Source organism: Haliotis rubra, unplaced genomic scaffold, assembly GCF_003918875.1.
Source record: "Haliotis rubra isolate DU_JTF1 unplaced genomic scaffold, ASM391887v1 Scf214, whole genome shotgun sequence".
Classification (NCBI taxonomy): Eukaryota; Metazoa; Mollusca; class Gastropoda; order Lepetellida; family Haliotidae; genus Haliotis; species Haliotis rubra.
This window is the reverse complement of record NW_025766159.1, coordinates 1,190,054-1,262,142: the sequence shown is the minus strand read 5'-3', so window position 1 is coordinate 1,262,142 and position 72,089 is coordinate 1,190,054. Positions and strand designations below refer to the sequence as shown.

Genomic DNA, 72,089 nt, shown 5'->3' with positions numbered 1-72,089 from the left:
GGTGCAGATGGGGTCGACATACAATCCTGTTGCCAACGCCCGCGGATGCCACCGTATCACTGTTATAAGACTTATTCAGGGCTTCAGACAGACTGGGGTCACCGTAGACAGACCAAGAAGTCGTCCACGCATCACAACGCCAGCTGAAGATAGGTAGCTCCGCCATTAAGCAAGGAGGGTTACGTTTCTTTTGGCGTTTAGTGTACTACTGTGTACTTGTACTTTAATGTACTTTCCCTAAACCATATGCAGATAGTCCTTGTGTCATAGACAGCCCTTGTGTCATACCTAGCATAACCACCAAGAATCATTCAAATCCATCCATAACTATTGGAGATAGTATTGATATTCCGAATTTACTTAAAGGTCACGTGCAACGTAAAACACAACTTTGCAGATTCTGATACCTTTCGATATGGACTTACAGATACAAATCATCAAAAATGCAAATTCAACTTATAAAGTTGAAAAATAACGCGATGAAAAAAACCCGCGAAATCGGAGTTCAAACGATTCACTAAATTCACCCCAGCGCTTGGGGTGAAAAGTGGTTTCAACGGCTGTGCTGTGCTGCCCTGCGCTGGGCTGGGCATGCGCAGTGAAATAGGTTCGCGCAGCTTGGAAGCGGGATGTCCGGATTTAATATAAGGTCGTGAGCAGAAGTAGTCTAATCAAAACAAATAGTAAATAATCTACTCATTACATAAAAGAACCTTGTTAGGATCTAGATCTACTCAGCTATGTGTCAACCAGTGGTGGCGGCGGTGAATACTCGGTGAAGGCTTTGATGTGAGCTATTTTTCTAATGTTTTGTTGATATTTCCAGGGATACTCTAGTCTCCCTGATATTTCACAGGCGCGAGCTTTTTATATGTTATGACAGTAGATTACCGATTTAACTGTTTGTATAATTTCATTTGTCTATTTCACCACACGTTCTTCTTACCGAGTCACTTTCTCTGTTCGATACTTAAAAGCAATGTCATTATTTAGCGTTGACAGAATTTCTAACTGTGATATATAGATATGTCGTTGTCACAGACAAAACTCAATGTCTGTTTTATTGACACCTATGTGTCTGCCTGTCTGTCTACTAATGACAATATTCAATACACAACTTCGATCACTGACCACATGCAATTTGAACTTAACACCTATCAAGCTATACACCATAAACAAAACGCATTGATTTATGGCCCGAGTTGGGTCTCTGTCACATTATGTAATTACACAGACAGGCAGGTGTGATACTTGTACCCATGACATGTTATGATGTCTGTTGATTGCAAAATGTTATACACAAAAAATGAGCATGTATTTACAAAACCCAACATCTCTATATACACACATACACAATGAGCCGTGCGGGCATCGGCAAATGGACCAGCCAATGATAGACCTCGTTAAAATTGAGTGCACACCTACCCGCTCTGGCTGGGTTCGGTATCCGGGTTCTTCGTTTCGAGGGAAGTAAACCCAAGTACAAAATATTGCACTTTTGATTTGCAATTGTATGCTTATAATTTTGTTTATATGTTTTTTCATAATCAGCAATGTATATTATATGTCATGAATAAGTGATAATTGTGTTTTAATTATGTTTGATTTTTTGGTTGCATGTGACCTTTAACATTGCTATTATTTTCAAAGTACCTCTGTGTACATGTACATGCCGACCGAAATATTGCCATTGGACGGTTATAAGCTCTCGAATCAAAGAGTGTCGTGGCGAGGACCTTCAGTGTTCATCCCAGCATAATAACTCGTTTGTTGGATCGTTTTGTGCATTCAGGTTCGACAAATGGCCATCCAAGACCAGGAAGACCGCGAGTCACCACACCAGCCCAAGATTGCTACATCCCGGTAACCCACCTACGTGACTGCCATTGTTCCGCCCGGGACACAGCACAAGAATGGTTTGGAGCCCGGAGAATGTCCGACCAGACAATCAGGAACCGTCTCCGAGAGGCAGGTAGGCGTGCCAGACGTCCAAAAGTTGCCCCCTCTCCGACACGATTACATCAACGTCCGCGAGTCAGGTGGTGTAACACGGTGCAACCATGGAACCACGGAAACTGGAGGCACATATGGTTCAATGATGAATCCTGGTATCCATCAAGCGACGTGACGGAAAACGTGTCTACAGACCAAGCAATGGACGTTTTGCATCCAACTGCATCAAGCAAGTAGACAGATTTGGTGGAGATGGTGTCATGGTGTTGGGAGACATCTCTTGCATCTGCAGATCGGAATTGGTGCTCGACGTCCAAGGCAATCTAGCGGCCGCTTGATATATCAACCAGATTCTCTGTCCTCAGGTACATCGCCTTGTCGACCGCCAGAGGGAGCTGTACCAACAGGACAGTGCCAGACCTCACACAGCACGTGCTACAGTGGACTACCTGGACAACAACAACATCAATGTCCTACCCTGGCCCTCCATATCCCCGGATCTGAAACCAATCAATTATCTGTGGGATCAGATCGATAAACGTGTATGTCAGCGTCGTAATCCGCCATTGACCCTTTAACAGTTGTTCAACATGCTGCAGGAGGAATGGAGAAGGATTCCACAAAGACACATCCAACAACTAATTCAATCTGTGTCAAGGAGGTGGTCATACAGGGTAGTAACGTCAACGCCACCTCGTGGACAGCAGTAATGACTATGATGACTGCCATGCTTGTGAAATGTGCACAAGATACCAATGTATTGCTCTACATAATTTCAATGCTGTGCCGTTTATTTTCGTTGATTTGCATATAACTGAATAAGACCCTTTTTGCGTTTCTTTTAGTTTTGAAGAGTATACTTTCTTCAACATCTAATTGATTTGCCCTGGGGACATATTCAAGAGCTCCATTAAGTTTTATTGAAATCCATCTCGTAGTTTTTGAGGAAAGTTCCTAACACATAAATACACACACACAAACAGGGTTGAATGCATACCCTCTGCAACAAACCTTCGGTTTTGGCAGAGGCAGTTACGATCATAGTAATTATTATGCAAACATATATTATTGAGATTCATGATATATAATGGTTGTTGTAAAACATCCATCACAAGGTACATTTTGATATACTACATGCCTATGTTGTGATAGGTTTATAAAAATATGTTTTTCTCACATTGGTGTTGCAGCTCGATTATGGGTACCGATGTTCAGTTACCCCAGGATGACACTTATAATCATCAGAAAAAATGTTTTTTTATGAATCCATATGCAATACTGATTACAATTATTAGTGGTTCCTAAACTTAACATGCACTTCCCACGGAAAGCATATTTGCTACATAAGCCCCTGCACTAATTGACTCACTAGACACCTTCTCCACTCGGATGATAGTGTTAAAACGCGAGTTGGGGAATTAGCTCGCTTGGCAAGAGGTCTGACTATACCAACCCACACACAACACAACACCTGAGTAAAATAAACAAGGAGTTTAATACACAGCAGTCACAGGATCATTTTCATAATCAGTCAATAATAGAATGGTTTACAGTTAATAATTAGAACATGTTCACAATGCAATCAGATATCAAAGTACATGTAGATTCGTTACACACGACACATACTACATTCATCACGATACATATTCCAATGTACACAACAATAGTTCAATATTCTACACATCACCCCAGTGGGCGTTCACACAATCTACATTATGTGGCAGTCACAAGACAGCATAGTACTCACAACGTAATACAACAGTTAAAATATCCGACACACTCTATAAATTCCATAATAGTCACATAACAGTGTAGTGTCAAAGATCAGTATGAAATACACAATCCTAAACTGTAATACAGAAGATATGAGACATGTAATAAAGCATATCGCGTTCATACAGCACAAAACAGCATATTGCTCATAACGCAATGTACTAGTTAGGATACACACTCTATACAATCCAGACATCACCCCATACTTACAATACATTGTACATTCTACAACAGTCGCTAAACAACATCGTGTTTGCGCGTAATGCAATAGTTAGGATACCTGACACACTCTATAAAATCTACAATAGCCACAAAACAACGTAGAGCTAATCATTATCAAATAAACAATCCTAAACAGTAATACAGAGTAATTGTGACGTATATTAAACGACGCCACGTTCCACATAGACCTAACGGTTTCGCCGAGGGTCGAACATATAGTTGGTATCTACAGTAGATTACAGTTAATATAGAATAGCAATGGTAAAGATTTGTCAAAGTAGAAGAAAGTAAAGTTTCTTACCTGAGTAAAATAAACAAGGAGTTTAATACACAGCAGTCACAGGATGAGTTGTGACTGTGTGTCGTCCCTGTTTTATACCTATTCCAGTTATCATAGATAATCCATTTACTGATAAAGATGACGATAAAGTTGTTGTTGTGAACTTCAGTTGCTGTATCTTAATCCTATTGCCTAACTCGACTGACGATAAGGTGCCTACTGCGCATTTAAGAACTCTATCTTGGCAGGGTTGTCTAATGATTTTGATAAACGTCGGTGTTGATGATTGAAGTTCACACTGAATTTGATTAGCCTATCTCTATCTGCCAACACATACAAGATACTGGTCTCGGACGTTCGTTATCATTGTGACCCTTGGCGGCTTGCAGATTGTGAAACGTGGTCATTTAGTCTGTAACATTTCTATATTTCAATAACGTATACTGTCATAACATATTTTAAAACATTGTGCGTTTCTCCCATGTTAATAATAGCACTGGGGGCGTCTTAGTGTTACTGTTAGTAGTCTACATGTAAGACGTCATGGCATACCCTGGCCGGGCAACAGATCTCCATCACTGTAGACCATGTTCTACCAACGGTATCTGTTGGCGTCATCATGACAGCTTGGGTCAGATCTTACACAGCAAGAACATCCTTGGGAACAGTACCGCTCCAGGAGACATTTTACTGTCTTACTTTACTGATAAGCACCAGAAACATATTGTTATGAACATGCACCTGCTTCATAACGGTGTTAGCATCTACATCCAAACGTCGGATATATTGTAATAAAGAAGTTTATATTTATAGAACTATTTCCCTTGTTCACCACGCCAACTACTAAATGCCACTCAAAGAAGTTGTGTAATTTGTTATGCAAACTGATAGCCACGAGTAGCTGCAAAATTGCGGGCGGCTTAAAACATTTACTCACTCACTCACTCACTTACTATCCAAAGTCGACCTTAAAGGCCGGAGTCATATAACCCTGTTTGTGCCAGGTGTGAGCTTGGGTGCATGTCTGTCGTCGGTGTCCCCCCATTTGTGAGAACTCCCAGTTGTGAGACACATTAATTAATGGTTCAGTGCACATCCCTACAATGAAAGTGGGATCAGCCCAGCCCAGCACCCACAGGAGGCATAGTTCATTGATGAGTTGATTAATGAAATAGATTATCAAAGATTATATTTACACAGAAGAAATAGTTCATTGAATATTTTATTTATTCAGAAGAATATGTAATTATGATAACACATTTTAATTGACTGTTATGAAATTTGAAAGTCATTTTGGTTTAAACATATTTTATTATTATTTATAAAAATGAATTGGGATTGGTGAAGTATTACTGCTTATGTTAACACCGCTCCCATGCAACATAAAATATATATAATGAAATGGAGGATGTGACGTCATCGATATTGACTATTGCATAAATATATTTTTAAGTACATATAAATATATACAGATTACATCAAATACAACTATTATCTAAGTTGTCATAATTAGAGACTTACAGCTGTGTGTGTCTAACAAGCTATTGTAGGAATATAAATCAATCACGAGAAGGTTGTTGTGTTACTTTCAGTATTTCCCTGTGAAAATTTGAAGGTTGTGTCTTGATGATATAATCGTCGACGGATTCAACTATTTTCTGGTTTACACAAGGAGTAAATTCTTTGTTTCCGTTCAAAAAGTTATCCAGGTTATAACGGGTAGTTTATTTCCACAAGAGCAACATGCACTGTCTATTAAATGTCTGTTATACTTATCGGCGTTTGGGTCGCTAGATCCGAGCCTGACTGACTGACTGAGTTTGGTTTTACGCCGCTTTTAGCAATATTCCAGCAACATCACGGCGGGGGACACCAGAAATGGGCTTCACACATTGTACCCATGTGGGGATTCAAACCGGATTTTTCGGCGTGACGAGACAACGCTTAAACCACTAGGCTACCCCACCGCCGCAGATCCGAGCCTGAGGCGGCAGTGAACGATTTGACCAAAACAAGAGCCATTATTAAGATCAATATAAATCTTGTTTTCGGTTTTTGTATTAGGTTTTAAAATTCTTTGAGACTGCATGACTCTTTGGAATTAGGTAGGGCATTCCATAAATTTATTGTGTCGGGTAGAAAGGGTTTGGCATAAGGGGCATTTCGACTGTAAATTTCAGAGTTATTTCTTAAGCTATAGCTTGTAGTTTCGGAGACGGAGTAAATCTGAGTAGGTAAATTAATTTCTCTTTGATCACGACGTTACCTACACAAAGTGTTTACTTATTAAAGACGTTTACCTGAGTATGTTAATCAATTTATCTTATAAAGTTTCATTAAGTTACCTCCACAAGATTCAGTTACATAGCAAATCAGTAATTAGCTAGAGTGAATTCATTCTATCAGACAGGGGAGTATGGTGTGTTTTCGTTGTTAAGTACCTACTCCACTGTCTCATAACTGAGAGTTCTCACAAATGGGAGTAGACCCTGTCGTCCCGTGCGTCATTGTCTGTCTGCAGTGAAGCATGTGGAATGAGGGCAGTGCATGATTTGCATGTGCTGAGCAGCAGGTCAGGTTAAGCGTAGTCTCTTAACAAAGCCTTGTTTGAAGACCCAACTTAAATTCAGACTACAGCTTCATCGAGTTAGTTTACAACCATTTTTCGACGTTGAAGCTGATAACCATTTTGTAGGCTAGTTTAGTGCAGTAGTCATAGTATGCAGCTGGCCTGTGTGATCCGAGTTGCTTTACATGGTGTGTGAGTATAATGACACATTTTGAAAGTGAGATATGTTAGTCATATCCGCTGCTTTTGTTGTTTGCATGTTAGTATCATTGTAAACAAAAATACATGTATATGTTACAGTACAGCTTGCCATCTGTCAGGATGTCTGATTCTTGGTGTGTCACATCACTGTGTCCAAATTTGAACACACTTTGAACCAATTTGAACAATGGTAGGCCTATACTAATCTGTGTCAAATCCTAGCTGCCACAGTGTTGAAGACGTTGTTTACAACTAACTGTTTACACGTTATTTGTGTATCTAGTACACATGTATGAAAAACGTCCCATGCTGCTGGTTGAATATACTGGCATACGTCACTTTCTTCAGGGACCCGTGAAGATCCGGGGTAGAATAGGTCTTCAACAACCCATGCTTGCCACAAAAGGCGACTATGCTTGTCGTAAGAGGCGACTAACGGGATCGGGTGGTCAGGCCCGATGACTTGGTTGACACATGTCATCGGTTCCCAATTGCGCAGATCGATGCTCATGCTGTTGATCACTGGATTGTCTGGTCCAGATTGGATTATTTACAGACCGCCGCCATATAGCTGGAATATTGCTGAGTGCGGCGTAAACTAAACTCACTCACTCACCTTCTTTAGGGGCAAGGACTGTTCCAAGTTTGTCGGTTCGTTTAACGCTACATTTAGCAATATGTGGCGGCAGTCTTTCAAAAGTGTAGTCTGTACCAGACGATACAGTGATGACATGAGCCTCGATCTACACAGCTGGGATACCATGGCATGCTATCAACTCCATTAGCGAACACCACATCTCGTCAGTCGCTTCTTACGACAATCGTGGCTTGCGGAAAACCAGTTCTAGTCCGCATCTGCATGGGTCATGTTCCATGGATATTGTCTGACCGACCCCACCATTCCGGTTTCTGTAGACATTTCCTACCGTAGTCCATGATCAGCACACCAGTAAAATTAGAATGTTTAGCTCACCCCCGTGAAGATAATGCATGTGTGACTCCATCAAGTAGAACTCTACCAAGTAGGTGACTATCTGTGGGAGCTGTATACAATGTTGAACAACCTCACCGCGTCACACAGGAACTGTTGAGTCAATTAAACGAGATATTTGCACCAGTGGTTTTCTCAATTACTGACTTCAACCTTGAAATAAAAAGCGGTATAGTCCTGCTGTTATTATCATAGTCTGACGGATAAATACCCACATAATGTTATTATACCAAAACGTTTAATGATGCTCGAGTTTAAACTCACTTACAGAACTCACTATATGTTATGTATGTAGTAACGTATGTATGGTTACATATAGAAGATGTGAAGCTCATTTCTGGTGTTCCCCCGCCGTGATGTAGCTGGAATATTGCTAAATGCGGCGTTAAACCAAACTCAGTCAGTCAGTCAGTCAGACATATAGAAGATGAATTTCTCTACTAGTTTTAGTTTCGCTTTACGCCCCACTCAGCAATACTCCAGCTATATGGCGGACTCCACTAACTTAGGGGAACCAACTGCAAACATTATGCAGATGAAATACACGAGGATCATGCATCAAATTGCTAAAAGGCATGTGCAAATATCGTGCATTGGAACAGCTGCGTATTGGTGTAAAGTTATTCCAGGGTGCCATTGTACAAAGCGGTCTTAGAGCTAAGGTGACCGTAACTCCCATACCTTTAACATAGACTTGAGGTAGTCTTAGCGCTAAGGTGACCGTAACTCCCATACCTTTAACATAGACTTGAGGTAGTCTTAGCGCTAAGGTGACCGTAACTCCCATACCTTTAACATAGACTTGAGCTAGTCTTAGCGCTAAGGTGACCGTAACTCCCATACCTTTAACATAGACTTGAGCTAGTCTTAGCACTAAGGCGACCGTAACTCCCATACCTTTAACATAGACTGACTGACTGAGTTTGGTTTTACGCCGCTTTTAGCAATATTCCAGCAACATCACGGCGGGGGACACCAGAAATGGGCTTCACACATTGTACCCATGTGGGGATTCGAACCCGGGTCTTCGGCGTGACGAGCCAACGCTTTAACCATTAGGCTACCCCACCACCCCTCTTTAACATAGACTTGAGGTGAGGTGAGGTGAAATTGGGTTTTACGTCGTGCTTGAGAATATTTCGCTCATATAACGACGTGCATGCGTGTGTATGTGTATGTGCGGCTGCTTGTACTAGCCCAGACTGAAGCAGGTTTTATAGTGCTAGCCCACTGAAATACCATGCCGCAGTGAAGCATGAATACCCCACTCGGACACATTATACTGACTCCGAGCCGACCAGTCCTTGTTGTACCCATTAATGCACAGCGCCAGGCAGGGACCAACAAGTACCATATTTTAACGTCTTTTGGTTTGACGCGCTCTCCGGGCGGACGCTCTAACCACTACACCACGGAGGCGGCCAACACAGACTTGAGGTAGTCTTAGCGCTAAGGTTGTTTTGTACAACCGCACCCTGGTAGGGTGGGTGTAACCCATTGTTGCGACTTGTGACAGAAGGTCATCACAGTTGTGACTTGGGAGGAGCTCACGGACCAGTTTATGTATTTATGTGAATACAAGGGCCCACTTTTAATCCCCACAACAACATTATACCTTCCCTCCTCTGCACGTTCTCCTGTTCCTACTTCAAATGCTGTTAGGAAGGTAGCTGTAACCTGTGGCAATCATTCGGACTTGGAATTATATTGTTGAGGTGGCTGAAGACAGCCACACTGAGTGAATTGACTCAAAAGTTTGTTTCATTTGTAGGAGATCAACTGAGTGTCTTTTGAGGTACCCAAATATTTTCTGAACACTATCAGGTCTTCACGAAATCTGTTTTCAACACATTCTCATATGGTGAGTGTTGATCAAGGAGCAAACCTTGAATTATTTTGGATTTGTTTTGGGGTTGCTTGCCTTTGCTATGCGTTTGAATATATTACAGACCGTTTATTCAGTTAAAAGGGTGAACTCCAATTATATTGTATCATTGATCTATACTCAGAAAAAAAAACGAAACGCAAAAGTGTTTTTCAGGTGTATAATTTAAGCATTATGTAAATAATCAACAAATGATTATAATCTGTTCATATTTGACACAAGTCATTGTCGTCTGTACGGAGAAGCAAAATACAAAGGTGACTCGTCACTAAACCAAACATTTCCATCGCTGTTGTGGCCATACTCTGTGTCCTTGACACTATTGACGTCACAGCTGACGATGTTGATCAGTCAGAATTACGGGTACACCAGGTCGTCTCGGGCGAATACTTACAGCGCGTAGGTGGTCTCTCGCTGCCTGGGCTGAAATCCATCGCAGTCCTTGTATTTCTGTAGATGTAGAGGTGGCCATGGCGAGTCTATCACATAAGTGATGAACCCGTCCAGGGGGTTCACTCCCAAAAGACATACCTCTGATAAATACTCAATGAAAACACTAATTAGCTGAGCCATGCTGTCCACCCCTATTTTTAAGTTAATGAGCTGACCCAGAGTCACTACAGATTATAGATAACAACACACTCCTGTCTCCTGTGCCCTTCTCAAAACTTATTACTAATCCTTTTACTGACCCATCGCTACCAGGTTGTAGGAACAAATTTAATATTGATAATGTATTTATTCAACAAGTCATAATATTATCATCAATAGCACAACATTAATTTTTCTGAATGACATTTGAACCTAAGTAATGCATTTATTCAAGTATAGTATGACCAGAAATTATTGAGAATTTCAGGAATATGTTTAATTGGATTTCTAGTATAAACAACCTTGACCAGCTATCAAGTGCTTGGTTTCATTCAAGAGAGACAACTCCGTTAATCCTTTTTCATTAGTTTGTGAAGAGTTATCCCCTTTGTTTACTTGCTAGCAGACGACATTTTCAGTGATCCTAAGAATGGATGACATAGAGAAGCGGAAGTTGATTTTAGAGTATTATAACAAAGACATCAGATCAGCTAAAGTGATTTCAAGTAGAACAGGCATCCCTTTGTCCACTGTTTATCGTGTTTTGAAAAATATTGCAAATGGATATGGCATTGAGCACCAGGGAGGAGCAGGTACGCCCAGAAAATTGACTGTCGGTTACAGGAGGCGGCTTGGTATTCTTGTTTCTAAAAACAAACGAAGGAGTTTAGAAAACTTAAGGCTGGATATGATTGATAGAGGAACTGTGGCTGTCTGTAAGGAGACAATGGGAACTGATCTGCATGCAATGGGTTGGCAGAAAAGTCGAGGAATTCCATCACCGATCATGAAACCTGAACAAAAGGAGCGAAGGTTGAACTGGTGCTTACAGCATAGAAATTTCAACTGGGACAATGTGATTTTCTCAGATGAAATTTCTGAATGTCTGTTTCCTAATACACTGAAATTCTGGACCAAACAAACTGAAAAACCTTTGTATCAGCGCCCAAAGTACAGTCCGAAATTTAACGTGTGGGGTGGCATATCTGTGTTAGGGGCAACGCCCCTCTGTGTATTTGAAGGGAATATGAACGTGTTCTATGGAAATTTTTGGATGTTCTAGCAGGACAACGACCCCAAACATCGTTCAAAGCATTCACAGGCCTGGTTTCGGACCCAAAATATGACATTATTAGATTGACCAAGCTATAGCCCTGACCTAAATCCAATAGAAAATGTTTGGGGACTTATGAAGGAAAGTGTCAAGAAGAAAAATCTCGCAAATATTGCTGAAATAAAAGAAGAGGTGGTCCGATATTGGGACAGCATGGACCACGACTTTCTAACTTCTTTGAGCAGTAGTATGCCCCGCCGCATTGCTGCCCATGGTGACTTGACAAAATACTAACTGTTAACCTGTCTTTAAATCTGGAGTTATGTTCTGCTAATATTCACATTTAATACGTGAGTAATGAGTGAAAAAAATAAAAAAATTACAATCTTTAAATTCTCAATAAATTCTGGTTGTACTTTATAATAAAAGTGCAAATAACTGGAGAACGGGATGTTTTTATTACTGAAGATGAACGTGAAACAGTACTTATAAAATTGAGTATAAACAAAGTATGTAACTGGAGAACCGGATGTTTTATAATAGTTACTTTTCCCATGACTTTTTTCCTATGGCCTTATTTCCGATCACCCTTCTGGATGGCTGCAGCTATGACACTTATTGCTAGATTGTCTCAACAGCTGGTGTGGAACCAACTCGATGACTGTCAAAAAGGCAAATCCAAGATCATCCACTTTAGACTAGTATCAACACCTCGGACACTTGCTACTTTTACCTGTGGGGAAGATGTTTTAGAGATCACTGACTTTTATAATTACCTTGGAATTCTTTTATTCTGGTGTCCCCCGCCGTGATATTGCTGGAATATTGATAAAAGCGGCGTAAAACTAAACTCAGTCAGTCAGTCAGTGGAATTCTTTTAACAGAGCACCTTGACTACAATCGAATGGCGAAAGCATCGGTCAGCTCAGCTAGCAGAGCTCTAGGATTGCTCATTTCCAAGTACAAGGCTTTAGGAGGTATTGAATTCGACACTTTTACTAAGTTATACGACTCTATGGTGTGGTCAGTCATCGCATACAGCGCCAGTATATGGGGAACCTACAGTATATCCTACACAGACGCAGTCCAGAACAGGGCTATGCGCTTCTTCCTCGGTCTACGACGTTTTGCTCCTAACAATGCAGTGGGTGGAGATATGGGCTGGGTCCCCCCAACCGTCCGGCAGTGGGGATGTGTGACGCGCCTCAACATGGATTCCGACAGACTAACTCACCACATATGTATATGGACTCACCAGTGGGCTGCTAGACGTAAGAGAAACCAAGTATACAGGGTCATGAGACATACTGTCAATAATTCTATTAATGAGACTCAACATCTGGGTATTAAAGACAGAGTGTATGAACTTATACCTTCAAAAGGTTGTAGAAGGTTCTATGACAAATTGATTAAAACATGTCAGCTACCTGATGTGTGTAACAAGTGGGAAAGTATGACTCAGATTACATTACCTTGCAGTATTGTTTTTACAAACTATGTTATGGGATGTTAAATTTTTGGATTTTCAATTTAGATTCATCCACAAGACTATATATACTAAAAAAGAATTGTTGAAAATGAAATTGATTGACACAAATATTTGTACATTTTGCAAATCAGAACCAGAAGATAGTATCCATGTTTTTGTATCGTGTGAACATGTACAGATGTTCTGGAGTAAACTTGGGATTTTTATTAAAAACACTTTTAGCATTGACATTGTACTCTCAGATTTCACAATCCTGTTGGGACTTAACACTGGCTATGATTTTATTAACAACATTATTCTCGCTGGGAAACGATTCATATATGTCTCACGTATAAACAACAGACGGCTGCAAATGTCAGGATTTCTGAACATAATACAGAATATTGAATTTGTCGAAAAATACATAGCTAAGAAAAACAACAGAATTAACAAATTTCGCAAACAAATGGCCTAATAACTTTATTTCGAACTTTGAAAATCTGCAAGTCTCCAACATGCCTATGACCCATGAGTTTGCTGCTGGAGGTTTGCACGCTGTCTTTCTATACCCATCCTTTCAAACTTTGAAATTAGTAACTCTCTGTTGTCAATGATAACCAGGTTTTAACATATAAATATCCTTATTAATAATAATAATAATAAGAAGAATGATAATAATATTAATTACTCAACATGCAGGTAACCCATGAGCTTGTCGCTAGAGTCATGTCCTCCCCGACCTGTGTACCTATACGTTCACACTCTGAACATTTGTAACTTGTTGTTGCCAATGTATAACCAGCTCCAAGTGCCTTACCTATGGAGTTTGCAACTTGAGTAGCGTACTCCCTGATTTTGTATACCTATATTATCACACTTTGAAAATTTGAACTCTTTGTTGCTGATGTATAACCAGCTCCTACATGCCTGTAACCCAGAGAGTCTGTTGCTGGAGTGGTGCACACCCTGACTTTGTGTACCTATGTTTTCACACTTCGAAATTAGTAAATCTTTTTTTGCTGATGTATAACTAGCTAGAATATGCCTGTAACCCATGGAGTCTGTTGCTGGAGTGGTGCACTCCCTGACTTTATGTACCTATGTTTCCACATTTAGAAATTGGTAAATCTTTGTTACTGATGTATAACGAGCTCGAGCATGCCTGTAACCCATGAAGTGTGCTGCTGGAGTCGTGCACTCCCTGACTTTATATACTAGTAACTATATTTTCTTACTTTGAAAATTTGTAACTCTTTGTTGCCAATATGTAACCAGTCCTAACATGGAGTTGTGTACTCCCTGTCTTTGTATACCTATCTGAAATGAATAAAAAAAATATATACAGGTATACAAAGTATACAGGATCATGAATAAGTTCAACCAACTGGGAATGGAACACTACACAGCTCTAGAGCACTTTTACCATGGGAGGTTCATTGCAGACAAGATAGAGGAAGCTGTTTTAACGAGTTTTTATCTATATGGGAAAAAGAAATAACAGAACCTACACGAGGACAAGGAAACAGAGGGAACAAACTACGTACCTACTGCACTTTAAAGACCGAGTATGGGACCGAACCTTATGTTACATGTCACCAATAGATCTCAGAGAAGCGCCCTGTCAAGGTTTAGATGCGGAGTAGCCCCCCTGAAGATTGAGACTGGACGATACACCGACACGCCTGTAGAAGAGAGGACTTGTCCTGTATGTACACACGATGTTGAAGACGAGATACATGCCCCCCTACACTGTCCACTACATGGAGATATCAGACATGACCTGCAGTTGAAGACGAGATACATGCCCCCCTACACTGTCCACTACATGGAGATATCAGACATGACCTGCAGTTGAAGACGAGATACATGCCCCCCTACACTGTCCACTACATGGAGATATCAGACATGACCTGTATGCCATGTGTGTTTTAGTGAGCCCTGACTTCTCCGCTTCTAGTGATGTACAGAAAGTTGGTTATATTCTCTCCTCACCTGAAGTGATTTTATTAAGTGCCAAGACCTGCAAAGCTATTTTAACTACGCGAATCGATTTCTTATATCCTAGCTAATCATTTCATCGTTGGAAACATCTTATGTATGTATATCTTTATGGTATATTTTCCTTTTATATTTTACATCTTAAGTGTGGGTTTTATAATCACTGTATACAATACATATTTAACAAATACTCTTAGTATGTTTGGGTAATTTTATTATGTACTTTTAATGCACTTTGTGATAAACAACATATTGTTATTTTGTGTAAATATCTTTTACATCGTCTCTCATAACCCATTTTTGGGTGGCTCGCTTATACTTTTAAATTCTCTGTTTGTGTTTTATATTTAGAGGAGAGACGTAAATAAAAAATCTGTCTGTCTGTCGTGGTCGGCTGGACCAGCATAGGTCATGCCGTAGCCATGTCGCCTGTCAGCAGTTGGTCGATGGCGTTGTTGCATTAAGCTAGCTTGTATGTCGTGGTCGGCTGGACCTGCGTAGGTCATGCCGTAGCCATGTCGCCTGTCAGCAGTTGGTCGATGGCGTTGTTGCATTAAGCTAGCTTCTGTCAGTCGTGGCACAGATTCACTTTTCACTTACGACAGACAACTGAAAACCCATCATAGCCATAAAATTCATGCTATGCATTCATTTCATGTTGGTGTGTTTGGCTGCCACACTTCCATGTGGCTGCGTTTCTCCCACGTGTTTCGGTATTTTTTGGCCGTACTTAAATTCTACCCGTACAAGTCACTCCTAATACACGCCGACATGAGAAATTCACATTTAATATTCATTTTGTATGAATATCAGGAAACTCCATCAGATATTCCCAGCTTGCCGACTTCAGCGTTTCTTTTCTTTTGACCGAACATATCTCCATCATAGTTGGCAATCCATAATTTAGTGAGTGAGTTAGTATGTTTACGCCGCTTTTTTGCAATATTACGGCGGGGGTCACCAGAAATGGGCTTCGCACATTGTACCCATGTAGGGAATCGAGCCCGGGTCTTCAGCGTGACGAACGGACGCTTTAACCACTAGGCCTCCCCACCGCCCCTCCAAAAGGATTACTTGCCATATTCACTGAATATTTAAATGCGTGATGTGTGAAGTTAGGATTTGTACATGAACCTGTATGCATAAATCTCCCGTGCACACCCTGGGCCTAGATTTTCGAAGCTCTCTTAGCGCTAAGGTAGTCTAAGTTCATGTTAATGTATGGCACTTACGACTATCTTGGCCTTAATGGGATGCTGCTCCACATTACGAATGAGCGTTTGTGTCTTATCAGGGTACGCAGCGACTAATGCGCATGGATTCAACACGTGGTACTGGCTGCTTTTTTGGTACCTCTGTTGCCCTGGCCATACAAACAGCTGGTTTGCAACAATTAACACAACCACAATCATCCACTACATTATTTTATAGCAATAACCCTCTTTAAACAACTGTCGTTGTAACAAAGCTCTGTCTCGTCTCATACGATTTGTTAAGGCCGCACTTGGCAATATTCCAACTATATGGTGTCTGTCTGAAAATAATTTTCTGTTTAGATCAGCATCAGCATGAGCATCGACCTACGCAATTAGGATATACTGGTTGCTGAAAACACATTCTAATCCGGATCTTCACGGGTGCGATCACATACGAACCCTTGATTATGTATTTTTCAGAATATATACTTGATTGTGTCAATATCTAATAACATATAAGAAGTAAGAGAGAAAGTTGTATCCCTCTGTAGATGGGATAGCAGAGTAAAGGCCTTCCAGTTTTAGAAGGCCTTCCTAAAGTATGTATTGTCAGACAAGCTTCAACACCCCATTACTTGTCACGAACTGCACATCCTCCGACTGTAGTCACTGTTTGGGAGACTCAAAAATGACATACCAGACTACTTTAAGAAGTAAAGCTAAATCTATGCAAAACCTGAAAATTGAAAGGCTGACAACTGTATCAATAAGTCGTGTCTTGCAAATGAAAGGTAGCTGGGCGCCAATCCCAACCTTGAGTTTTTACAGGTGCATGTTTGTTGTTCATTATACAGTGTATCCTTGAAATTTAAGGGTGAACACTGCAATAGTTTATTTTTGTTTATTCATCATCTGAAATGAAAACATAATGCCACAAACTGTCTAAGTTATAAAAGCATTCAATGCTGTCACTTAAAACACACTGAAGTTGGAAGTATTTCATACCTCCTTTTTTAATTCAGTCATCATCAATATAAATAACATCATCAACAACGTGCCATGGAGTTGCCTGGACAGGTTTAGTTGTACACACTGGAACAGTTGACCCCCCACTTTTCATTTTGGCAGCCTCAGACTTGTAAACAGACGGTACACTCATGCCTGTGGATGTGTTATACCCTAAACTAGAATGTTCTGGCCTGGGTTTCACAGACCATAATTTGGGAGAATCACTCTTTTGTACTGGGTGCGAGGTAAAATGTCTCTGTGTTGGCACATTGGTCACAGCAACCTTATTCCCAAAGGTTTTGACAGCCTGAGGAGCTGCAACAGTCTTTATGTATCCACCTGAAGCAGACATAACCATGTGAGGAACAGAAGAGTCTCTTTTCTGAATTAGTGATCTCTGGCCTGACTTGTTCATAGCATTCACATAATCATCTTCTGAAGACTCACTGTGAACAGAAACATCATCAGCCAGTTCTTTCCTCAAATTTAAAAAATGTTGCTTTCTCCTGCTGGAACTTGCTGGACCAAGTAACCTTCTGTCCGCAACCATGGTATGTTCCCCCCATGTCTTCATCATCTGACCACTATGAGGTATCTTTGTATGAGAATCTACTCTCTTCTTGGGACCAGCTGGCTGTTCATTAATTGGAACATAGACTAACTTTGACGATTGATGACCGTTAAACTGTTTCTCTACCTTTCTGACAAGAAACTGTGGTCTGGGCTGGATGCAATATTGCGAAGGTACTGCACCAGACACCCTAGCATTCTGCTGAGTTCTGAGCTGTAGAATGTTCTGATGACGTCTTTGGGCCTGCATGGGCATTGGTCTTACCTGGCGTGTGACACCAGAATTGGTACAATAATACAGTTTAGATCTGTCAGTTATAGGAGGGGGCTGTATTTCCACAATGCTGATATCATCATCAATCCATTCAGCGCCTCGGCTTCCCTTTTTCTCCCTCCAAAACTGGATCTCTTCCTTTGAAACCCTTTTTAACACAACTTTGCATCTGCCCATTTGACGCTTCAACAGCCTGCTTTGTTTGTTCAGTCCTGTTCTCATTTTCCTTAAGAACTCAAATTTTTGCTCTTTATTGAATTTATACTCGTGTATGTGTTTGAAACAGTGCTTCCGTTTTTTTTTGTATGTGACAGGATAGTCATTTGAACGGTACCTCAGTTTATCAAGAAACTCATTTCGAACCACTGTAGAACAGTGCTCTTCCACATCTTTGATTGTGCACACTGAACTGTCTGGTTTGATGTGTTTCTTCACTCTCTTCCCTAGGAGTGATGAAAACGGCACATTAAGAAGTGCTCCTTGAATATTCTTGCTTGGACTAGTGGCCTCAGTGGCCTCGCCATCACTGGCATCATCTGGTACTGAGAAACTGAGTCTCTTCCGAGAAGTCCCCTCCCCATCTCGACTCAGCTGTGACATAAGGGACCTAGGCGTCCGTGGGGAGGTCAAAGGTCTACTGTCCAAGCCTTCCACAGCAACTATCTCACAATCAATGTCCATATCAGACTTGGACTTGGACACAACATTTTTTGCTTGTTTGCTTGATAACAGTCCAAATGATTTCAAGAAATCAGATTGTTGCACTCCATTGTTACAGGGTAAATCGTGACGCTTCCACAAGGGCATTTCTAGACGTCTCTTTCGAGGCCTAGGGAGAAATGGTGTAGACTTAGGTGGGCATGTTTTTGGACAATTACTTTGCACAGAGACAGCACTTGTCTGAGGAATGTCAGATGCTCTGTCAGACTGTATTGAGACACTGTATTCATTTTCCATGTGGGTCAGAACATGCTCCTCCAACTTCGACTTCCCGTTCTTGCCACCGAACCAGCGATCACAATAGAAACACACATACACATCCACAACCTCAGAATCTGATTCATCTGGAAAATGAATATGTGATAAACATTAACAGAGGACATCATATCATCAATTCTATTTGTTGTTTAACTGGTAATACTATGCAGTCCTGTCCATATTTATTCTTCACAAAAGCTGTGGAGGCCATGTTTAACATCGGATTGATGTTGTGTGAGCCCCATTCGCAACCACCATTCATGCAAAAGTTATTCTATAACTAGATAGCTGTTTGCAGCAAAAACAGAGGCAGACTCTTCCATCATCACCACATCCTGTTTCAATTTCTAAAAACAAACTTAAACCTGAGATTTTACCTAAATGTGAGAAAACTCAGCAAAATGCATGTCTAAAAATAAACTGAAATCAATATTAACCCCTAATTTAGTAGACAATTTCAGTTTGATAGATAGGCTACTTCAGTTGTTTCTTTGGAGGGCATTTAGTTTTGTGTTTTAGAAACGCAAGTGAGACAGAAATTCAGTTGTTTCAGATTCCCAAATTCAGTTTGAACAAACCTTAAGTTTGTTTCAAGAAGTTAATGGGATTGGGTGGTCAGGTTCACTGACTTGCTATCCAAATTGTGTAGATCAATTATTTACAGACCACCACCATACAGCTGGAATATTGCTGAGTGCCGCGTCAAACAACAAACCAACCAAACAACCAATCTTAATATGACAAATTCAGACAAAACCAAGCATCGTGATCTAGATGGAGCTAGTCTACAGTTATCTTTGAGGAGAGAAAGTCCCAATCCTACTGGTGTAAGGTACATACCATCTGAAGAATTCACAGACAGGACATCAGCATTGTTTTTCAGGCTAGTCTGAAACACAATATAAAGCAATAAAGAAAAATGATGACCAAATTTGTACAACAATTTTCCAACCTTTAAAAAAAAATTAAATAATGTTTTATCGGTCGGCTGCTAGAATCTTTAGAAATTTAACTCAACACCTGTTTTCATAGCTTTATACAAGTCCACTTTGTATGAGGTGAAGTCAGGGCAGGTGAAATGGGGTTTAACGTCGCACTTAAGACTATTTTGCTCATATGACAATGTGCGTGTGGATGTGTGGCTGCTTGTATTAGCCCAACTTAAGCTGTTTTTTTCAAGTGCTAGTTAAGCATGAATATCCCACTCAGACACATTATATACTGACTCGAGCCAACCAGTCCTCCTTGTACCGATTAATGCCGAGCGCCAGGCAGGGACCAACAAGTACCATACTTTAACATCTTTCGGTATGAAGCGAACCTGCGACCTTCCGCTCTCCAGGCTGACGCACTAACCACTACACCACGGAGACAGTCTCTATTTTGTATGAATGTAGAAATTGAATATACATATCATTTTTGTATGAAACGATTGTGCCCTTGTAAACAGACTGAACAAGAGTCATCTGGAGATTCCCTGAGAACAACCAATTCCAAAGAGTGAGTGAGTATAGTTTTGCGCCGCACTCAGCAATATTCCAGCTATGTGGTGGTGGTCTGTAAATGATCAAGTCTGGACCAGACAAACCAGTGATCAACAGCATGAGCATCGATCTACGCAATTGGGATACCATGACGTATATCAACCAAGATGAATTTGTACGGACAGATGCACAGACAGAGCCCAAAAATAACACCCCTGGCAAAACGTGATGCAGGAGATAAGAATTTGTAATAGCCAAAGGCACTGCTTCCTCCTTGTTTTTTGTTTGTGTGTGTGTGTGAGAGAGAGAGAGAGTGAGTGAGTGGGAGAAAGAGAAAGAGAGATGACTTAACACCTTCTACTCTTTGACCTATGGTCAAAACACACACACCATAATGAACAGGGTCATAGTCAAACAAGCTGCCAAGACAACAGAGACTGACATTCCGAAACCTTCCGGGACCAAAAGGCTGTATTACATAACAGGGGATAAACATGAATAAATACAGAATTCCTATTTACCACATCATCTGCCGAGTTTGTCCTTGTCAACAACTCAGTGTGGCCCATATACTCATAACATGCCTGGACAACACTTCGAAGTTTGTCAGTAGATTCGCAGTCCCCGCCAGCAAACTGAAACAGTTAATCTCTGCATAAAACACAATCCAGCTGGATAGCATCACAAAAGCACATGTAGAAAACCACTTTTACAAAGCAATTACATTGTTAAGTACAAGTAGATAGCAAGTTAAGATGGTATTCAAACTGCCTTCAAACAGATAATTTGGGAACATAATCATCATTCAAATACACACACCCGATCTAAATGTGTCAACTGATTGATTGATTGATTTTAGTTTTACGCTGCTTTTAGCAATATTCCAGCAATATCACGGCGGGGACACCAGAAATGGGCTTCACACATTGTACCCATGTGGGGAATCTAGCTCGGGTTTTCGGCGTGACAAGCGAACCCTTTAACCACTAGGCTTCCCCACCGCCCCCCTTTAAATGTGTAAATAGAAACAATGGCCTGCTGAGAGTATCCTCAACAAGAATACACCTGACATGCTATACCTAAGTTAACAAACCCTCTTTACTACTAGTTGATTGTGTCAGCCATTATATGTGGATACCTGTTTTAAAAGATTATCACTATCTGTGACACATGGAGCAGCCCAGGGTATGTCCACTGGCCACCACTCAGGCTTGTAGAACTGGCTGCTGGCGGCGGCAGGTGGGCTTGGAGTTCGGCCTGGGCATGATATGTTGATCAGGCGGGGAATAAATTCCTCCAACTGGGGCTGGAAGTGTACACACACGCAATCTTACTTAAAGAATATTTTATTTCATCAATTGTCATAGGCAATGCACCAGATACTTGTTTAGGCCACAATTTTCTTCTGTCATAAATACTGCCTAAATGTCACATAAGATCACCACAGTGATAAGTTTTAATGCAGTTCAGAAGTAGTTTTTAGAAACTCTACAACTACAAGTAACTAATCAGGCAAAGCTTTCCGTTCCACGTTCTTAATTCACTTACATGTATGTGTAAATATTTGTTGATATAGACAGTGGCACAATAGTTACAATGTTTATTCATGCACCTTTGCTGCGAATATATTTAGAAACAATGCAATTGAAAAGCATGTTCATTGAGTCCACAAGCCTATGAATAATAAGTTGATAAAGTGGGGCATAATAATACACACCTTGGTCATTGAATATAAAGACAGGGGAGGTAACTCCACCATCTTCTTTTCCCTCAAACTCTGCTCTAGGATCATGATCTCATGTTCTCTGTCTGTATATCCGAAGACACTTCAACTGGTATCAGGAGACTGCAAAAGAGAGTATATCATGAAATATTTCACTGCAGAGCTACAGATAACGTTTTGGGTCATTGTGTTCATCTCATTTGGGTATCCTAATTTTCCTTTGAGTAACCAAATAAATTGTACTCATCTCACTCGAACTCAATCGGGTATTTTGCCATTTTCCATCAATTTTAAAAATACAATAAAGTTTAAATGTTAATCCTTGTTATTTATATTTGATTTGTAATATGAGAAACGATAAGAAAGACTGCAAGTTGCCAAGTTCACGTCCTGAAATAGAATCTCTCAATATATGTCACTTATTTTATTTATCCACTGGTACGCAAGCTAAGATTTGACATTTTTGTATGTATGCATGTAAGATCACATTTACTGAGTATTTACAAAACTTACAGCGTACTTGTACGCAATAGCCTTAATTGGAAATGAGTTTTCACATAAATATTTGCGTAATTTACACTGATACGCAGCTTATCTGTACCTCTGTCACTGATTTATATATGTTGATAATTCAACCATATGTTGCAAAACATATTACATTCTTTTAGTAACAAACATCCATACAATATCTCAGGTGAGTCCTGGTGTCCACCAGACTATTTTAGAGGAATGGAATATATGCAAAGAATATGGACAATGTTGAGAGATTTCAACAAGCTCACACAGAGCAAAAATCATAACCAGACAACAGAGGTTTTTGCACACATAATGCATAATAATTATTCATATCAAGAGTAATGGTTGGAATAGTTTCAACATCATAAATGAGCCATTTTCAATAAGTATTTGGACATCCTTGATCAAAAGAATGCACAAGTGGGATGTCAAATTTGCATATGTAAACAACCGACCCCAGGTTTGGTGTTTCTGCTTTCCCCGAGAAACCTGTTTATTCACAACTGTCAAGTAACCACCACGCTTTGGGAGTTTATGGGACGCTTTAATCATCCTGCGCTGTGTTCGCACCCAATCGAGTTGGTTCCACAGTGACTGAATTAATTAGAGTCAAGCGCTTCAGTTAGTACCACAGAGCGCACCCGCCTCGCTTACATGAGACGATAGGCCGTCTCGCATACACGTTACATCTCTGACTGGTAAATATATAAATTTTCACCAGAGTGATAGGTAACATTCCTGACTAGAATAGCACAAAAAGTAAACCTTCACTCAATTGGAAGTTCTTGCCTCACAAAAGCAAACTTTTATATTTTCCCAAAACAAATACATTGATGAAAGGCATCAGTTCAGCTCTTCCTTGAAGAGCATGCCAAAAACGTTTCTTGAAGATCTATCAAACTGTTGCGAATTTTACTCTTGCAATAAACTCAACCTTCATTAATTATAAACTAAAGGGCCACAACGCTGTAAAATGTGTATTTTTGATACACAGTCTACTGTCACCAATGTTTCATATCATTTTCAGAGTTCTACAGATGAGTGAGTGAACCGCAGCAAGTTTAGTTTTATGCAGCAACATTTCAGCTATAAGATGGTAGTCTGTAAATAATCAAGTCTGGACCAGACAATCCAGTGATCAACAGCATGAGTATCGATCTACGCAATTGGGATACGATGTGTCAACCAAGTCAGCGAGTCTGACCACCCGATCCTGCTAGTCGCCTCTTACGACAAACATGGGTTACTGAAGATCAATTCTAACCCAAATCTTCTACAGATGATGTCAGATAATAACACTTTATAGAAATATGGTTAACACTGTGATTGATCTTGTAGATTTTATGAAAATATTCATTTGCTAAACAGCAGTGATCTAACTTTCATGATCAAAATTTAATAGATAATTCTAGGAATTCCATGACTACAAAACACATCAAAATGTTTTCTTAATGAACATAAATACTGTAATAAAATACAAATGTAAAATTTTGATAAATATCATAAATGAATTAATCAAATGATTCAGTTAAGATGGTAATAGCCATCACAATAATAGTCTTTATTATCTGCTGAAAACAAAAAAGGTACTCCAGATCATGTGCACAACAAAAATCTGACAATCATAAATATTTTGTAGGACCAATGTAAAACATTACAATTTGTAGAAGAAATACATCTGATAATATGAAAACCAGGCAGACTGTATTTAACCTCCAGCAGTCTCTACTAGTAACATTGGGACTAGAAAGTTTTATATGTATTTCCAGTGACAATTAGGGTTGGGTATTGTCAAAATTTCCATATAGCGAAAAATTGTGATCTGTGTCGACACATTGCAATATGTATTGCAATATATTGTGAAAGTATAACAGATGGTTTAAGATAATGAAATCATTGTTTCCTTTCTTTTCAAACAATGCCACTGGCCACTGTCATGACTCAGATGTGATTGTACAAGAGATCAATTGAAAATGTTTCCAAATTGAAGACTTAGCTCTCAAGTTTTGAACTGGAGAAAAATCGTCTGCAGCGACATCCGCCATTTTGGTTTGTTTATCAATACGAGTGCCAGTGCCAATCTATTCCTTTATTTATATGGTTTAACGGTCATGCAAATGCAATTATATAACCAATAGACATTCCCAAACTATTAATGTATAATAATATAAAAGAAGTACAAATGGCATTAGTATTTTTTACTACATCACGAAAAATTATCGATCATGGTCACGGAAATTGCTGATCGTATCAGGTGAACTGGTTCGCGAAAAGAGTACCGCAATATATGGCATTGTGAAGTTCGAATTGCAATACACCGATTAACTGGTATTATCGATAGTGGTGTGACGATTCATCGATACGCATCGATCCATGGGCCGCCGATACAGAGAATCGATACAAAGTTTTACATTGTCATATATCCGATACGATACTTCAAATGGGCCCCGATACATCGATGTTGAACTTGGAATATTGCTGAAACACGATATCTGTCACGAAAAAAGACTTACTTTTGTATTGATGATTAAAATATATACTTACTTATTTTCCCCTTCATAAGTAAGCGTTCTCTCGGAAATTCTTGCGTCAAGAACTGCGTCAGACATGCGCTCGAATGTTATTTTTACATTCACAAAGTCTGTGTGTAAACTTAATTATCTCGTTTCCAAATGAACATTGAAAAAAACACTGGCGGAATTTTTGACGAAATAATTTAATATGGTTTTGTTTTGATCTTAAGGTGCAGATGCAGTGCGACAAAAATTTTATTATTGAGATGTATTGTATCGCAGGATGTATGCTAATACCAGCACTAATTATCGCCCATCCCTAGTGACAATATTAGGGGTGTCACGATACACCAATCTCACGATACGATACGTATCACGATTTTAAGGTCACGATACGATACATTTTCGCGCCTTTTCATAGCATTACCTTACTGGCAACGTACGCGCTTGCTGATTGGTCCATCAAAATAGTCTAGCCAATCACAAAAGCTGTTAGTTTCCAACCTATTTTTTAAGTAAAGCTAGCTACATCTATTTATCGGAGCGGTCTCGTATAATTTTACTATCAAGACTTTGACGGAGATGGATATAGCATAAAAATTTGAATCGATAAAGTTTTAAAACAGGAATCGATACACGCAAGCATGTATCGCGTATCGTATCGTCAGTAAAAATGTATCGATGCATCGATACATTCGCGTATCGCGACACCCCTAGACAATATGTAATTATTTTGGAAGCAGAAAGTGACTCTTTCATTTTCCGGAACACTACACTTTACTGGAAAGAGGACACACATAACATACACCACCACTTAACCCTGAGCACCATTTAGAAGTCACTGAACTATAACATCTAAACTGAGAAAATGCACTGAACAGACTAATCCTATCGTCGTGGTACATGAATAGCCGCAATGATTTTGCATACAGGGATGAGGATGAAGTTTTGAGAAAAACTCTGAAAACTAGCCGTGTGTGTGTGTGTGTTGTTAGCATCTATCGGATTTAGACGATTCACAAATATGACCCTTGGCCTTATGAAATTCCTGGAATTTCGTGGATCTGCCAAAAATTCTCATCCCTGTTCAGGGCTGTGTATTGGCGAATAAATTGCATCGCAATATATTGCAATTCGGGTACCCATATTTTGAAATATTGGGAGGTAAAGTGTTTTACAGCGAGTGACACTGGTTATATTTGCAAATCCTTTTTCTATTAGGGATTCTATTTTCTTTTTATATAATTAATAGTATGCTAAGTATTCTGCTTTGTCAATCAATTACACAGTTAAAACATCAGTTGTGAATGAAACTCTGTGTTAATTTTAATATATTAAGAAAATATATAGGATATTTACATTACGCTCATATCCATATGCAACTAGTACATGCTCAAGGCGCTGATTTTAATGCAAATACATCTCAGAAATAATATATTGCAAAACATTCTTTGTGGTATATCGGTAATACCATGTAGTCCGACCATTTGCAACCACTAGAGTAATAAATGTTTAACTATTACTCACTGTTCTTTGTGGTGTGTACTATCACTGTCTAGAATATTTAACTAATCTCAAACACAGGCAAATGCCACAGGAGTGTAAGATTATTTTATCAAGTACAAAGCTGACTCTTGTTAAAAATATTTTCAGAAAATGTTGAAATAAGTCTGAAAATAGCACTAGAGAAAATTAAGATGGACCAGATGTTTTCTTAAAATTGTGTAGCTTGTTACAAGTCCACAATGACAAGATGAATACTTCAATACGACCAATGGTGTCCACCCATGTGAACCAAGTAATGACAAAGACAAAGGGATGCTGAAAACTGACAGTGTCATTTTTCATAAAAAACCAATATTCAACATTAATTCATAGTTGAAGATCCTCATTATTTGAACATCAAAATACATGCTGAAAGGTAGGTGTACTCATTTGATGATAAGCTACAACAATAAATGTAAAATAAACATATAGTGCACACAAATAACAAAAAACAAAACACAATCCCCATAAAATGAGACCTGAGATGATGAAACCCCGCCATTTTCACACAATTTCAGCACAACCTGAGTACACTCACACGGTAAATCGTGCAGATGGCAACTAACCAAGAGTACACAAATTCAGTCTGTTGTTGCTTCCATTGAAAAAAGTGTTTGAATGTTACTAGTACACTTACAGAATACCGGATACCTACTGGCAAACAAAGATAAGTTGAGCACCGACCTGACAATTGACCCGTATTAGCATGTATGCGTGCCGCCCACTGGTGCTTGCCATTGTTAGCGAAGGCGACCCAGGTTGTCCGCGATCAAGTGTAGTGTGACTAGCTACACCGACGTGAGAGTCTTATGAGCAAGGCATGTGCAGCTACACGAGCAATCAATTTCATTGTCATGCAATGCACTAGCCTCCATCTGCTCTACCTCTCACAAACCAAATGGGTTTGCTCATTGCCGTGCACCGCCTACTTCTCGTAAAATGCATTCTCTGCGCCAGTCCAACTTATCCTTGTTTGCAAGTACCAACCACATTCTTTAGTGTCACATACACTTCTATTATAGGGAAGCACAAGCAATACAATTGAAAACAATAAGGGAGCATCAAAATATAAAATAACCATTAAAATCAGATAAATTGGGACAAATTCCAAACTAACCAACGAAAGTTAAGTTCTCACAAATAAAATATATGTGCATCTTTGAAAAAACGGAGCTACAGAATTCTGGGAGTTGGAGCGAACGAACGTGGGAAAGTTGCCTAACCCTAACCATATTTGTTATTCTAACCGCGAAGAAGATAGTAACTGGTATCCAAGTGCTAAAACGTTCAGTAATCTAAGATAGCGAAGAACTGAAAATAAGTCAAGTTGCGCACATTTTTTTCGCAGTTCCAAAGTTTACAAAGATGTCGGAAGGTATCCGCTATTCTGTAATCTTACCATTTTAATCATGAGGACGCAGTTTATGGGGCTTGTGTCTTATTTATACTTTTTGTGGCTATTTCTATTTGAAGTGGGTATGTATGATTGGTTGCTTTCATCTCACATTGAGAGTCTGTTTATGGGCCTGCCTGTACCGACTGGTCAAATCAACTTGATAGTCTCATTAACTAACTGTGAGTTAGGTTTAGATATCACATATCTTTGAATGTGAGTCGAAAAGTCAGTACTCACGTTGAGATGAATGCTTACGTGTCAATGAAGTCACCGATGACGTCACAATGACATCACGAATGACGAAGTTCGTTTAGAGAGTACTCACGTATCTTGAAAGAGATAACATGGTAAACATTACCACTGAGATTGAAAAGGCAGGTCGTCTTCTTTGTATGGATAATTTCCTTGGAGTTGCCAAAAAGCGTTTGAACGTTCAACCGCTCTTTCCGCGAAATGTTCGGTAATGGCGGGACTGTGGGGGGGATGATTGAAGTTATGACAAAATGCGGACCTCAATACGCAAACAAAATGTATTTTCAAAAGCTATTTCATTTCGTAAGGGATCACAAAAACATCATTTAATAAGGAGCAGAATACCTTACAAAGGCAATGTCATAGCAAACGGATGTAACATAAATAAACAAATAGCGGCATGCGAAATAATGACTGCTCCCTAATGTTTTCATGTTCGAATCGATGTTGTTAAAAAATAAACCATTCTCATAGCTACAATATAAAAGATGCATAGTTAAGGATCAATATCATATTTCCAAATCGTGAAACCAGCCACAATAGCCAATTATACCTTTTAACGCAACAGAAACCATGGCCAGTGCAGTGTATTCCGTCAGTACAGCCCACGATGACTTCTGTCTCGCAACCAAAATGGCGTCCGTCTAAGGCCCCATCAAAGCCGAGTGACGTCACACGGGGCGCGTTTCCACGAGCCAAACTGTATTCAATGCCAAAAGCCACGGCGATTCACGAGAACTAGCCTTTCCTTCGATATGGACTAAACAACCATGTACAAATTCATCATGCAACGTTGATAAAATAAGCCACTACCCTTTTAGTCAACCAAGCTCTGTAAATAACTGAAAACTACCCTTCAGTTTCCCAAATATACATCCAGCTGTACCATCATGGGCGACGCCGGCAAAAACATTACATCCATTAAATTGAGAACTATTATTCTCCTACCATTTCTTCGTTAGTTTGTTATTTATCAACACAGTTAAGCAAATACTATTTTGATTATAACTTGATTACAGCTAGGCCCTGTCCCAAACGCAGTAAATAATCCGGACCGCATACGACTTACCCGTAACCTCGGATAACCAAGTTGGCAATGAAAATTTGTCAAGGTTTCTTTGGGTAATCAACGCAGTCTAACAAGGGCAATGGTTGGCTGTTATCATAGCATCATGGTATGTTTGACTTTTCTTGCGTTCTGATGGTAGTTAATGTGGTCTTCACCAGCATTGGCACCAATATGTTCACTTAGCTCTCTGTTTAGTTATATTATAGATACATTGCCTTGTGATGAGGTTATACAAACAAAATTACTTTCTCCTAAGGTTATATATGTGTACACATATTGCTGTTATTAGGTTGTACGTATATTGTTGTGTTATCAGATTATACATATATTGCTGCGTTATTAGGTTATACGCATATTGCTGTTATCAGGTTTTACGCATATTGCTGTTATCAGGTTTTACGCATATTGCTGTTATCAGGTTTTACGCATATTGCTGTTATCAGGTTATACGCATATTGCTGTTATCAGGTTATACGTATATTGCTGTTATCAGGTTTTACGCATATTGCTGTTATACGCATATTGCTGTTATACGCATATTGCTGTTATTAGGTTATACGCATATTGCTGTTATTAGGTTATACGCATATTGCTGTTATTAGGTTTTATACATACATTGCTGTATTATCAGGTTATACATACATTGCTGTGTTATCAGGTTATACATACACTGCTGTGTTATCAGGTTATACATACATTGCTGTGTTATCAGGTTATACATACATTGCTGTGTTATCAGGTTATACATACATTGCTGTGTTATCAGGTTATACATACATTGCTGTGTTATCAGGTTATACATACATTGCTGTGTTATCAGGTTATACATACATTGCTGTGTTATCAGGTTATACACACTGCTTTGGTACTCAGGTTACACATTTCTTTGTTGTGAGATTAACATATATTATTTTGTCATGAGGTTATTAGTAAATTACTGTGTTATCAGGTTATAAATATGTTGCTCCGTTCTTAGGTTATACACATATTGCCTTGCCATAATGTTATACATATATCGTTTGTTGTTAGGTTATACATTATGTTGTAAGAGACAAACCTGCCTAGAAGGTTTTGTGCACATATTACATTACGATTGAAGACAAACATAATCAATGTCTTATTGTGTGTGTGTTTGGAGTATGTAATCTATTCTGATATTAACCTTTTTCATAGCTACAATAATCATCTTTAATATATCTGAATAATTGGATAATTTGCAAGTGATGCCATGCAATTCGAGAGGAATACACAAAAACCTAAATATCAACAATGATGGAAAGCATGGCACGCCACTAATCTGATTGTCACACAGTTCCCACATAATGGTTGATGTATGAACCACCACTGGCGACCACATCAGAACCCTACACTATGTCTTAAAGTTGGTGCTTTCTCGGAGCCTGCACCACGCCATACGTTCCTGCCTGTGCCCATCTGTGAGGAAGGGACGTCTGATTGGACGACGTTCCCTTAAAACCAGCACCTGGCGGCCTCCTTTTGATGGTACTGGTGGAGAGTCTGACTCCCATTCCCTAATGCCGGCGCAGTCCATCGGCATGAGTCATGGGACTGCGTCTTGCCAGACGAATTAGGAGTCGGTCCACAAAGTCATGGGTCTCCATCCATAGCTCTTGCAGGTATTGGACGATCTGTTACTTTACCGGTGGCAAGGTTCTTCCTCAAAAGTCGACTGATAATCATGTGGTTAAAGTTCAACTTGGCACCGATGTTGCCACAGGACATCCCTGCATCATCCATGCCAATAACTTGCCACCGTGTAGTTTTGTACACTCAACATCTTGCCAGGTCAAGAAAAAGGAATGTTTGATGAACGTCGCATGTCACGAAATATCTTGCCTTAAAACAGATCCAGAGTGGATAACGTGTGGCACACGCAAGGGCATCTACGTGGCAATGGAGGATCTATACATCAACTCCAAGACATGCTTGGTCTCGACACTCGACTGCCATTGCACCCATCGAAAGTAAAGAAACCCAGAGCTTATCAAGCCATTCGTGAACAATTTATATCATTTCGGGACAACTTTTTGCAAATTTCAGAACGGCAATGTCCATGCGACTGACGCCCTGATATATATCCACACGCATACTAGTGGAGACACCATCGGCTAGATGCGACATGAACGACGGACGTCTTGGGCCTCCTTTCACAAAGCACAAAGGTGATCGTAAGTCACTAAGGTAACCTTAGTGTAATGTTAAAGAATGGGAGTTAAGGTTAATCTTAGTAAAGGTTGCTTCGTGAAAGGAGTCCCTGGTGTGTCCACGAACCCTTGGCGAACATAATTACAAAGAAATGGTCATAGTTTCAGGTTGTACGATTCTTCGGTAAAAGTATTGTATGTGATTTGACAGCATGTCACGTTACACCGTTAAACTATTCTGCAACACGAATGTCCGGACTACAATCGAGGCGTCAAAGGCGAGAATATTGACTGTGAACCAGAGACGTCAATGTTACTATTAACACGGTAAAACTGGAGAAAGTTTTACCAATATTTATGACAGTATATATTATTGAAAACTGGACATGTACAGATTAACTGACCACGTTTCACAATCTTCAAGCTGCCAAGGGTCACATTGATAATGAACATCCGAAACCAGTATCTGGTCCGGGTCTGCAGATAGCAATAAGCTAATCAAATGCTCTGTGAACTTCACCCATCAACACCGATGTCTTCAATACGTTTATGAAAATTATCATATAATCCGGTCAAGATAGAGTAGCCTAAGGACACAGTTGGCACCGTATCGTCAGTCGAGTTAGGCAATAGGATTTAGATATAGCAACTGAAGCTCACAACAACAACTTTATCGTCAGTGTATCAGTAAATGGGATTATCTATGATAACTGGAATAGGTATAAAACAGGGACAACACACAGTCACAAATCGTTCAGTGACTGCTGTGTAATAAACTCCTTGTTTATTTACTCAGGTAAGAAACGTTACTTCTTCTACTTTGACATATATACCATTGTTATTCTATGTTAGCTCTAATCTATTGTAAATACCTTTACTATAAGTTACAACCCTGGCAGTACCTTCAGGTTTATGTGGAACGAGGCATCCCTTAGTATGTGTCTCATATCTTCTGTATTGCAGTTTAGGATTGTGTATTTTATACTGATTGACACGACACTGTTTTGTTACTATTATAGAATGTATAGAGTGTGTCGGATATTTTAACTGTTGTATTATGTTGTGAATACTATATGCTGTTTGGGACCGTTACAGAATGTAGATTGTATGAACCCCCACTGGGGTGATGTGTAGTGTACTGAACTATTGTTGCGTACATTGGAATATGTATCGTGATTAATGTAGTATGTGTCGTGCACATGTTCTCGTCAGCCATCATGGATGCGCGGTACCAGTTGTTTCCGTACCGCAGTTTACTCATCACTCGTAATGTACTGTATGATGTCATTTTTGTTCAATGAAATTTCGAGACGAAATTTTAAAAGAACAGGGGGATACTATTACCACGGAAAAAAACTAGACAAAGTTTTACCAATATTTTATAACGATATGCGTTATTGAAAACAGGAAATATTACAGACTAACCGACTACGTTCTTCAATCTTAAACCTGCCAAGGGTCACATTGATAACGAGCATCGGACTTAATACGGGACCAGTATCTCTAAAGCTTATTAGAACATGTTAACAATGCAATCAGATATCAAAGTACCTAAACATCACATGTAGATTCGTTACACACGACACATACTACATTAATCACGATACATATTCCAATGTACACAACAATAGTTCAGTACACTACACATCACCCCAGTGGGGGTTCATACAATCTACATTCTGTAACGGTCCCAAACAGCATATAGTATTCACAACATAATACAACAGTTAAAATATCCGACACACTCTATACATTCTATAATAGTAACAAAACAGTGTAGTGTCAATCAGTATAAAATACACAATCCTAAACTGCAATACAGAAGATATGAGACACATACTAAGGGATGCCTCGTTCCACATAAACCTGAAGGTACTGCCAGGGTTGTAACTTATAGTAAAGGTATTTACAATAGATTAGAGCTAACATAGAATAACAATGGTATATATGTCAAAGTAGAAGAAGTAAAGTTTCTTACCTGAGTAAATAAACAAGGAGTTTATTACACAGCAGTCACTGAACGATTTGTGACTGTGTGTTGTCCCTGTTTTATACCTATTCCAGTTATCATAGATAATCCCATTTACTGATACACTGACGATAAAGTTGTTGTTGTGAACTTCAGTTGCTATATCTAAATCCTATTGCCTAACTCGACTGACGATACGGTGCCAACTGTGTCCTTAGGCTACTCTATCTTGACCGGATTATATGATAATTTTCATAAACGTATTGAAGACATCGGTGTTGATGGGTGAAGTTCACAGTGCATTTGATTAGCTTATTGCTATCTGCAGACCCGGACCAGATACTGGTTTCGGATGTTCATTATCAATGTGACCCTTGGCAGCTTGAAGATTGTGAAACGTGGTCAGTTAATCTGTACATGTCCAGTTTTCAATAATATATACTGTCATAAATATTGGTAAAACTTTCTCCAGTTTTACCGTGTTAATATTACCAATGAATACAATCTGGTACACGCTTAGAATTTCTGGCGACATGTTTCCAGGTGAAGCCAGGTTTGGCAGGAGGAACACGACGCATATAGTGGCAGAGCAAATGTCCAGGGTGTGATCACTTCTCTCAATGCATACTGGCCGTCTCAGATATATAAAAACGAGATATCACATACATTCACAAATATAGTTGCTCACATTTATACCTGGATGAGGCAGAAAGTTCTTTCAAGATGGATGCCCAAAGGGTATAGGTGTTTCTATCGCTTTCTTACCACAGTAGTTTCTTTACCCTGACTTCCCAAAAATACGTGTATCAACATGTTGATATGTCTACCCTAACGATATACTGCCAGTGTATCCTGGATTCCTTACGCACGTTTACGTAACATTGCCATCCAAACGTTTACGAGAAGCGGCAGTATTCTTTTCCAGATGACACACATGCGATCGGGGTCAAATTCTAAACGCAGAATCTACAGGTGACGTCTCTTGTAGTCGTCAGCGTAATCCTATACGACGGAAAGCCTTGATTACTGCATGTTCCATCACTGTCACTATATGGCAACTCATTTTGTGCGTACTGTTGATTCATTACAGTCCAATACGATCGATTTGTTTGTGCGGTACCATTCGCAATAATACAGTTGGCACCTGCGCATGACTGTTAACTGTGACCTCAAAAAGTTGAATAGATCTATGAAGATTGTATTGTACACAGCTGTTTCAGTCGTCGGGTGACACATGAACACACGTGATCAGTCAAGTCACATATTTCGTATATGTACATTGCTCAAATGTTCAACCTATTCCATTCACCTAGTTTCTTCACAGTATCATTGCAAACACAAACTCGAGGAGGTTGCAGACACATCTACCTGACGTCTTCAATGACCGCCATATGCCCTTGCAACAAACAACGCATCTGGAACCGGCTATATCCGGCAGATATGGACTGGCGGTGCTAACGGCTTAGTCTGACACCAATACATTGCATGTTGCAGAAATAACCCGCAGCTGGTCAACACTCATCGATCAATGGCGTCCCGCTCTCACCTTGTTGCTGGCGTCCTGACAAAGAGAGAGCGTGAGAGCACCGTTCACGCCCTGTGCGGACAAAAGTAGGTCAATGACTGCGCAGACGGGTCGTAATTCTAAAAAGGGGTGAGCATCATGTAGAGACGAGAACTTCCTGTTAGTTTGTTGCTATTTATAACGTACATAATCATTTGGCTCTTGGCCAGTCCCTAGTGTCAAGACAGAATCTGGATTTTTGTGTGAACTTAAAGCAGACCTATTACTGTAACAATGAATTGAATATGAAAATTGCAAAACTGAATCCAAAAGAGGTCTTCAAACCTGCTTGTACTGTCTTTTTGTCCGAAGCAACAGCTCCTTTAACACACGTGTTGCCTACTTGTAAATGCACATTTTTCCTACCGTTGACAACGGACATGACAGTACGCAAAAGGATACTCATTTAACCATGTAAAGTTCATTTCGTAGAAGTGATATCATGGGCGTTCACATGCCTACATCTACAGTTGCCACATATAACCAACGTAATAACACACAATGGGTGATTTTAACATGTCAGATTCAAATTCTATTTTCATATAAACCACTGACGAGCATGACTCACATATTCAGTACTTCAATCCAACGATTACCTTTACAAAAAGTTCGATATCCCACTTCGAGAAACCTTTATCTGTTGATTTCGTTTGAACCATGTTCAGAGGCTATTGCGTTATTTCAGCAGACTTATATTTGTCACGCTCCACAACAGACTGTGACTTCCGGCTAGATTCTCTTCCGACATTTCTGTTTGAAAAATTAACAGACCACGAGCACATTTCAGGGCTTCCATTCTTGCATCATGATACGCGATATGAACTTTGATCTCCCCATGCTAACAAGACACGCACCATGAACTTTTTGATCTCCCCATGCTAACAAGACACGTCCCATGAATATTGATCTCCCCATGCTAACAAGACACGTCCCATGAACTTCGATCTCCCCATGCTAACAAGACACGCCCCATTGAACTTTGATCTCCCCATGCTAACAAGACACGTCCCATGAACTTTGATCTTCTCATGCTAACAAGACACTTCCCATGAACTTTGATTGAACTTTGATCTCCCCATGCTAACAAGACACGTCCCATGAACTTTGATCTCCCCATGCTAACAAGACACGTCCCATGAATATTGATCTCCCCATGCTAACCAGACACGTCCCATGAATATTGATCTCCCCATGCTAACCAGACACGTCCCATGAACTTTGATCTCCCCATGCTAACAAGACACGTTCCATGAATATTGATCTCCCCATGCTAACCAGACACGTCCCATGAACTTTGATCTCCCCATGCTAACAAGTCACGTCCCATGAACTTTGATCTCCCCATGCTAACCAGACACGTCCCATGAACTTTGATCTCCCCATGCTAACAAGACACGTCCCATGAACTCTGAACTTAAACTGTTATCATGATACGTGCAATGATGTTTGAACATTACGTGTTATCATGGTTGCTACCCCTTACTATACTCAGCCGTATATATCTGTATGTGTTCATGCACGGACATGTTTTCTACGGAATGCACTCGATTACTTGGAATGTACTCGGACATATCATTGCCCTTGATATACTCGGACACGCGAGTACGCAACCTACACTGACACCGGTACATATTTGACACCGGTATATATTTGACACCGGTATATATTTGACTCGGCTTGTGTTGAGCGATACACACGGGCCGAAGCGTCTGCTGTTCCGCTGATAGCCATACATAATTCATCAACTTACCCACAACCTGGTCTGAGATCTGATTTCCACGTCACTACGACGCTTCCCTTCTGTACGTCAGCTTTCACTGAAAGTAGGTCACCAACTGGCAAACGATAGCGCCGCACAACGAGTAGTAATTGCGCAGCAACATCGTAGTCGCACAATGGTGTGAGTCATCCGCTGTTCTATTTATAGCCAAAGGGAACGGCGACAGCAGCAGCGAGGGTAAATGATTTAAAGTAAAGATTGCCCGTCACGTGATTAACTTGGATATGCTCGGACGCGTGATCAGATGAAATATAATCGAACACTTGATTACGTATGGAATGCATTGGGAGATATACTGGTACCCGAGCTTACTTGATTCATACATGTGACTACTTGGAGGGTACTCGGACACGTGATTTCTCGGAACGTACTCGGACACGTACGTGATTACGCGGTCTCATCGGGCATGTGATTACTTGGAATGTACTGGGACATATCATTGCCCTGGATTTACTCGGACACGCGAGTACGCAACCTACACTGACACCGGTATATACTCGGATTGTGTTGAGGGTGTTCTCGCGGGCATCACAGCGGCGATACACACGGGACGAAGCGTCAGCTGTTCCGCTGATAGCCATACATAATTCATCAACTTACCCACAACCTGGTCTGAGATCTGATTTCCACGTCACTACGACGCTTCCCTTCTGTACGTCAGCTTTCACTGAAAGTAGGTCACCAACTGGCAAACGATAGCGCCGCACAACGAGTAGTAATTGCGCAGCAACATCGTTGTCGCGCAATGGTGTGAGTCATCCGCTGTTCTATTTATAGCCAAAGGGAAGGGTCACGCCAACAGCGAGGGAAAATGTGTTGATTTTAACGATCTCTTTATATAAATGGCCCATGCAATGATTAAAAAAACGCTTAAAGTAGTGCTTTCTTTCGATTTTGAAACCCTCGACGAACCACCTAGGGCCTTGATTTTCGAAGCTCTCTTAGCGCTAAGATAGTCGTACGTTAATGTTAATGTATGGCCCTTGCGACCATCTTATCGCTAAGAGAGCTTCGAAAATCAAGGTCCAGATCCATCCGTGTTGAGAAAATAGATATGTTTGATTGACCAGTGACCTTGGGTGTGGTTCTCTGCTTGGTAGAGTGACGTCATCGTTAAAGTTGTTTCATTTATTCAATCATGAAGATAAGAATTATAATATATATAAGGAAGCAGGTATTGATAGTGTATACCATTTTATATATCCCCCATTGAAATTTTACATTTCGATTGTTGATATACATAACTTAGAATTATTAATTTAACATTGATGATGACGTATACCGTGCTTTAAACAATGAAACACCTACCCACCTCTCACAGTTAGGAGCTTTATTTTTGTAGGGAGCAGTGGGCAAGCCAAGTGGTTCAACCATTCGCTCGTCACGCTGAAGACCCGGATTCGATTCCCTACATTGGCACAGTATGTGAAGACCGTTTCTGGTGTCCCCGATGTTGCTGGGATACAGCGGCTTAGACCATACTCACTCGCTGTTACAGCGGGACACGTGGCTGCTTTGTTTCGCCGTCTCCTGGCAGCCATTTTGTTTCATATAGGTTGTTACATATCTTCTATGTGGGGCACTGCCCTAATCTGTCCTGTGTTTAAACGAGTCATCTTAAACTGAACGTAGTAAACACTAAGTATCAGAAAGGTGGCAACCTCGGTTGACACAGGTCAGTAAAATATTGATAATCGAGCGCACGTACTATAACGCTTCTTAAGACAATACTATCCGATAATCATAAATGACTAGAGAAATCAATGAAAGACCCATTCAGAGGGGAATTATTTTATAACATGGCGGCATAAATTTCTCGAAGTGATTCCACTAACAACATTTGATTGGCCTGGCCAACAAGCATTATTGACACTTGCCACTCGAGACACTAATCGGGATCCCTTCTCTGCATGGATCTCGTGTGAACCAACTCACACGTCCTAGCTGCAACCAGTCGATACGTCATTGTTACGTAATACGTTGCAAGACCAGCAAGGACGGTTCGCTAACAGGTGCAGCTGTCGACCCAACCCTAACGAGGTCATACTAACAGATTTACGTAGCTCACTGTCATATTTGATGATTGAAAACAGAACACGTTATGTATGATACGTATATCATTGATCAACCTGTATATCATTGATCCACCCCTATATCATTGATTATCCTGCATATCATTGATCATCCTGTATATCATTGATCAACCTGTATATCATTGATCCACCCGTATATCATCGATTATCCTGTATATCATTGATCCACCCGTATACCATTGATCAATCTGTATGTCATTGGTCAACCTGTATATCACTGATTATCCTGTATGTCATTAAACATCCTGTATATCATTGATCCACCCGTATATCATCGATTATCATGTCGTACTTCGTTGATCAATCTGTATGTCATTGATCATCATATATACCATTGATCAACCTGTATGTCATTGCTCAACCTGTATATCACTGATTATCCTGTGTGTCATTAAACATCCTGTATATCATTGCTCCACCCGTATATCATTGATCAACTGGTTATATCATTGGTCAACCTCCATATCACTGATTATCCTGTATGTCATTGATCAACCTGTATATCATTGATCAACCTATGTCACTGATCGACATAGATCGCATAAACACCTTTAAATGCAAATAAATGACACAAATGTAATCTTACGTCACCCACATATTTTAGGCTGTTACGTCGATAGGATTACTATGTGCGAAACATATTTAGTCAGCGACTTGACTAAATGAGTCCTACCACTGAAATATATCGGTTTCTGGCTGGTTACACTCACTGGTGTACCCACAGACAACCGGAAGAAGATTATTTTCGGCATTTAGGCCCAATCCGTGTCTTAGCTAAAAGGCACACCGGTCCACGTTGGCGATCGAAGGCGGAAAGCACCCTATAGCTACGTGAACAGCAACTAAACCTATAAGCTGTGTCCAGATACAACTCACCGTCACCTCGTCACTGGTGCTTCGTCACCCGGGTACGTCTAACGTCTGCTTTTAACAAAAGTAGGTCACCGAATGCACAACGCCTGCGTAACACAACACCTAATCCTAAAGTACTGGCCCGGGATTACGTCCCGAGCGAGTTTCGGCTATTTTTAGATCAGGCCATCCCTTGACAGACTGCCAGCAAAATTGTTGTGGAAGGATCGTTGTAGCTTGAGGGCGTATTTCAAAAGCGATGGGTTAGAATCGTTGACAGGATAAATGTGTTTACGTGGATGGATAGTGGCATGGTTAATGTGTTGATGAGGATGGATTGTGGCGTGGTTAATGTGTTGACGTGGATGGATTGTGGCGTGGTTAATGTGTTGACGATGGATGGATAGTGGCATTGTTAATGTGTTGATGTGGATGGATTGTGGCATGGTTAATGTGTTGACGAGGATGGATAGTGGCGTGGTTAATGTGTTGACGTGGATGGATAGTGGCATGGTTAATGTGTTGACGTGGATGGATTGTTGCATGGTTAATGTGTTGACGAGGATGGATTGTGGCGTGGTTAATGTGTTGACGAGGATGGATTGTGGCATGGTTAATGTGTTGACGAGGATGGATGTGTTGACGAGGATGGATGTGGCGTGGTTAATGTGTTGACGTGGATGGATTGTGGCATGGTTAATGTGTTGACGAGGATGGATTGTGGCATGGTTAATGTGTTGACGAGGATGGATTGTTGCGTGGTTAATGTGTTGACGTGGATGGATAGTGGTGTGGTTAATGTGTTGACGAGGATGGATTGTGGCGTGGTTAATGTGTTGATGAGGATGGATTGAGGTATGGTTAATGTGTTGACGTGGATGGATAGTGGCGTGGTTAATGTGTTGACGTGGATGGATAGTGGCATTGTTAATGTGTTGACGTGGATGGATTGTGGCATGGTTAATGTGTTGACGAGGATGGATAGTGGCGTGGTTAATGTGTTGACGATGGATGGATTGTGGCGTGGTTAATGTGTTGACATTGATAGATTGTGGCATGGTTAATGTGTTGACGAGGATGGATAGTGGCATGGTTAATGTGTTGACGTGGATGGATTGTGGCATGGTTAATGTGTTGACGAGGATGGATAGTGGCGTGGTTAATGTGTTGATGTTGATGGATTGTGGCATGGTTAATGTGTTGACGTTGATGGATAGTGGATGGATTAATGTGTTGATGTGGATGGATGGATTGTGGCATGGTTAATGTGTTGATGAGGATGGATTGTGGCGTGGTTAATGTGTTGACGTGGATGGATAGTGGCGTGGTTAATGTGTTGATGAGGATGGATTGTGGCGTGGTTAATGTGTTGATGTGGATGGATAGTGGCATGGTTAATGTGTTGACGTTGATGGATAGTGGCATTGTTAACGTGTTGATGTGGATGGATTGTGGCATGGTTAATGTGTTGACGATGGATGGATTGTGGCATGGTTAATGTGTTGACGTCGATGGATTGTGGCGTGGTTAATGTGTTGACGAGGATGGATAGTGGATGGTTAATGTGTTGACGAGGATGGATTGTGGCATGGTTAATGTGTTTGACGAGGATGGATTGTGGCATGGTTAATGTGTTGACGACGTGGATGGATTGTGGCGTGGTTAATGTGTTGACGGATGATGGATGGATAGTGTGGCTGGTTAATGTGTTGACGAGGATGGATAGTGGCATGGTTAATGTGTTAGTGTGTTGATGGATGGATTGTGGCATGGTTAATGTGTTGACGATGGATGGATTGTGGCATGGTTAATGTGTTGATGAGGATGGATTGTGGCATGGTTAATGTGTTTGATGGATGGATTGTGGCATGGTTAATGTGTTGACGTGGATGGATTGTGGCATGGTTAATGTGTTGACGATGGATGGATTGTGGCATGGTTAATGTGTTGACGTGGATGGATGCATGGCGTGGTTAATGTGTTGACGTGGATCGATTGTGGCATGGTTAATGTGTTGACGAGGATGGATAGTGGCATGGTTAATGTGTTGACGTGGATGGATTGTGGCATGGTTAATCTGTTGACGATGGATGGATTGTGGCATGGTTAATGTGTTGACGAGGATGGATTGTGGCGTGGTTAATGTGTTGATGATGGATGGATAGTGTGGTTAATGTGGTTAATGTGTTGACGAGGATGGATAGTGGCGTGGTTAATGTGTTGATGAGGATGGATTGTGGCGTGGTTAATGTGTTGACGATGGATGGATAGTGGCGTTGGTTAATGTGTTGACGTGGATGGATAGTGGCATTGTTAATGTGTTGACGTGGATGGATTGTGGCATGGTTAATGTGTTGATGAGGATGGATAGTGGCATGGTTAATGTGTTGACGAGGATGGATTGTGGCGTTGTTAATGTGTTGACGTGAGGATGGATTGTGGATGGTTAATGTAAGTTTGTGTTACGATGGATGGATTGTGGCATGTGGTTAATGTGTTGACGAGGATGGATTGTGGCATGGTTAATGTGTTGGTGTGGATGGATTGTGGCGTGGTTAATGTGTTGACGTGGATGGATAGTGGCGTTAATGTGTTGACGAGGAATGTGTTGATGTGTTGATGGATGGATGTAGCGTGGTTAATGTGTTGAGGATGGATGGATTGTGGCATGGTTAATGTGTTGACGGGATGGATAGTGGCATGGTTAATGTGTTGACATGGATAGATTGTAGCATGGTTAATGTGTTGACGAGGATGGATTGTGGCGGTTAATGTGTTACGAGGATGGATCGAGTGTAGCATGGTTAATGTGTTGACGATGGATGGATAGTGGCGTGGTTAATGTGTTGACGTGGATGGATTGTGGCATGGTTAATGTGTTGACGAGGATGGATTGTGGCATGGTTAATGTGTTGACGAGGATGGATTGTGGCATGGTTAATGTGTTGACGATGGATGGATAGTGGCGTGGTTAATGTGTTAATGTGTTGATGGATGGATTGTGGCATGGTTAATGTGTTGATGATGGATGGATAATACGTGGATGGATTGTGGTTGGTTAATGTGTTGGATGGATGGATGGGTGGTTAATGTGTTGATGTGGATGGATAGTGGCATGGTTAATGTGTTGACGTGGATGGATTGTGGCATGGTTAATGTGTTGACGTGGATGGATAGTGGCATGGTTAATGTGTTGACGAGGATGGATTGTGGCATGGTTAATGTGTTGACGTGGATGGATTGTGGCGTATGGTTAATGTGTGTTGACGAGGATGGATTGTGGCGTGGTTAATGTGTTGACGAGGATGGAGGATGGATGGTTAATGTGGACATGGATGGATTATGTGGTTAATGTTGAGGATGGATGGATAGTGGCGTGGTTAATGTGTTGATGAGGATGGATTGTGGCATGGTTAATGTGTTGACGTGGATGGATAGTGGTGTGGTTAATGTGTTGATGAGGATGGATTGTGGCGTGGTTAATGTGTTTACGTGGATGGATAGTGGCGTGGTTAATGTGTTGATGAGGATGGATTGTGGCGTGGTTAATGTGTTGATGTGGATGGATAGTGGCATGGTTAATGTGTTGACGCGATGGATGGATAGTGGCATTGTTAATGTGTTGATGAGGATGGATTGATGGCATGGTTAATGTGTTGACGTGGATGGATTGTGGTGTGGTTAATGTGTTGACGATGGGATGGATTGTAAGCGGTTAATGTGTTGAGTCGAGGATGGATTGTATGGACATTGTTAATGTGATGTGTGACATGGATGGATGGATTGGTGGGTTAATGTGTTGACGGGATGGATTGTGGCATGGTTAATGTGTTGACGAGGATGGATTGTGGCATGGTTAATGTGTTGACGTGGATGGATAGTGCATGGTGGTTAATGTGTTGACGTGGATGGATAGTGGCATTGGTTAATGTGTTGACGTGGATGGATTGTGGCATGAGGATGGATGGTTAAATGTTAATGTGTTGACGAGGATGGATTGTGGCCGGTTAATGTGTTGATGATGGATGGATTGTGGCATGGTTAATGTGTTGATGTGGATGGATTGTGGCGTGGTTAATGTGTTGACGTGGAGGATGGATTGTGGCATGGTTAATGTGTTGACGATGGATGGATTGTGGCATGGTTAATGTGTTGACGTGGATGGATAGTGGCATTGTTAATGTGTTGATGTGGATGGATTGTGGCATGGTTAATGTGTTGACGTGGATGGATTGTGGCGTGGTTAATGTGTTGACGAGGATGGATAGTAAGGCGTGCCATGAGTTAATGTGTTGACGTGCACGGGATGGATTGTGGCGTGGTTAATGTGTTGACGTGGATGGATTGTGGCATGGTTAATGTGTTGACGAGGATGGATTGTGGCGTGGTTAATGTGTTGACGAGGATGGATTGTGGCATGGTTAATGTGTTGACGAGGATGGATTGTGGCGTGGTTAATGTGTTGACGAGGATGGATTGTGGCGTGGTTAATGTGTTGACGAGGGATGGATGGTGGCGTGGTTAATGTGTTGACGAGGATGGATGGTGGCGTGGTTAATGTGTTGACGAGGATGGATTGTGGCGTGGTTAATGTGTTTGACGTGGATGGATAGTGGCGTGGTTAATGTGTGACGGATGGATGGATGGATTGTGGCGTGGTTAATGTGTTGAGCATGGTTAATGGATGGATGGTGGATTGGTTAATGTGTTAATGTGTTGGATGGATGGATAGTGGCATGGTTAATGTGTTGACGTGGATGGATTGTGGCATGGTTAATGTGTTAATGATGTTGACGTTGATGGATTGTATGCGCATGGTTAATGTGTTGGCGAGGATGGATAGTGGCGTGGTTAATGTGTTGACGTGGATGGATTGTGGCATGGTTAATGTGTTGACGAGGATGGATTGTGGCATGGTTAATGTGTTGACGAGGATGGATAGTGGCGTGGTTAATGTGTTGACGATGGATGGATAGTGGCATGGTTAATGTGTTGACGATGGATTGTGGCATGGTTAATAATGTTGATGAGGATGGATTGTGGCGTGGTTAATGTGTTTACGTGGATGGATAGTGGCGTGGTTAATGTGTTGATGGATGGATTGTGGCATGGTTAATGTGTTGACGAGGATGGATAGTGGCGTGGTTAATGAGTTGACGTTGATTGATAGTGGCATTGTTAATGTGTTGATGTGGATGGATTGTGGCGTTAATGTGTTGACATTGATAGATTGTAGCATGGTTAATGTCTTCACAAAGATGGATTTCGGCGTGGTTAATGTGTTGACGTTGATGGATTGTGGGATGGTTAATGTGTTTACGAGGATGGATAGTGACGTGGTTAATGTGTTGATGAGGATGGATTGTGGCGTGGTTAATGTGTTTACGTTGGTGGATAGTGGCGTGGTTAATGTGTTTATGAGGATGGATTGTGGCGTGGTTAATGTGTTGGTGTTGATGGATAGTGGCGTGGTTAATGAGTTGACGTTGATTGATAGTGGCATTGTTAATGTGTTGATGCGTGGATGGATTGTGGTGTGGTTAATGTGTTGACAATTGATGGATTGTGGCGTGGTTAATGTGTTGAAATCGATGGATTGTGGCGTGGTTAATGTGTTGACGAGGATGGATGTGTTGATGTGTTGATGAGGATGGATGTGGATGGTTAATGTGTTATGGATGGATGTGGACGTGTGATAGATTGATGGATTGTGGCTTGGTTAATGTGTTGACGAGGATGGATAGTGGCATGGTTAATGTGTTGACGTGGATGGATAGTGGCATGGTTAATGTGTTGACGTGGATTGATTGTGGCGTAATTAATGTGTTGACGAGGATGGATAGTGGCGTTGTTAATGTGTTGACGAGGATGGATACTGGCATTGTTAATGTGTTGACGTGGATAGATTGTGGCACGGTTAATGTGTTGATGTAGATGGATTGTGGCGAGGTTAATGTGTCGACGAGGATGGATAGTGGCGTGGTTATTGTGCTGACGTGGATGGATTGAGGCGTTAATGTGTTGACATTGATAGATTGTAGCATGGTTAATGTCTTCACAAAGATGGATTGCGGCGTGGATAATGTGTTGACGTTGATGGATTGTGGCATGGTTAATGTGTTGACGAGGATGGATTGTGGCGTGGTTAATGTGTTGATGAGGATGGATAGTGGCGTTGTTAATGTGTTTACGTGGATGGATTGCGGAGTGGATAATGTGTTGACATGGATGGATTGTGGCATGGTTAATGTGTTGACGAGGATGGATCGTGGCGTGGTTAATGTGTTGATGAGGATGGATTGTGGCGTGGTTAATGTGTTTACGTGGATGGATAGTGGCGTGGTTAATGTGTTTATGAGGATGGATTGTTGCGTGGTTAATGTGTTGATGTGGATGGATAGTGGCGTGGTTAATGTGTTGACGTGGATGGATAGTGGCATTCTTAAAGTGTTGATGTGGATGGATTGTGGCGTGGTTAATGTGTTGACGTAGATGGATTGTGGTGTGGTTAATGTGTTGAAGTCAATGGATTGTGGTGTGGTTAATGTGTTGAGGAGGATGGATTGTGGCATAAATGTGTCGATGAGGATCGATTGTGGCGTGGTTAATGTGTTGATGAGGATGGATTGTGGCGTGGTTAATGTGTTTACGTGGATGGATTGCGGCATGGATAATGTGTTGACGTTGATGGATTGTGGCATTGTTAATGTGTTGACGAGGATGGATCGTGGCGTGGTTAATGTGTTGATGAGGATGGATTGTGGCGTGGTTAATGTGTTTACGTGGATGGATAGTGGCGTGGTTAATGTGTTTATGATGATGGATGAGGATGGATGTGTTGAGGATGGATTGTTGCGTGGTTAATATGTTGATGTGGATGGATAGTGGCGTGGTTAATGTGTTGACGTGGATGGATAGTGGCATTCTTAAAGTGTTGGTGAGGATGGATTGTGGCGTGGTTAATGTGTTGACGTAGATGGATTGTGGTGTGGTTAATGTGTTGAGGAGGATGGATTGTGGCGTAAATGTGTCGACGAGGATCGATTGTGGCGTTAATGTGTTGACGATAGATTGTGGCATGGTTACTGTGTTCACGAGGATGGATTGTGGCATGGTTAATGTGTTGACATGGATGGATAGTGGCGTGGTTAATGTGTTGACGTGGATGGATAGTGGCATTCTTAAAGTGTTGATGTAGATGGATTGTGGCGTGGTTAATGTGTTGACGTCGATGGATTGTGGTGTGGTTAATGTGTTGAAGTCAATGGATTGTGGCGTGGTTGATATGTTGACGATGATGGATTGTGGCACGGTTAATGTGTTGGCGATGATGGATAGAGGTGTGGTTAATGTGTTGACGTGGATGGATAGTGGCATATTTAATGTGTTGAAGTGGATGAATAGTGGCATGGTTAATGTGTTGACGTGGATGGATAGTGGCGTGGTTAATGTGTTTACGTGGATGGATAGTGGCATTGTTAATGTGTTGACGTTGATAGATTGTGGCATGGTTAATGTGCTGATGAGGATGGATAGTGGCGTGGTTAATGTGTTGACGTGGAAGGATACTGGCATGGTTAATGTGTTGACGTGGATAGATTGTGGCATGGTTAATGTGTTGACGTTGATAGATTGTGGCGTGGTTAATGTGTTGACGTGGATGAATAGTGGCGTTGTTAATGTGTTGACGAGGATGGATTGTGGCGTTAATGTGTTGACATTGATAGATTGTAGCATGGTTAATGTCTTCAGAAAGATGGATTTCGGCGTGGTGAATGTGTTGACGTTGATGGATTGTGGGATGGTTAATGTGTTTACGAGGATGGATAGTGGTGTGGTTAATGTGTTGATGAGGATGGATTGTGGCGTGGTTAATGTGTTTACGTGGGTGGATAGTGGCGTGGTTAATGTGTTTATGAGGATGGATTGTGGCGTGGTTAATGTGTTGATGTGGATGGATAGTGGCGTGGTTAATGAGTTGACGTTGATGGATAGTGGCATTGTTAACGTGTTGATGTTGATGGATTGTGGCGTGGTTAATGTGTTGACGTCGATGGATTGTGGTGTGGTTAATGTGTTAAAGTCGATGGATTGTGGCGTGGTTAATGTGTTGGCGAGGATGGATGGTGACATTAATGTGTTGACGAGGATCGATTGTGGTGTTAATGTGTTCACGTTGATAGATTGTGGCATGGTTAATGTGTTCACGAGGATGGATTGTGGCGTGGTTAATGTGTTGACGTGGATGGATAGTGGCATGGTTAATGTGTTGACGTTGATGGATAGTGGCATTGTTAATGTGTTGACGTGGATGGATTGTGGCATGGTTAATATGTTGATGAAGATGGATTGTGGCTCGGTTAATGTGTTGACGAGGATGGATTGTGGCGTTGTGAATGTGTTGACATCTGATAGATTGTTGCATGCTTAATGTGTTGACGAGGATTTATTGTGGCGTGGTTAATGTGTTGACGTGGATCGATAGTGGCGTGGTTAATGTGTTGACGTGGATGGATAGTGGCGTGGTTAATGTGTTGATGTGGATAGATGGTGGCGTTCTTGATGTGTTGACGTTGATGGATTGTGGCGTTATTGTGTTGACGTGGATAGATTGTGGCATGGTTAATGTGTTCACGATGATGGATTGTGGCGTGGTTAATGTGTTAACGTAGATGGATAGTGGCATTGTTAATGTGTTGAAGTGGATGGATTGTGGCATGGTTAATATGTTCACGTTGATGGATTGTGGCATGGTTAATGTCTTGACGAGGATGGATCTAGGCGTTGTTAATGTGTTGACGTGGATCGATTGTGGCGTGGTTAATGTGTTGACTTGTATGGATAGTGGCATGGTTAATGTGTTGACGAGGATTGATAGTAGTGTTGTTAATGTGTTGACGGGATGGATTGTGGCATTAATGTGTTGACGAGGATCGATTGTGGCGTTAATGTGTTGACGAGGATAGATTGTGGCGTTAATGTGTTAACGAGGATAAATTGTGGCATGGTTAATGTGTTGACGAGGATGGATTGTGGCGTGGTTAATGTGTCGACGTGGATGGATTGTGGCGTGGTTAATATGTTGACGAGGATGGATAGTGGCGTGGTTAATGTGTTGACGTGGATGGATAGTGGCGTGGTTAATATGTTGACGAGGATGAATAGTGGCGTGGTTAATGCGTTGACGTGGATGGATAGTGGCATGGTTAATGTGTTGACGTTGATAGATTGTGGCGCGGTTAATGTGTTGACGAGGATGGATCATGGCGTTGTTAATGTGTTGACGTGGATCGATTGTGGCATGGTTAATGTGTTGACGAGGATGGATAGTGGTGTGGTTAATGTGTTGACGTGGATGGATTGTGGCATGGTCAATGTGTTGACGAGGATGGATTGTGGCATGGTTAATGTCTTCACGAGGATGGATTGTTGAGTGGTTAATGTGTTGACGTGGATGGATAGTGGTGTGGTAAATGTGTCTACGAGGATGGATTGTGGCATTAATGTGTTGATGAGGATGGATTGAGGTGTTAATGTGTTTACGTGGATGGATAGTGGCGTGGTTAATGTGTTGACGTTAATGGATTGTGGCATGGTTAATGTGTTGACGAGGATGGATTGTGGCGTGGTTAATGTGTTGACGTGGATGGAGCCCACCTTGTTTTGTTGCAGTGTCGGTTAACTGAACACTGCTTAGAGAGACAGCCCACCTAGTATGGTGACTGTGTTGACTGTTCTGGTTGTTTCAGTTGACTGAATACTACAGAAAGCGCCCACCTATAGTGGGTTTCAGTGTCGGTTGACTGAACATTACTTACAGCTAGAGTCTGACGTGTGTTGTGGCTGTGTCAGTTGACTAGACACTGGAGAGAGAGGGCCCACTAGTGTGGTTTCAGACTATATTTCATGAACATTGTTTGGATCTCTGTACTCATGTGATATGCATGACCTGTAACCTGCATGGACTCTACTTCTGGAATGTGTTCTGATATATCTCAATGGGTCTCGACGTCTTGCTGTCAAGGTGTATCATTATCTCTAAATGTGTTCAACCCATGTAGCTAGCCTTATCGCATTCTACCCACCACTATCAACGTCTTCTCCTTTGGAATCGTGTTCTGTTACCCATCCGCCTATTTTTCTAGATAACTAGATCCGTCCTACCGACAAACATTCCCATATTCGTCATGTTTCACCTTCCTGTCTGTCAAAGTGACAAACATTCCTTAATTCGTCATGTTTCACATTCCTGTCTGTCAATGTGACAAACATTCCTTAATTCGTCATGTTTCACCTTCCTGTCTGTCAAAGTGACAAACATTCCTTAATTCGTCGTGTTTCACATTCCTGTCTGTCAATGTGACAAACATTCCCATATTCATCATGCTCCACATTCCTGTCTGTCAATGTGACAAACATTCCTTAATTCGTCATGTTTAACATTCCTGAATGTCTGTCATTCCTTAATTCGTCATGTTTAACATTCCTGTCTGTCAAAGTGAAAAACATACCCATATTCGTCCTGTTCCACCTTCCTGTCTGTCAAAGTGACAAACATTTCCATATTCGTCCTGTTCCACATTCCTCTCTGTCAATGTGACAAACATTCCCATATTCGTCATGTTCCACCTTCCTGTCTGTCAAAGTGACAAACATTCCCATTTTCGTCATGTTTCACATTCCTGTCTGTCAGTGTCACAAACATTCCCTTATTCGTCATGTTCCACATTCTGTCTGTCGAAATGACAAACATTCCAACTCAACTCAACTCTGTGTTGGCGTTAAAAACATTTATCATGTTTCACATTTCTGGCAGTCGAAGTGACAAACATTCCCAAATTCGTCACGTTTCACATTCCTGTCAGTTTAAGTGACAAACATTCCGTTATTCGTAATGTATCGCCTGCCTGCATGTCAACGAATTCCTAAGTCACCATGTCATATCTGCAGATCGCGGCTGCAGGTACAGCTGTCTGTCGACAAGATCTCTTGCACACCAGGGTCCAAAGGTAGGCTTTGGCCGCCTACAACAAAACTGTTTTAGCGCTACACCCATGTAAGTCAATGTTGAAATATTTCACATACGACCAATACCTTGTTTCAGTGTACATCTGTATATCTTTTGGCGTTGTTACTAAGCCCACCCCGTAATTGACCCCTCCAAGAGATGTGACTCAACATATAAGATCTACATTGTGAGCCAGTAAATGTATTTAGAGGAAATGCCATGTCGTGGTGTTACTTAATTAACAAAGCATTCTGGTTCACTCAGTTCATCCACCTTCATGTCATTAACAAAACATATAAGTACGAAATTAGCTTACATTTTGTTAAACAAAAAAACCGGTTTAACAAGTGATCTGCCTATTTATAGCACACATGTTTACAGCCACCGAGGTGTGGGCAAGCCCCTGGTTTGATGTTGACATTGCATGATTCTCCCTGCTCTGATAACGTGTCATACGTCGTGTGTCGTGTTTATCGTAGTCATAGTCCATATCATGTAAGTTGGATTATGGTGGTATGACGTTTAGACTGGAGGGTCACATGATAACATCAGATATAGAATAAATAGAGGGCGACCGTTCTTTGTTGAGTTCAATGTGACCTGGGCGACCGATCTTTGTTGAGTTCAATGGGACCTGGGCGACCGATCTTTGTTGAGTTCAATGGGACCTGGGCGACCGATCTTTGTTGAGTTCAATGTGACCTGGGCGACCGTTCTTTGTTGAGTTCAATGTGACCTGGGCGACCGATCTTTGTTGAGTTCAATGGGACCTGGGCGACCGATCTTTGTTGAGTTCAATGGGACCTGGGCGACCGTTCTTTCTTGAGTTCAATGTGACCTGGGCGACCGATCTTTGTTGAGTTCAATGTGACCTGGGCGACCGTTCTTTCTTGAGTTCAATGTGACCTGGGCGACCGATCTTTGTTGAGTTCAATGGGACCTGGGCGACCGTTCTTTGTTGAGTTCAATGTGACCTGGGCGACCGATCTTTGTTGAGTTCAATGTGACCTGGGCGACCGTTCTTTGTTGAGTTCAATGTGACCTGGGCGACCGATCTTTGTTGAGTTCAATGGGACCTGGGCGATCGTTCTTTCTTGAGTTCAATGTGACCTGGGCGACCGTTCTTTGTTGAGTTCAATGTGACCTGGGCGACCGTTCTTTGTTGAGTTCAATGTGGCCTGGGCGACCGATCTTTGTTGAGTTCAATGTGACCTGGGCGACCGATCTTTGTTGAGTTCAATGTGGCCTGGGCGACCGTTCTTTGTTGAGTTCAATGTGACCAGGGCGACCGTTCTTTGTTGAGTTCAATGTGACCTGGACGTGTCACTGTTCACGTTGGTATCTAATATAGGTGAGGCATGAACATGCTGTCGCAGTGACGTCAGACCGTTACGTCATGTTGATGACGTAAACGACCGTCGACTGACTGAATCAATATGGAAATTAATATTTACTAGAAATAACACTTCGACAATTCTATTATGGCACTCACCAATCACAGATGACGAACATAGGCCCCAAACAGACTTGTATGTAGTTTCCCGGACACTGCCACGTGTAACACTTTGTGTGACGTCACGACTGCGGCGCACCCAACTGTGTGAGCTCAGTCACGTGTTGTCCGCATGACACTTGCTGCCATGGCGACGCAGTGTGAGACGTGTGTTAATCCGCATCGCCCAGCGTCAATCAGTCAACACGAACAAAGAGCCCGTGTACTGAGGCCTTGTTCAGTGTCGAGACTGGAGCTCACGGGTCGCTCGTTACCGGCATACATTTGTTGTTGGAGTCTGGTTTATACGTCTTGCTTACAATGAACCCGATACAACAGGCTTACACGATAGAGCGAACGCTTATACAAGGTGGACGCTTGAACAAAACACAGAAAATGCAGTAGTTGGTTCTACCATAGCATTTCACTGCTCGTAGAAACTGTCCGTGTTTGGATCCTGTATTGAACTGTATGTGGCACAGGATATCGACCCGTTATTCAAATACGTGGAGGTAGGCACCTGCCTTATTTCATATCCACAGAAATCAACGACAACATCAGACGACAAAACAGCAATGGTATCTACACCGTCATATCGCAAACAACATCATCAATATCTATAGAAATGGTATGTCGATCGTTAATAACAACAAAAATATATACAGTCATATCATCAGCTGCCCAGATAGAATTAGCCCCACTGTCATAAAATATAAACGCTTGCAGGTATATCGTCAATAAAATTTATATCGACAGTCATACACCGTAAATAACAACATAGAAATCTTTAGTCATATCGCCAGAAACACAGGTACCGAATCAAGTTATATCGTCAGTAACGTGGGCTTTTTCACTCATATATACTGGAATAAAGTAACTGTGCATTATTTGATATATACTAAGCAGCAAAAGAAACGTCAGTTTGGAATTTTCCTTCGCAGAAACGTATAACTGTAAACTCATTTAATGTTTTGATTGTATATATTTGACAACATCTCCAACTTTACCTGAGCAAAGATATTCCTTCTCATACTCAGAATGGAACCCAGGAAATGGTCTCAAAAACGCAACCTGGTCTCGGAGATGGTACGGTGTTCTCCATGTTTTTCATGCAACTCATGCTGCACGTGCTGTTCACAAGGACCAGCCCTATAAAATGCACCCCCAAACCCTGGTTGAAACAATCACATTACAACGTCAGCAGGATGCCGCGACTCACGACAGCTCAGAGGAACCAGGCGCTAGGAAGACTTGAAGCTGGCCACACTGCACAAGCCGTTGCCAATCACTTCCAGGTCAACGTTCGGACCATATACATGCTGCAGCAACGTTTCCGGGCCACCAACACCACACATGATCGCCCCCGTACTGGCAGACCAAGGGTGACCACAAGACGACAAGACCGCCATGTTGTGCGATAGCATGTACAGAATCCCTTTATGCAGGCATCCGAAACAGCACGCCAGAAAGTGGGAACACACGGAAGACTAATCAGTACTCATACAGTACGCCGACGTCTTAACAGCGGGAACCTCCATTGACGTACACCTTACCGTGGACCTATCCTCAGACCTCGCCATCGGCGTGAACGTCTACAGTTTGCCCTACAACACCAAAACTGGCGATACAGGCAATGGAGAACTGGTCTGTTCACAGATGAGAGTCGGTACTGCGTATCAGAACAAGGATATGGCGACGACGTGGCCAGCGTTACTCAGACCAATGTGTGATGGAAAGAGACTTATTGGGAGGTGCAAGCATCATGGTATGGGGTGGAAAAGGCCTGAACCAGAGAGTGGGTCTTGTGGTGTTCCAGAACCTTGGTCCAGGGAGAGGAGGTGGCATCACAGCGATGCGCTACATTGACCAAGCTCTCAGATCCCACGTCATACCACATTTCGCACGTCACCAGAACAACATTTTCCAGCATGATAACGCCCGGGCCCATACTGCCAGAGCTACATGGGACTTACTACAGCACAATGGTGTCAACATTATGCAGTGGCCAGCCCTTGGTCCTGATTTAAACCCAACTGAACATCTTTGATGAAATTCAGAGGAGACTGGATAATGTCATACCAAGGCCGAACACAGCCGATTTATTGCGCCAGGCTTTTCTCAGAGTGTGGTTCAAGGTGCCAATTGCCTTCATCAATCGATTGGTGCACTCCACGCATAGACGCTGTGCTGCAGTTATTGCCGCTCGTGATGGTCGCACTAGATACTGAAGTTAATAGTCTGAATATACTCCAAACGTTCACGTAATGTCTTGAAATTGTGCTGAATTATTCATTGATGTGTCAAGATATTCTACACAAAAAATGTTTTTGATCCGCTTATTATGTCCATTTCTGTAATGATTTTATTACAGTACCTATCTAATTGACGGGTTTTTTTGTGGCTGAGTATATATACACAGTAAAAAAAGTGTTGCACCCCCTATCTTTTTTCCGGGGTATGATGTTTTGGGCGTAACTGAACGATAACAGAATGAGAATTAGAACCTGGATGGTGCATACACCAACAAACCAGTCTTGTGCCTATAAAATGAACTGAAAAGGGGGATCCCCTGACCTCATGGTATGTAAGGATCTTGCCCTTAAGTATTCAAGGAAAACGAGACGGTTTTAAGTATGTCGAAACAAAACTTCTCTTAGGCTGAAACTGACATACAGAGAGTGGACAAACACAAACAGTCAATATCGTGAACTTTCGCCCAGTACTTGGATAACAGCTTCCTGTCTTCGTCTCATACCCCTCACCAGACGTCGAAATCGCTCTATTGGCAGCTGCTGCCACTCTTCGTGCAATGCTGCTTCCTGTTCCCGCACGTTCTGTGGAGGAGGATCCCTGCGTTGTATCAGACGGCCCAAAATGTCCCATATGTGTTTCAGGGGATTGAGATCTGGACTCATTGCTGGCCATGGGAGGTGAGTCAGTGCATTGTTCTGGATGACCTGGGTCACAGCTCGTGAACGATGTGGCCGAGCATTATCATCCATGAATATTGGCCTGGTTGCAAGTGGATGAGTGTCAAAATGTGGCACAACAACTGGATCAAGCACTTCCTGAATGTAGCGATCGCCCATTAAAGTGCCTTGTATGGTCACTAGATCCAGCTTACAGTCAAATGAGAAGCAACCCCATACCATAACCGTATGGTACCGTTGGCATGATGTTCCTAGGTGCATAAGCTGTACCCGGACGCCTCCAAACTCAGACTCTGCCATCCACAACATGTAGAAGAAATCTCCTCTCGTCTGACCAGTGGACTTTTCTCCAAGACCTCAAGTTCCACCCTTGTCTCTGTCTACACCAGGCTAGACGTAACCACTTGTGGTTCTCTGTGAGTTGGGGGCGCTTGATGACTCTTTTGGACCTCAATCCAGCGGCCTTGAGTCGATTTCTCACTGTTTGGTGGCTGATCTGACGATGAGGAAGCCATTGGCGTTTGAGGGTTGCCCTTGAAGCAAAGGGTTGCCGCCTTACCAGCCTTAGCAATGCTCTGTCATCCCTGACTGTGGTTGCACGTGGTCTGCCTGAAGGTCTGCGATTCATTACCTCATTAGTCTGCGCATGGTTTCTCACCAGGCGGCTTATTGTGGAGTAATGATGCCCGGTTCTTCTGCCAATCTCCTTGAAGGACAGACCTGCCCTATTGAGTCCAATAATCTGCCACTTGACTGCATCTGCTATTCTCGCACCCGGCATGCTGCGTTACAAAGGATTAAACGGCCAGAAAAACAATTTTATAGGCGAGATTCATCACATGAGCATACTGCAATTTGCAAAAATCATGAAGAATGATATTCACTTGCAGGTTGCTACGTTTTAGAGATCGTTTTCACTACGAAAACATAATGACTCCAACACCAAATCCTAGCAGAAAGGTTATCATCAACAACCTATTCGGGTGTTTTGGATATGCCAACGTCACCAGAGTTTTAATATGGGGGTGCAACACTTTTTTTACTGTGTATATATATATATATATATATTGCGAAAAGATAATTACTTGATTTGTGTTTTTTTCTTTAATCTTTGTTTAACGGGATAATAACAAAATCTGTATGATTTGACACTAGCCATCGTGACACACCCTTTAAGAGATGTGCTGTCAAAAGTCAGTTCACAAATTCAGTATCGTGTGTGTCCGCCATTGGCGTTGATGGAGGCTCGACGACGCATAGACAACACTCAGCGGTTGAATAAAGCTTGGGGAATGTTGTTCCATGTCTGAACCAACGCTTGCCCCAGTTCAGCTAACACCAATGACTGATTCTGGCTTTGACATAAACGTCGCTCCATTTCATCCCATTCGTGATCGATAGTGGATAGGTCTGGAGAAAAAGCTGGCCAGGGGAGTACCGGAATGTTCTGCTGTCTCAGGAAATCTGTCACAACACGTGTGGACGGGGCCTGAAACTGATTGGACTTAAGCCAGGAATTTTCCGAGCAGTCAAACAAACTGACGGTCTGGAATCGATTCCTTAGATGGGTCAGCCGAATGTGGTTGTCTTGCTGACGTGACGTTATGCGTGGACTGCCGGTCCGAGGCAAATCTCGCGTGTTCTCGTTATGTTGAAAACGTCTCCACATAGATGAGATCGTGTTTCGATGGACACCAAAATTCCAGTCTCCAGCATATCCACGACGCAGTTTAGGTTGAAATTTACGTGTTCAGAGGTTAGAGAATAATCAACCGTTCTTCAGTTTTCAATATCAGGTGTGTGAACTTCAGGTGTCTTGCTACATGTTTATTTAGGGTTATTTTAAAACTTTTCAAATAACTTTGATTTTATGTAGTTTTATGTTTTGCAGTTATTTTTTCCGTTGGTATATATTCAGTCATATCGTCAGTAACACAGAATATGAACTATCATATCGCAAATAACATTGATATTGTATATTACTAAATAGGTTAACATCGGTTAAGGTTCATCTGAGCCGCCCAGGGTTTTGATTCGCATGCAAGTAATGTTAATGTACGCTCGAAGATATTTCGAACCTGTCCAAGTGCGATTTAGGATTTCGTCGATAAGACCAATCCTGAATATTTACGTATATTCTTTCCGGGCTAATGCCAAGTCAATGACTAATCTGCGATGTCATCACTAGAAAAATACATCGTCAATATGCATCGTCTTTTCGAAATCAAAAACTACATGGGAGTCGCCAAAGAGCGAGGCGCACGTGCAAAAGGCTAAGGGAATGTATTACACGGAAACATATGACACAAGCCAAAATTGGGATTTGCATCGGACATAATGTTTTCTCATTGATACGTCAAATTTGGTAAGTCTTCCATATGCACATCTTTTGAGCAGGAGTCACAATCTCATTGTAATCTGTGTAGAAGGACCATACTCGATTGTGCACTAAATGTTGTGAAATGCACAGAACAAATACTATAACTCAAGTGATATTGGGACAATGAAACCATCCCTCTTGTCATGCATACAGTTTTTTTTAGAGTTTCCAACTTCGAATCAGACGATGCGATGTTACTCGTGTCTTCAATTACATGTTCAGGCGGGTAAACAACTGTCGGAGAAAAGAAAGTTATCACCGACTTCACTTGACCAAAAACTAGCAACAAAGACCTATGTGAGTTTTATGATAATTACTTTACAGACAGAAATCATTTTCCAATACTTTGACTGAAAAAAATTAAGTGTAATGCTGGTCTTTCATTTGCCGCAATTCATTACGAAAGAGTTAAGGGGTCAAAAATAAATATTAAACAAATCAGAGTTCATTCAAAAAGTTCCTAAAGAGTCACGTTATCAACAGTGAGTGTAGCCACCTAAGCATCCATACACGCCCACACACGTCATCATTGACGTCATCAGTCGGCGGATGACATCAGCTGGAACCTGTTCCATAAGTCCAAGAGAGTCTGTTCAAGTTCCTTTCACTAGAGGTGGTACACGCTGTCTCACCTGACGCTCCAGATGATCCCAGAGATGTTCAATGGGGTTCCTGTCTGGAGAACGCACTGGCCAAGACAATACGTTCAAGTTAAGGTTGTGCAGGTATTATCGATCAATTCTGGCGGTGTGAGGCTTTGCGTTGTCGTGCTGCAAAATGACTCCTCTTGGCTGTTACCGAATAAAGGGCCCCACAAAATGTCTTAACACTTCACCCCTGTATCGCTGGGCATTCACATGTCTTCGGATCATAACCAGTCTTTTTGTTCGCTGGCCACAAATGTCGCCCCATACCATGACGCCTTCACCATCGAACGGATGGAGCGCCAGTCCATGGAGGGGCGGTACGCTTGTATACCAGCCACACCAAGTCGTCGAAGAACTGTTCGTCTGCTTATGGCGTGTCCTAGTGCTGTCGCCGTCACCGTGGTGGATATGCCGGATGTAGCGGTCTTCGGCCGGTGTCGTGACTCTTGGTTTTCCCGATGTTGGGCGGTCTTGGGTCTGGGTGGCGTTTTTTTCGTTACAGCATGCTTGCTCTGTCCAGCATTGGTATTTATGCCACATGAACATGCATGTCCCACAATTACGTTTTTCACGTTTTGAAAACTGCACGATTCGTACGAAGTTTTCTGACACCTGCGTTGTTAGCGGGACCAGGCTGTGTTTTTGGTGAATGTTTTCTGCTTTATTTGAGACCTGTGCCAGCGTCTTTGTTTTTAATACAATAACTTTCTTTTGTCCGGTAGGGACTTGGCTATTTGATTATTTGAACCTTACCAAATCATCGATATATATGAATAAAGCCATGGTAATAGCCAACTGAAGCATACTAAGTTGTGTGTATGACCTTTTGTAAAATAATGTTACATGATGACAACTTCAATTTCATTCCTAAAAACAAGCACGGTGTTTTGTCTCTTGCCCATCTGTTTACTGACGTAATAAAATCACTGCGTGTAAACTGGTGTAAAGGTACATGGCAGCATAACATACATTTTCGTGATCAAAACATATTCTGACAAAGCTGTACCTGATAACTGGCGACACGCAATGACAGAGAGCTACAATTCAATTAACAATATTAACAACGAGTGTGGTCACCGCTTGCGTTGAAACAGCGTAGCAGTGGTTGGGCATCGAGGACACCAGATGACTGAAAACACTGTAGGGGTTGTCCAGCATCAACCAAACACTGACCCAGGTGAGCAAGTAACCCATGTTACTAGGCCCTGTCGTAAGCCTCCCATTATGCCATTCTATGGGGATAGAGGCCTGCAGAAACAGCCTACCATGGCAATGCAATAATGTTTACAAATAATGGATTGGGTGGTCAGTCTCGCTGACGTGTCTGGTGCATCTCAGCTGTGTAGATCGATCATGATGTGTCAATTACTGGACTTATTTCGATTATTTCGATATTTCGATTATTTATTTATCATTTTGCTAGCGTTAAACAACAAACAAATCAATAATGTTACATTTCCTCAAAGTCTGTTACAAATTAAAATGTCTAGCTGTGGCATTGTGTAAGCGATATTTGCGGCTAAACGATCATTGTGTGCTATTCTCATACAAATAATGTGATATGAAACAAAATCAGACAGTGAATAATCTCAATCAGCGGTGAGAGAGCTCCACTGCACTATTATTACTGTTACACTAATACATAAATACAGATATATTCCTGATGTTCATACGCCAGTATTAAATCATTCTAGAGAGGCAAGAGTCGCCCTTCGGCTAGTCCCGGACACGGGTTGGTCACGATTGGCCATGAACAAACCTTGACACCTGCACTGTTAACAAACATACACACAATCATATTTCCGAATCCATCAACCTATTTCCGAGAAGTCGAAGATGGATGAAGACTTATGGGCGACGACGACGGACGACGTCTCACGTCATAAGCCACTTGGCATTTTAAAAAATCATTGCACAGATGATCGAGCTTTCACAAACTCAGTATACCAATGTGATGATGCTAATGAGAGTTACCGACGAGTGGATGGCGTGCACACATGAGATGCCAGTAGAAGCAAGACTCGTGCTTTTAAAGAAATAACGCTATTGCATACATGTCCAGTTAACCATGTCAGGAATTCTGTTCAGGTTTCCCTCTTGGCAGGTACATGTTAAACCTGAAAGGAATGATAGTCTTCCCCCTGAGCTCATTGATGGCGTCTGTGTATTCATTCAGGACACGTCTGCACACTGTCTCCACATCCAACATTCTCGGGGCTACCACGTCATGACGGTATGATGCAATGATTTCATCATATCTTGCAGGATCTACGATCTTGAGTTCAGCTATACCAATTGCGTCGACTAGAGTTTGTCTAGCGACCTTGGTCTCTCTGAAGGTCTCCGTTAGGGGGCAGTGGTGGCTAAGGTTGTGTTTTAAAACTGTCTGGTAGCGTTCATGCACTCTCATGAGTATATTACTGAGCTGGCGCCCGGGGAGCCGTGCTGCTGAGACACTGGTATTCTGGACCTGCTGCCGTGGGGCGTCTGTCCCAGTGCCTGTATCCTGCAGCAGACTGAGGGGGCCAGTACACGTGGTTTCTGACGGACCAAGAGTCGGAGCTGAGTTCTCATTCTCGTGTAGCGACACTGGTGTTGCTTCTTTTTGTGACAATGACTCAATGTTGTAATTTCGAATCAGTAACCGCGACCGCAAGTGTTCTGCCATTACTGGGTTGTTGTCATGAAATGTGATATCACACACGTCACAGATGAATAATGACGTCATATGCCATGTGCGATAGGCGAAGGAAACACAAGATTTTTCCATACAGCACAACGTGGCACGCATCTCCCTGCAGTGTCCACATAGAACAATGCCGTCTGCATGACTCGGACCTCGTGACACATCTCGGAATTGTGAGTCCACTTGTGTCCCTGCACGATTACTGGAGGAGGTCGAGCACACTTCCTGTTTGATCTCTGCCGATGTCATCACCTGCGTCTGTTTAGAAGGTCCGAGATCGTCGTCCTGTATCTCCACGTCTAAATCTCTTTCCCCACTCGCTTTCCGTTTCTTGGCACCGAAAGATGATGTTTTCATTGACGAAGTTATTTGCCACATCCTCCTTGGACGTCCTAGGAATGAAAGGAGAGATAGGATCGGTCACTAATGGAATGTCCAGAATACTAACTTGTAAAGGTATGGTCAGTTAGAACTAACGCCAGTTCGTCTGTCTGCTCAGCATGTACGTCATAACATTGACTGTCAATCAAGAAGTTCACGATTACTATACTTCCAACTGGACCTATGTTGAAAACAGGCAAAAGAGCATATCCGCAATCCTTATGTAATTAAGTGTAAAGCTAAGATGGACCACAGTAATTAACCACACAAGGACACAGGCACATTTCCATGACATGTAAACTCGACAAAGGTCACGTACAATATTGCTGACCAGATGATTATATACTGAGGCATAACTTTACTGTAAACGAAATTAACCAAGGAGTGACTAGAGATATGTCAATGGATACAATAATCTGGATAGCACAAAATAAGTCACTGTCACAAAAAAAGCACACTTCTTGATTTCTGTTACCCGGCTGTTTCTCCAAACCTCTCCCCGTACAATATCCTGTTATAGTGGACTACTGGATGGAATGGGGTCAGACATAGCCACAATATGGGTATATACAGTCATAATAGGATTACATAGTCACAATGGGGTCAGATCTAGTCACAATATTAGAATACACAGTCATCATAGGATTACATAGTCACAATGGGGTCAGATCTAATCACCATATGGGTATATACAGTCATAATAGGATTACATAGTCACAATGGGGTCAGATCTAGTCACCATATGGGTATATACAGTCATAATAGGATAACATAGTCACAATGGGGTCAGATATAGTCACAATATGGGTACATACAGTCATAATAGGATTACATATTCGCAATGGGGTCACATCTAGTCACCATATGGGTACATACAGTCATAAGAGGATTACATAGTCACAATGGGGTCAGATATAGTCACCATATGGGTATATACAGTCATAATAGGATTACATAGTCACAATGGGGTCAGATCTAGTCACAATAAGGGTACATACAGTCATAAAAGGATTACATAGTCACAATGGGGTCAGATCTAGTCACAATATTAGTATACACAGTCATAATAGGATAACATAGTCACAATGGGGTCAGATATAGTCACAATAAGGGTACATAGTCATAATAGGGTTACATACAGTAACAATGGGGTCAGATATAGTCACAATATGGGCACATACAGTCATAATAGGATAACATAGTCACAATGGGGTCAGATATAGTCACAATAAGGGTACATACAGTCATAATAGGATAACATACAGTCACAATGGGGTCAGATATTGTCACCATATGGGTATATACAGTCATAATAGGATTACATACAGTCACAATGGGGTCAGATATAGTCACAATATTAGTATACACAGTCATAATAGGATAACATAGTCACAATGGGGTCAGATATAGTCACAATAAGGGTACATACAGTCATAATAGGATAACATAGTCACAATGGGGTCAGATATAGTCACAATAAGGGTACATACAGTCATAATAGGATTACATACAGTCCCAATGGGGTCAGATATAGACACAATATGGGTACATACAGTCATAATAGGATAACATACAGTCACAATGGGGTCAGATATAGTCACAATAAGGGTACATACAGTCATAATAGGATTACATAGTCACAATGGGGTCAGATATAGTCACAATATGGGTACATACAGTCATAATAGGATTACATACAGTCACAACAGAGTTATATACAGTGAGACTACATACACTTACAATGATGATACAGTACCAACAGTAACAGGTTTGCAGTAACAGTGACCTTTAAACTAAGTAAGATGCAGATGGATATGAAGTAGGTCAACAGTTAGCCGTGAAATTCGTACATGAATATGCGCGTACGATACCCTGTGACTGTGTCCTCATCACGCCACGCCAGCGTGTTGTCTACTTACAGATCACCACGGTGCCGGTCTGTGGAAACCAAATCCCGGTTATATGTGAAGTGCAGATATTGTTGCCTAGGCCTAACGCTCGGTCTCGTAATGTAGGTCACCCGCAGATCGTGTAGCGTGAGGCGATCTCCCGGCCAATCGGCAGCCGTTGCCTAGCAAAAGCTCGACTAAAGCACGGCCGCGGTGCAGATAACGAACGTCGAGCGTGATTGTAATGCCCTGGAACACCTCAGGCGAAACATGGGCGAGGGTAACGGGTTTGGCTGAACGATTCACGCGTTTTACTAGCCGGGGTTGTACAAACTACATGGGCTCGCACTCCACACGAACGAGGGTCAAAAGGTGTATGCGACTATGTGCTCTTAAAATTTACGGATTTTGCTTTCATGAAACCTGTACAATGCGTACGGATACAGAGGGGATAAGGGGGGACAGTACGTGTGCTTGGGGCGTTCAACTCGGAGTAACAACCAGGCTGTCACACTGTACCCGTACCAGGCTGTCACACTGTACCCGTAGCCTGGAGAAGCATGCACAATGTGAATCCCCCCCCCTCCCCCCTAATTTTATGTACAAAGTAGTGACACCCCACCCCACCCCACCCCCATGCATGCATGTCATGTACAAAATCAATGACTACCCCCTTGCACATGCATGCATATGTGTACATAATTGATGTCCCCTCCCTGTCTCCCCAGAACAAAATGAGTGACCCCCTCCCATTTCATTATCACCCCCATAGCCATAAATTATGAATGGTCCCTTAGAACATCCAAACCCCACTTCCGACCGAGCCACAATTTGTTTGAACTCTTATACGAAGCAAAGAAACATGGCGACAGAATTAAATCACTGCCCCAACGTTTCACTCTAGAATGATACAGGAGAACGGATCCACTCCAGGGTGAAATTATCCACGTATCAAACCTTTGCCCACATTGCTTGACTGTTGGCTTTTTCCACGACCCGGTAACTAACGGGGCAGTAGGGTAGCCTAGATGTTAAAGCGTTCGATCGTCATGCCAAAGGTCCGGGTTTGATTCCCCACATGGGTACAATGTGTGAAGCCCATTTCTGGTGTCATAATCCGTGATATTGCTAGAATTATTACTGAAAAAAACATACTTACTCACTCACTCACTCATGTAACTAACCTGATGCAACATTACAGACCGAAGGTACAGGCAGGCGAGCCTAAGGTAACTACGCCCAATAAAGACCGAAACTCGTGTAGTTGGCATCTCGTGTGTCGATAGGCATATTGACAATCGACAAACAGTGGCAAGGCGACTAACTGCTTAAGGAATTAAGGCCTACAGACCACACAGAGGGCAGTTTTTCACAATGCAAGATCGTCGTCAGAGATTGAGATGTGCCACGATCGTACGTCGTTGGTAGCTACGTGACTGGCAGAGGGTCGTCTTCACTTACGAAAGTCGGTTTTGTTTAGAGAAGATGAACGACAGCGTGTTTGCCGCCGCTGGGCGCCATGTTGACATCAGTAATGTCAACACACTGTACATCAACCTCTTCAATTGTATAAATATCCTTCATATATATAATCTTCCTGTCCAATAATGTTGTGTAACACATGCTTGCTAACGCTGGTAGCGTCTACAATAGTCGCATCTATTGCAGTAAAGAAGTTGTCTATCCATAATAATGGTTCCTCTTCGACAGTATATCAGATAACAGTAATTTCGTAACAAATAGTGTGAAGACCATTTCTGGTGTTCCCCGCCGTGATGTTGCTGGAATATTGCTAAAAGCGGTGTAAAACCAAACTCAGTCAGTCAGTCAGTCGTAACAAATATGAAAACAGTTCATGACTTACGGAATACATTCTTAATTATGGATTAAATGCATTTCAATAACGTTTAATCATAGTGGTATGCTGACAAGACGGAGTTGGCTCATTTTCATTAATCTTGCAATTGTTAAATATAACAAGACTTCATTTTAATAGAGTTGTTTGAATGTATAGCCTTACGATAATTGTAATAAAGATGAGTGTTCAAATTCATAGTGGTGGCCATGAATATGATGATTCGGGAGTAGAATTACCAAGCTAACACAATTAATATTGTCAGATTTGTTTTTATTTAACAATGATATATTCAGTACATGAAAATTTGAAGTACATGTATATTATTGTATATTGATAAGAGAACTAGCCAAAGGTACATGAAATGCCCATTCTTTCAAAAGATTCGTAAACCTTCATCATTAAATATCTTGGAATAGATAATTTATCGCACATACTATCAGATACTGGTTTCATGTTAAGGCGTTTTTCATTCAATCTTGGCGTATATATGAAGTATTTATACTGTGCACGCATAACGAATACAGAGTTACGGAAAAGCAATATATTGGGGTAGGGCGGTGCTTGTGGCCAATACAGTATGCAGGAAGAATAAGGGGTTGCTTCTTTCCTGGGAAGTGTTTTCTTCAGCAATTATGATGTCTTATAATCCCCATTGCAGTGGTGTGATGTTAGGAAAATCCCGAGGCAAGAGGATGAAGGTGGACTAACTTGAGACAATAAAGTCCACTTTAGCATTACTTCTTGATATCAAGAAGATGTTTTGACCCTACTAGACTGCTCCATCAAGAGAAACATCACCGAAGTCCAGGCTTACAAGATCTCCAGAGAAGCACCACAGAAGACCCCGGAATGTGAGCAAGTCTCCACAGAAAGAGGTTTCAACCAAGTTTCGTAAAGCGCGTAAAGAACCTCAAAGGTCCAGCTCTCCCAGGAGGCCCAGAGAAGAAGAAACAGCAAGGAATGCAAGAAAGATGACGTCTATCGGATGCATGCTACTACCTCCAAGACAGAAGAGACCTGACAAACCATTTTTCTGCTGGTACCTGAAGCATCACCTGGCGTCCTAGGAGCTGGGAGACCCCCAGATGAGAGACTCCTCCAGTGGGAATTTGCTGCAATGACCCTGGACCCTGGAGGATAGAGAAGAGCCTCCTACACGACAGATGGAATATGATTGCCCACACTATTCACGCTTTATTTCAGTTATTTTCTGTTCTCAAGTCGACCCCTCAAAAGAATAATGACGTAACGGGACGTAATATCTTGTAATTTGATTGGTCCAAACGGATATGTGATCGTTTGCTCACACTTATAAATACCACGAGCTGGGTCATTCTGACGTCTCCAGTCCACAGGTCAGTTTCAATCCAAGGGCAGATAATTCTGCCCAAAAGTTCCACTTGTGCTTACATTTTTCGATAGCTGAAGCTAAATATAGACTGCTCTTTTTGAAAACAAAAACACATTATTATCTGAGTAACTCAGATAAAGAAGCCACCACTATATTTACACAGCAGTAACCTAGTATTTGAGTTATAGGCAATAGTTATATAGCACTGGCACTGCTGAATACACAACAAACCTTAAACCTTACAGGGATCTACTTATACAAAACCCCATTGTGCTGAAATACTTATATTCCCATATAAATAAAAGCTGTTTAATCATCGACAAGAGGTGTCTGACTTTTCGTTACACCAAGACTGGCAAGGTTTATTGGAAGTTCGAGTCCCGGTCGCCACATTATTGACAGTTGTACCAGGTGGCTTGTGTAATAACGATAGGGACTGTTAATCTACCATTCCTGCGAAGCAGATTCGGTTCCTGGCAACCGACAACCATGTGGACCTACGTCAAGGTGTGCATGTTCTCCTCAGAAAATATTATCTCCAACCAGGGTAGTACTGTCTTTGAGAAGTAGTTCTGTATTTTATGATTACGGTGGATGTGGTACTTGTTTCTAGAATGTAAGATGTTTTCATGAAAATGGAAATACTACAAGGTCGGACATATTATGATGATAGTTAGTCGATCTGTGATTGCCATCAACGTCCGTACGGTGGCCCTTGCAGACTAGTAATAATTAAATGGTCTCTGTTAGTATTGACCGCCATTTTGCCTGAGGAGCTACAGCCAGCAGCTCACTTCAGCGGGTGCTGGGTTTCTGTCGTGCACTGACCGCCCAAGGACATCCCACATGTAGTCTGTCTCACAGTCCCTGAACCACTTTAATTTCCCTACTGCCTTGCCCTCTCTGCAGTGCTAAAGCCCTAAATAAAGCAAGTCTAGATTTCCTCAGGTTCTGAATCTCTTGTCTCCCTAGGGCTCCTTTTCAATATAAATGGGCTTGTTTGTTACTATCAAAATTATATATATTCAGAGACTAAGCCTTAGTCTATCCCACATGCTGTATACGGCGCACATCTGGGAACTCAGCGGCCAGTCCAGCGGAAGGGGTCGTTGTCGGCACGGGTACTACAGATGTGCACCCCAGGGACGTTTCTGTATACCGAAATGTACCCTAGCCAAAATCGGAATACAGAAACGTACCCTTGGACGATTCCATTCTGCATTGTGGAGTTTTCTTCATCGGAACTGTCATGCTGTTGTATTAGATGCATTTGATATCATTACATAAGAGCATACCCAGCAGGCACATCAACGTTGTTTCAACGTTGAGAATAGGTTGATCCTCAACGTTGAAAAAAGATTGAAAATAGGTTGTATATGAAAGTTTTTTTGACGTAGATATCCGACGTGGAATCAACGTTGAAGTTTGACCGATTATCAACGTTGCGAATAGGTTGATCCTCAACGTTGAAAATAGATTGAAAATAGGTTGTATATGAAAGTTTTTTTGACGTAGATATCCGACGTCGAATCAATGTTGAAGTCTGACATATTATTAACGTTGAAAATGGGTTGTTCCGTGGTTGTGTCTGGGAGGTATTACGCTTTCCTGTAAATAGACTCGCATTTCATCTTTAAACTACAATAAAGTAGCACCAAACTCCTGCATCCAGCTAAAATACCCAAAAAGCTATCTGCAATAAACAGTGTTCAAACAGAACATTGCAGTAAAAATATTTACCTGATAAAATACTTGGTTAAAATTCCACATTCAATATAATGTTCATTTTAGTTTTATGTCAGTTGGATGTATAATTCCAGTAAGAAGAAAAGATCATTCCAAATTAAGAAAAACTATTTACTGTTGTATTGTTACCTTGAAAAGGTGAAAATTGTCCCGAGAAGACATTTTGTTTGAATTTCAGCTCTTACACAGACCTCTGAATAAACACAATGCAATTACTTTCACCATGAAAGGGATCCAAGATGACCAGGAACTATACCTGAAGACAGCACATAAAACAAATCACTTTTCATGAAATCTTTATGAACACACACGCACACAGAAAACGTGGTTTAATGCATAATGTAAAACATCACACATGACATAGTCTGTAGGTGATCTCTGTTGTGCTAATAACACAATATCATCTGCATATAGCATCAAAGTGACATTTACGCCACCAATTTCAATACCACAGTTCAGATTTTTCAACACAATTACAACTCCAAAAACAAAATTATCAGCTCCTCTTCTTTCTGCCACTCCTGCCTGGCGGTCAGGTGGATACTTCAGAAACGTTCCTAACTCTTTCTTGAAATTTGCTTCGGATGCATTCCCATCTCATTCCCTTGAGATAGGACACATTCTGAAATTTTATATTTAAATACATGAATAAGTTATATGGAAGATATATTGTCTTAAATGATTCAAGTATTTGTTTAATCAATCACTTGAAAGGTTCATTTCACTGCTGTAACTTGGCATGTAAACATATGAACAGCATCAATACAAAATATGACCGAAAAGTGTAAACAATTTATATTTTCAACCGAAGGAATGGAAGTTTTCTTAAACATTTTCAAAGAAAATCCTCAATTGCAAGTTGATTATTTAATTAGACTATGAATTACCGGTAGGATGAATTAGACGATGCTTTACTGTCATATATTATTTGCTATGGTCATGATGAAAATGCTGCACTTGGTAATTAACTTACCAGAGATGATTGAATACAACCTTGTATTCTTAAAAGAAAACTTGCCGTTTTGCCCATCAACATTCATTCTTGACATCAAATTGTTTGACATTGTCCTGCAAACAATGGAAGATTGTTCTGTCAGATTTAGTTTTCTTTAGAGATTCTCGGAAATGATTATTTCAAATTAATAGGAGTTGAACTGATGTAGCAATTTTGCTACCAGGAGTCATAAATTGTAACAAAAGCCATTTTACATTAAATGATAAGAAAACAAAATGGGTGGTGGTTCACAGGTCAAAGAACAAGTCTATTGTGGGAGGTCTCCCAACACCATTTGTTCCCAAACACAAGGAAGTATGGATCATGGAGTTCTGAAAACAATAATGAGCTCTCATAAGTATACAATATATTCTCTATTATCTACTCTCTCTCTCTCTTTGTCATTTGTACACTCATAAAACTCAGATAAATAACTTTTTATAATTCATATATGTTTACACTTAATCTCTTATAGGAACGCTTAGAAAATCTCTCATATAATGAATTATGTGTGCGTATTATCTGCGACGTCATAACTATGCTTCTCTGAATCATGAACAATAAAATAATGAGATTAAACTCTACATTGTCAGAAATAATCTATCATATCATGAATAATAAGACATTGAATAACATCTCTTACAACTCCAATCTACACTCAAAAAGACTTAAATGTACTCGTAAACAAACATCGCTGGCTAACGCAAATTCTTGGAAACAGTGCATCTCTGACTCTCAATTCCAAGAAATGGAAGTCCTACTCTATTTGACCAAAGGGGTGACAGGTGGCCAAAACATATTAAATGTAGGTCATACACTGAAAATAACTCTGATTTAAAACACTACAAATATACACCTTCTCTCTAATATACTCGATAGATAATCTTAACAAGGGAACATGCACATAAAATGCTGATATCTAACAACACCTGTACTTTATATAATGGACTCTTCCAAATCTCAGTATGTTTCACTGCACACATATTAGATTGCAAATAATGAAAAACCTACCCTTTGACAATAATAAAAAACATCATATTCAAATTCTACAGCTGACCAAATACCTGAAGAGTGTGTTTCCCAGCAATAAACATCTCTATATATCTATAAATGTATGACTTCTGTCCTCTCGCGTGCTATCTTGCATCCAGCTGTTTACGGCGGAAAACAATATGGCGCCAAGCAAGGGAGTGCTCATTAAACTAAACATCTCAGGGGGAAATCATTGTCAGTTTTTTCTCTTAAATGATCAACCTTAATATATAAATGAAAATAAAGACCAACTATTATCACCAAAAAAGACCAAACATTATCACAAATATTCAAAACAGGGGGTAATGAAAGAGCATTATCATCTTTCTCTTAAACTTTGTGGTGATATACTGGAAACAAGTGAAATGTTAAAAACGTGTTTCCTTAGCCTTGCTCCTTTTATGTGATCCACAAAATTGCTGCCACCCAGTCTTCGAAGATGAGATTTCTGCAAATTCCATTAAAATAATCCTATTTCATAATTAAATGTTCCTTACATTAAAATTACTTCTTTTGTAGACATTTTAAAGTGAAAATTTTCGTTGCATTTCCTTACGCCATTCTCCACCACCCCCTCCCACCCCAATAATATACATATGTTGATAGGGTTCAGGGCGTGCTCAATGCATCATTTACTGATAGATCTATTCAAACGAACAAATGTTCATAATAATGGGATGCAATATAAAATGTTGATTAATCCTATCCGATTTTGTATAGCTGCCCTTAGGGACCGTTCATAATGTATGGCTTTGGGGTGATGTTGAATTTAATGTACAATGTGAATTACACCCCCCCCCTCCCCCCGCCCCTCTAAAAGTGTATGAGTATGTACAGACTAAGAGACGGACCACCCTGCATGTCATGTACATTATCTATGACGCCCCTCCCCTTCCCATAATTTCTAAACATAGTGCGTGTGTACAAAATGCTGACCCATTAGCTCCCTGAACAAAATGGGTGACACCCCACCCACCCTCCAACCCTTACAATCAACACCACCACCCGCAGCCATATATTTAATTATGAACGGTTCCTTATATTGATGTAGTTCATTGATTATTTGAAAATGTATATTTGCAAAATTCAAATCAGGTGATGGGTACGAAAGGAAATCTTATTCGATTATATAATAAATTATATATGCATGCAAATATATTGAAAAATAACAAAACAAAATTTTGAGAAACATGTACTGTGACATACCGGTAACCTTGTGAGATAAAACATGAGCCCTAATTCGGAGTTTCTTGCTACTGCTAGATTTAAACGGCAATCCTACGTTTTCATTATACATGAAGGAGATATACTTACCAAATAAACACCAGCATGCCGTGAAGATGGTGAAAATAGAACGATATTGCGTTGAACTTCGCCAAAGTGAACTGACAACGATCAGCTGCCTTTGCGCGCGCGATAATTGTGCGCATGTCGGATATGACCAAACGAGGGCGATCGAAGGTCAACATCTGGCTTGTGTTTGAAACAAATTGTCGGGAATTATACAATTTTCACAGTTTTGTGGGAAAATATCGAATGTAATGCAATTTGGATTACTGATGACTTTATACCTAAAACTGCGATTTACGTAATATTTCCGTCCGTGGATCGATGCACAATCAAATAATATATAAGATTATATCTGTCACTAGCTCGATCTTGATCTTTTATGATAATAATGTTCCGAAATGATAGTTGCTAAGTTGGATACCTATTACCAATATGAATTATGTATCAAATTTGCCAAGGAAACAATTAGTTGA

At 41.2% G+C, this 72,089-nt stretch overlaps 2 protein-coding genes across 10 annotated transcripts; both read right to left on the bottom strand.

Annotated features, from left to right (window-relative positions):
* Positions 1 to 17,068: 17,068 nt before the first annotated feature.
* LOC124276852 lies at positions 17,069 to 52,617 on the bottom strand. 8 transcript variants are annotated; one of them, XM_046712506.1, is made up of 6 exons: positions 52,433 to 52,617; positions 22,213 to 22,341; positions 21,634 to 21,801; positions 21,017 to 21,130; positions 19,852 to 19,900; positions 17,069 to 19,097 (listed from the first exon to the last, which is right to left on the bottom strand). In XM_046712506.1, the coding sequence occupies exons 2-6, from the start codon at positions 22,285 to 22,287 to the stop codon at positions 17,200 to 17,202; spliced, it is 2,304 nt and encodes a 767-aa protein (XP_046568462.1). In that variant the 5' UTR covers positions 22,288 to 22,341; positions 52,433 to 52,617; the 3' UTR covers positions 17,069 to 17,199. The 8 variants fall into 8 exon arrangements, with proteins under 8 accessions (XP_046568462.1, XP_046568459.1, XP_046568465.1 ...); XM_046712503.1 differs by lacking the exon at positions 52,433 to 52,617 and adding an exon at positions 39,957 to 40,083; XM_046712509.1 differs by lacking the exon at positions 52,433 to 52,617 and adding an exon at positions 39,963 to 40,027.
* Positions 52,618 to 59,274: 6,657 nt separating this feature from the next.
* On the bottom strand, positions 59,275 to 63,571 carry LOC124276851. 2 transcript variants are annotated; one of them, XM_046712501.1, is made up of 2 exons: positions 63,376 to 63,571; positions 59,275 to 61,467 (listed from the first exon to the last, which is right to left on the bottom strand). In XM_046712501.1, the coding sequence occupies exon 2, from the start codon at positions 61,451 to 61,453 to the stop codon at positions 60,461 to 60,463; it is 993 nt and encodes a 330-aa protein (XP_046568457.1). In that variant the 5' UTR covers positions 61,454 to 61,467; positions 63,376 to 63,571; the 3' UTR covers positions 59,275 to 60,460. The 2 variants fall into 2 exon arrangements, with proteins under 2 accessions (XP_046568457.1, XP_046568458.1); XM_046712502.1 differs by lacking the exon at positions 63,376 to 63,571 and adding an exon at positions 63,307 to 63,372.
* Between the last annotated feature and the right edge of the window lie 8,518 nt (positions 63,572 to 72,089).

What these genes read in the sequence shown, in the direction of transcription:
- LOC124276852 (XM_046712506.1), bottom strand. Translation starts at nt 22,287, where the DNA reads ATGATCCTAGAGCAGAGTTTGAGGGAAAAGAAGATGGTGGAGTTACCT. An exon ending in CTTTATATTCAATGACCAAG is followed by an intron (nt 21,802 to 22,212) that starts GTGTGTATTATT and finishes GTACACTTCCAG; the next exon opens with CCCCAGTTGGAGGAATTTAT. An exon ending in GTCTGTGAATTCTTCAGATG is followed by an intron (nt 19,098 to 19,851) that starts GTATGTACCTTA and finishes TTCATTTTCCAG; the next exon opens with ATGAATCAGATTCTGAGGTT.
- LOC124276851 (XM_046712501.1), bottom strand. Translation starts at nt 61,453, where the DNA reads ATGTGGCAAATAACTTCGTCAATGAAAACATCATCTTTCGGTGCCAAG.